Consider the following 68,196-nt stretch of genomic DNA (forward strand, 5'->3'; position numbering starts at 1 on the left):
ATTGTATGTTATTCTAGTGTCATAGCTGAAGAAGTCCTTCTCTAAATAGAAACAATTTTGGACCACAACTAGCTTTGTGTCTCTTAATTTGTATTCTTAGATGTATTTTTTTTTTTATTTTATTCATATATCTTTTTAAATAATTTTTTACAACCTTGAACTTGGTCATGTCATTTAAACCTTATGTATTCTATATTAATATTGATATTTTCATTAAATGGAGTAAAAAAAGAGGGATTTTTTAATTTGGTGGTTATTCTTAATAAGTTTTAAGAATAGACGATTTATTTTTCTTTGCTTAAAACATAGATTATATTAGTATCAAAGAAGTCAATGATGGATTTTTTCTTATTAATAATTTTATTAATAATCAATTATTGATTAAAAAATTGGCTAGCTTAGCAAGAATGTCTTCTCTATATAGCCACTCAATAAAAAGTGGGATTAAATAGTCACTTAATTCCCTACTTATATATCTCAATAGATGGCTGGTGGTATCAAGAGATTAGAAGGTTACTTTAGACCTCACTTTATTTCTTCCTAGGTTAAATAAGAGGGAGGTCTTAATTATATATTTTTCATTATTATGATAGATATCGATTCAAAAAGATTGCAAAGTGAGGCTTTTGTTCAAGTCTATGTCCAACTAGATAGTCTTAAATCTTAATCATACTTCTGATTGTTCTCTTGTAGATGGTCTTGGTAGAGGAGCCAACATATCTCTTCTCCCCACTTCGTCTTAATTTGATTCTTCTTTAGCTTAAACCATTTGATTTGGAATCAGAGGAGGTTCAATTTTTTTTTATGTTTATTTTAGACTAGGTTGAGATAACTTCTTGTAATAAATCTTTACTAACTTTTGATTCTTTATTGATATACAGATTGTGATTCAATACAATTGAAAAAAAGTAGTTGTATGCCTTCCATTTGAGATAAATAAGAATGATTAATCTTCTCTAGTTACGTAAGTGTTATTTCTTTATATAAATTCTTGTGATGTCGACTAATCAAGTCATTTAATGCCTCATTGAAAAATCAACTTATTGATATAAAAAAATTCACTAGTATTCAATGAAGATTTTTAACCTCTATCATCTTTGTAGCTGCACCATATTGCTTATTTGAGACTTTTTTAGTTTGGATGCTTAGGGTCCGTTCTATGTCTATTAATCTTATATGATTGCAATTGTGTCTATCTTTCTTTGCCAAACTACTAAGACTAGTATCAAAACTAATTGTTGGAGTCTTTTCTAATGATTCTATGGTTTTTTATATATTTAGAATCAATAGTAGCTTTGAATCTTCTTAATTAAAAGAGATAGTTTCTTCTTGTGAATTTAACTTCTCCTACCTGTATGTATATTTTGTTGGTGATATTGTTTGAAAGTACATGACTATTTACTTGGCTAATCATTGATATTGAATTGATAAATACTCTCATATTAAGTGTAAGCTTGATAAACAATATTTGCATGAAATCAACAAATTATTATAATTTACTTAAATTATTTTAGTAATACCAATAAGAGGGTTAAAAATACCAATTATAATATTATAAAGATAGGAATTTATAAGTGCAACATAAAACATTTTATCTATTCCAATCTAAGTATATTTGTTTCTTTTCAAGGTTAGGATAAGACTTTTTACAAGGTCCTTAATATTTTTCAAATTTTTTGTTGAAAATTTATTTAAATATAATTTACATCAACATTTTCATGCCAATGGGATGGCTCAAGTTTAACTTCATAATCTATGATTAAAAAATGTAAGTATTTTATTGTGAGATGTACAAGGTTTGTATGAAGATCTTATGAGATTTAGCTTTGTCTTTGCTCACTAATTAAACAAATCCATGCCCAAGTTTTCAATCAAGTTGCACATCTTTTCTTATCTTTTTTTTGAGCTGCCCAAATTAGACTTATAAGATTTTGCTAAAAATTCATATTTTGATAAAATAAGCAATGATGATGTATTGCTATAAGTGGTTCATTTTTTGTTTTATTTTTTTCCATTTAAAAGTACTTCAATCATATAAGTATTTAATAAAAAAAATAATATTACTTTGAGATAAGTCCTTGAAAAGAACTTCATCTAGAGTGGCATAAGTTGGATTGATGGATGCAAACTTGCTTAGACTTGTTGTTGCAGCTATTAATTTTAGCTCTACTTGATCATGCTTATGTACTCTTTTCACATGCCTTCTCCTCTTTGAGATAGTGAATGTGACTAGAGCATGAACCATCTTTGTATTAAATACCTTTGTGTGTAAAAACCATGTTGAATAGTAATTGTAAGGATTAAAAGTTGGCAAGTATATTGTGTGTATAGAAATTGGACTTTTGAGCACTCTTATGGACTTAGAATTGGTAATTCAAAAGTAGAAAGGAAAACTATTCTTTATTTCAAATACCATAAATGTAGAATCAACCTCATCAATCGCCAAGCCACAGAAGCAAGTAGGAGCCAAAAAAATTTTAATATGAAAGATAAAAATATTTATACTTTTTATAATAGATAAAGTTTGATATGTTATTTTTGTTATAAATCATACTATTTTAAAATACAAAAAAAATGGCTAAAATCATTGATATAATAGGTGGCACAATACATCAATAAGAACAATATGACAAGCACAACGAAATGACTATATTAATAATATTAGTAAAAGATAATATCATCCACTACATTGCTAGCATCAATAATCCACACAAGTATGGCAAGTCTTGTACAATCTTTTTAACAATAAGAATACAATACAAAAAATATTGGTATTCACCCAACTATATTCAACTACAATGGACAAAAAACTTGATTGCATATTATATTAAAAAAATCAGCAAGCTAACAACACAATTGTAGTCAATAAAAGAAGAAGTATTAGAATCAGAACTCATCTATATTGTCTTAAATAGCTTGCTTTAAGCATAAAAAAGTTTCATCCAAGGCTTCTTATTCCTAAACAAATTTCACAATTTTGAGAAATTGATTAAAAATCTGTTAATTAAAGAATTACAATAGTCAAACAAGGCATTATAATATAAAGAGTTACTATTCTATTAAGATATACAAAGACGCCCTATTAAAAAAAGGCGCCTTGGAAAAGACACACAACAAAAAAAATCAATATACAACTTATTAGAACTAAGATTTTCTATAATAGGACCTCTTGAAGAAACAAACAAGAAAAACAAACAATGCAATAACTATAGGCAATGGAGTCAGTAGGCATAAGAATTTCCTTGTTTTTGTTGACCTAAGAGACAAAAAATTAATCGACGGGCAAATATTCCAATAACCAAAGAGAAAACAAAAAAAACAAACTAGAGTTCTTTGATATAGAAATACTTGCCATGAATCTTGACAAAGATGATGACTCATGATACCTTCAAAGTGGAGCTTCATTGTATGTTACTAGCAATGACACAAATTTTTGAAAGCTCACTTTTACATCCAAGTTTACTAAAATCAAGTTTGTAGATAGTTACTCATAGATTGTTGCTAGAGAAGGATCTATTGTCAATGACAAAAATTCAATGAATGTAAAAAAAACAAGTGAGATGTTTTACAAAAAAAGATATTAAGTAATATATATATATATATATATATATATATATATATATATATATGAAAGAAGAAATTAAAATAACTATTGCCAAAAGTTTTCATTAAGATTTTTGAAAGTTTGTTGAAAATTTTATAATGGTTTTTAAGGATTTGTTAAGAACTATATCAAGGTCTTTTAGGATTTATTTAAGAATAGCTTAAGATATTGTCAGAGTTTGAATAATATTTTTTTAGGATTTGATCAGAATATTTTAATAATTTACTATAATAATCTCTAGTATTTGATTATAAATTCTTTGGGATTTTTTAAAGACTTTCGTTAGGATTTATTTTTAAATTATTTTTAGATTTAATTAAAGGGTTTCTTTATGAATTACTTAGGATTTCTTTAAGATTCTTCACAACTTCATTAAGATTTGATTATAATGCTCAAGATTTATTTAAGATTTATTTTAAATTATATTAAGAGTTTTAGATTTTTTGTTTGTTGCAAGTACAAATTAACTTCTACAGATAGATGCTCAATACATTTCTAAGTTAGTTTTTACATATCATAACAACAAATATAGATTAATTTGAAAATTAGATAGCAAGAAAAAATGGATTTAGACTAAAATTATTGAGAGAATTTATTTTTTAAAAGATAATTTTTATTGTATATCCTTAGTTTTGTGTCTCATAATCAAATTTTGACCTTATTTCAAAAATAAGCATTTTTTATGTATCAATGTCACCATTATTATTATAATTTTTTTTAAGAATCTAATTTTATTTCTATTTTCAAAATAATCATGTTACTTGTATTCTCACTTTATTCCATCTTCACCCATTAATACTACCATTAAGGTTGTAAAAGTTCTTTTCCATAAATAATAACATCAAACATAAAGTTTACAGCTAATTTTGATTTCTTAACTATCAAGACATAAATAAATGTCTATACTATGTATACTTGAGTTCTTTCTATATATCTTAGATTTTAAAATTTTATTTATTTAATAGCCATTTTACTATATAATAATTTTGAATGTACTTATAAAATCTTATATTTTGCTTATGAGCAATAAATTATAGAATCTTTATTCTCCTTTATTTTGTACTAAAGAGACTTTGCAAAAAATAAATAAATAAACGAACTTCTACCTATTTCATAGAAAGCTAACTTTGTCTATGATTCAATAAATGCTCCTCAATATTATAATAAATAAATGAGAATAGATTTCATATTTTTATCTTCAAAATAGGAACTTTCTTCAACAAACATTAATGTATTAAAGCTTAGAAGCAAGTTATTGTCACGGACACAGAAATACAGGCTCGAGATCTAACAAGAAGTTTAATAAGAACTAGCAAGAACTAGATTAATCAGATGAATACAAGAACAACACCAGAGAGGTGAGCTAGAGCTCCAAGAGATGTGTTGTCGAGACTGAAGAACTCTTCAGCCTCGATTCTAATATATACTCCTATTTAGGAAGCTTCTCAAACAACTTCTACCAACTAGGAAGCTTCTAGAAGGTTCCAGAGACTTGCTTCTAGAAGGTTCTAGAAACTTATCTCTAGAAGGTTCTAAAGACTATGTCCCTAACATCTTTTACTAACTAAGAAGCTTCTAGAAGGTTCCAGAGACTTGCTTCTAGAAGGTTCTAGAAACTTGTCTCTAGAAGGTTCTAAGGAACATCATCCCTTCTTTTAGCTTCAAGGTCTCTGAGAAGTAATGTTATTGTTAATCAGTACCAACGCAAGAAAATGAAGTTCTGTCGCATAACATCTGTTATGAACTCCAATTGTTGTTCACGAGGCAAGTGGTTCATCGGCTCTTGAAGCCAATGGTAGTGGCTCACTCCTTCAACTTCTGATCAAGCATGAACTTTCGTGTCCTCATTGTGAAATTGTCCTACAAATACGCCTTCTGGCTGACCATCATAAGCAGGCTCGGACTCAAATACAATCACCAGTGATCGGTTACTCGGTATCCTCCGTCATCGTCGTGGTGTAGGCAGTTCTTCATCTCGGGGTCGCCTTCGAGAGCTAGTCGGTTGAGATAATCTGACTGGCATAGTATCTATCTCTTGGCTATCCATATCAGAAGACCAAACTATGGCTACTGAAAAAATTCTATTTTATCTTGGAGAAAATAACTACATCAACTACGAATTTTGGTGGTGCTCTCTCCCTTTCTTATATTTTTAGCTGAGCAAGCTTCAGAAGGAAGCTATCGTCGAACCAGCTTAGGTTTATGAGGATGTTGTTGATGAAACTCCTGTACCTTTTACGGTGCATTGGCGAGATTTTTAGCTAGCTCCCACGTTCGCTCACTAATATCGTAGCCATACCAATGAACAAGATATTCTAACTTGCTCCACCTTCGCCGTGAATCGAGCACCTTTTCAACCTCGTATTCCTCATGGTTCTCGATCTCAATACTAGGTGGCGAACGTTGCACTCTTCCAGAATAAGACGACTCTCGATAAGGCTCCAACAGAGAAACATGAAAGACTGGATGTACCTTCATGGAAGCCGGTAATTCCAGACGGTATGCCATTGGATTGATTTGCTTCTGGATGATAAATGGTCCCAATCTTCGATAGTCCAACTTATCACATGATTGCTTGGTCTTGATATTCCATTGAAGAAGCCATGCTTTATCTCCAATTTTGAAAGTAGGTGCTTGATTCCGAAATCTATCTGCAGACGCCTTGTAGGAATCTTGAGCAGATTGTAATTGAAGCTTTAACGTATTTTAAAGCTCTGATAGTTGTTTTGTAAATCCTTCAACTGCTGGATTGTTATTTGTTGACGGACTCAATAAATCAAGCTTCAGATGATATCCATAGTTGGAAAAGAATGGTGTGTATTGAATCGACGCATAGAGGGTGTTGTTATATGCAAACTCGGCTAGCGACAGATATGTGGTCCAATCGTCTTGCTGATAGTTGATGCTGCATCGTAAGTATTGTTCCAAGACTTGGTTCATCCGTTCTGTTTGGTCGTCAGTTTGAGGATGAAAAGCCGAAGAAAGCTTGATATCCACCTTCAGTATCCCAAAGAGAGATCTCCAAAACTTTGATACGAACTAGGTTTCTCGATCTGATACGATATCATCTGGTAGTCCATGATATCGATACACATTATCGAGAAAGAGCCTTGCTGTGACTTCACTGGATGATGTCTTCTTGCAAAGGACAAAGTGCACCATCTTTGTAAGCCGATCTACCATGACAAAGATGTTGTCAAATGATTTTGATGATGGCAGGTCCATGATGAAGTCCATGGAAATTGAAGACCATGGTCGACGTGGAATCAGCAATGGCTGTAGGAGTCCATAAAGGTGATGCCGAGGATTCTTAGATCTTGAACAGATGTCGTAGGAGAGGACAAAATCTTTCACATCCTTCCACATTTGGGGCCACCAAAAATCTCGAGAAATAAGCTCCAAGATCTTGTTGAATCCAAAATGTCCCGCAGTTGGAAAATCGTGGCGAGATTGAAGAACTCGGAGTCGTGCTGGTCTTTTTGGGATATATAACTGCTCCTCAAAGTATAAAAGATCTCCCCCCACCTTGAACTTGTCGTCATTGGCATGTTGCTTAATATCAATGGCTACTGAATCTTCAATGGTCACGGCACTTACCTGATTCAGGAAGTCAGCATCAATTGGCACAATAGTAGCGCAAAGCTGAAATTGCTCTAGCTTCAACAATGTCGTAGATTGTTGATCAAACACTGCTTCTCCAACTTTTGGTATAAGATACGATCTCTTCGATAAGGCATCAGATAGTCCTTGCTGCTTTCCAGGTCGATAAGTGATAACAAAATCGAACCTAGATAGCAACATACTCCACCGAGCTTGACGTGGATTTAGAACTCGAGCCGACATGAAATACTCCAAATTCTTGTGATTTGTATATACGGTCACTGGGTGTGCAGCTCCTTCAAGAAAGTGACGCCATTCTTGGAAAGAATCCACTATAGCAAGAAGTTCCTTATCATGGATCTCATAATTGATTTCAGCAGCAGAGAACTTTCGAGAATAGAATGCAACCAGATAGAGCTTCTTGTCTTCTCCCATTTGTGAAAGTACATCTCCCAAAGCAAAATCCGAAGCATCAGTTTCTAAATAAAAGGCCTTTGTAAAGTCTAGATGTACCAAGATTGAAGCCATAGTAAATGTTGTCTTCAGGTCTTGAAACGCCTTCTCCGCTAGAGTTCTCCATTCTAGCTTATCCTTGCATATCAACCGAGTGAGAGGAGCAGCAACTTGAGAGTAATTCTTGATGAAGATCCGATAGAAGTTGGCAAAACCAAGAAAGCATTGTACGTCTCTAACCATCTTTGAAACCTCCCAGGACACGATTGCTTCCACTTTCTTGGGATCCATCTTTAAGCCTTCCGTAGTCACAACGAATCCCAGAAACTCCATCTCTATTTGGTGAAATAAATACTTCCTCAACTTGGCATATAGTCCTCGCTTGCATAGTTTCTCCAAGACCAAACGAACATGCTTTTCATGCTCTTCCTCGTTTTTGGAGAATATCAAAATATCATCCAAATAGATGACAACAAAATCGTCAAGGTGCTCTCGGAAAATGTCATTCATCATATGTTGAAAGACCGCTGGAGTATTAGTAAGACCAAAGGGCATGACATTATACTCAAAATGGCCATACCTTGTATGGAACGCTGTCTTCCACTCATCTCCTTCTTTGATTCGTACGAGGTTGTAAGCTCCCCTTAGATTGATTTTCGTAAAGATCCTTGCACGTCCAAGTTGCTCTAAGAGACTAGAAATCAAGGGTAACGCATAACGATTCTTCTTTGTTATCTTGTTGAGGCCTCGATAGTCCATGCACATCCGCAACGAGCCATCTTTCTTCTTCACAAATAAGATCGGTGCTCCAGCTGACAATTTTGAATGACGGATGAAGTTCTTGGCTAGATTCTCATGGATGTACTTCCGCAATTCCACCAACTCCGTCTGCGATAGATTGTAGATTGGGCCAAAAGGTAGTTGTGCTCCTTCTTGCAAGTCTATGGTGCAATCATATGGTCGGTGTTCTGGTAGCATGTCGGCATTCTTCTTTTGAAACACGTCTTTAAAATCCTTATATTGCTCAGGTATACTTGTTGTCGAGATCTTCTCCCCGGTAGTTGGAGCCGCATAAATGACAAACGGTGTACCTTCCTTGGACGATCTTATAAACGCTTTTGCTCCAATGAATAAGGATTTCTCTATTCACGGTTTTCTACTAGGCTTGCTCTTGGGTGGTTTTGTGGGAAAGGTCATCTTCTGCAACCTCCAATCTATGGATGGATTATGCTTTTCCAACCAGGAAAGACCAAGAATAATAGGATTTGATTGAATTCTAATAATATTAAAAATAATATGACTACTATGGTCCTTAAACGTCACTTCTATAGGTTCTGATTCATGGGTGACACTACTAGACAGTAAAGGTCGTCCATCTATGACCTCAACGTGAACAGGTTTGGATTTTTGTACTAAAGGGATCTTATGACGCTTCGTAAATTCTTCGTCTAAGAAACAAGCAGATGCTCCTGAATCTAATAATGCTAAAGTTCTCAGTTTTTGAGGGCCAATAAGCAAAGGGATTGTGAAGCAAAGGGCAGGTTGAGCAGAAAGAAAGGAACCTGGTTGTTGTTGCGATATTTCACTGTCGAGCCGCACGGTTCATATTGTGGCTGGGCATCCTCGTTTTCTTGAACAAACATGCCTCTAGTCCTAACAATACGTCGATTTTGCTTCTTGGGGCAGTTTCCAACTTTGTGGCCTTCTTCACCGCAATACAAGCATAGACCTTCCTCCATGCGCCGCTTTTTTTCTTCTAGAGTAAGAGATTTGACACGTACCGCATCAATTTGCATATCTTCTACCTCTGAATGTGAATTCATATTGCTTGTCGACATAGCTGGGGCATGACAAATCGTATGTTGTCTTGAACGTTGATCTTGGCGACGTTGAAATAGGCGATTATCACACTTCACAGCTTGGGTAATAGCTTCATTGAGCATTTGCGGATCAAGAAGAGTTAACAATAAATCCTTCACATTGTCCCTTAAACCCTAATAGAATTGACTCATCAATGCTTCTTCATCCCAATTGATGTCGCATGCTAATTGCTTGAAGTCCGATGCATAGACTGATGTAGAGCGCATCCCTTGTCGTAGTGACCGGATCTTTGTTGTAGCCCATTGAACCTTGTCATATTGACCAAATGCTTTCGCAAATGCCTCCAAAAAGATTTCAAAGTTGTTTAGTATGGACGATCGTTTCTCAAACAAAAGAGCAAACTATGATAGAGCTTGCTCTGTAAGTAAGGTTCCAACAAGCCCAACACATGACTCCTCCGTTGAATAGCGTTCGGGCTGTAAAACTATTATCAACCTGATTTGGTTGAAAAATCCTCGAAACTTGGAACGCATACCATTGAACTTGTCCGGAAGACTAATTCGGGGTTCCTTATGTTGTAGAACCAGCGGTGCTTGTCGAACCCGAGGCAAAGTTGCTTCTCCAAGTGCAAAAGTTTGAGGCTGGTGCAACCTAGATTGTGCCATCCTAGATGCTCCATCATTATGAAGCCTTGCCATGACTCCTTCAATCTCTGCAGTTCTTTGCGATAACGTAGCAAGGGTATTGATGATAGCATCCAACTTGGACTCCGAACTTTCCGTCATACTAATGCCTTGGCCTCCAGCCATTCTAAGAGAAGGACAAAAATGACTCTACAAGAAGACAATATTGGTTTAGAAGAGGGTACTCCGCAACCTCTAAATTGCCTTAAGAGCTTCAAGAAAAGGGATAATCCACTCTCTCCAAGAAGAATAAGACTCCAATATTATAACAAAAGAAGTATCAGTTTAGAGGAGGGTAATCTGCAACCTCTAAAATGCTAGTACACTTCTAAGCAGAGGGGTAATCCACACTCTAATGAGGAAGAAACTAGCTCTGATATCTGAGGTGGGTGAAGTCTCGACAAACTGTCACGGACACAGAAATACAGGCTCGAGATCTAACAAGAAGTTCAAGAAGAACTGGCAAGAACTAGATTAATCAGATGAATACAAGAATAATACCAGAGAGGTGAGCTAGAGCTCCAAGAGATGTGTTGTCGAGACTGAAGAACTCTTCAGCCTCGATTCCAATATATACTCCTATTTAGGAAGCTTCTCAAGCAACTTCTACCAACTAGGAAGCTTCTAGAAGGTTCCAGAGACTTGCTTCTAGAAGGTTCTAGAAACTTATCTCTAGAAGGTTCTAAGAACTATGTCCCTAACAGTTATTTTGATCTTGCTTAGAACTTAATACTTAATACTTACTCATTTCTTTATTAAAAATGGTTAAATATTTTATTAGTTGCAATATAAAAAACTTGTGTAGCTTTTAATAATCATTGATTTATAAATCTTATATAAATACCAAATCCCTTCACAAAAAGAAATGATTATCTTTTTAAATTTAGTTGATAATACACTTGTAATTGCATCCACATGTTAAAAACTTCTATAAGACAACAAGGATGGTAATGCTTGTAAATCAATTTTTTCAACTCCATGTCAGACATCAACACATACAAAAAACAGTACAAAATGAGAATGCCAAAAAACAAACCAAGGAAAGCCAACTAAACTTCACCAAATAGTAGAGATTAAAAAACGTACATACATACTCAATGATGCTTATTTAGGTGTGTTCATATATATACATGTACAGACACACACTCTCTCAATCCCTTCTCCTAAACGAACTTTGACTTGTTTAATAGAAGTATGTCAGACCTAAAACCATGCACACCAAGTATTTGCAAGCATTGAAGATGCAATGTTTTTTTGTTTTTTTTTTTTTTTTTTTTTGGCGATTGGTGATATGTTTGTAAACATGGTGGGAATATGGAATGCTGGTTGCCAATTGGATTCGTGCCAACAAAAGGGTTCCAAAGCATAACATTGCTGTGTTATGGAGTCCACCCACCATCAGTTTCAGGGAGTGGAGATATCTGCACCCAAACGCACCAACATTCTTCAGTTCGCTGTTCATAGAAACACATGCCCAAATTGCAAATGACAATTACGAAAATCCGACCAAAGTCCACCAACTTGCAAAATCGTAAAAAACTGAAACCTCCGCTTTGCAATGCTTGCAAGCCAGTCCCAGGCCTCGCACTCCTGCGCTACTTTCAGAAAGCTCACAGCCCCGCAAGAAAGCAACAAAACTGGAGTGCAGTCAGTGGCAGCAGCTTCAGCGCAGCGAGTCTTCACGAGGAGAAGACAAAAGCCCGAACTGGCAACTGAATGCGAACAATCCAACACTCCCTGCGCTCACGTTAACTCAGCGCCAGCAAGAATCGATACATTACAAGTGATGAGCTGGCGGGTGAACCTGGAACAGTATGTCTCAAAAGTTACCAGGGGGCGTCAAGAGTGGCAAAATCTTCCCTCACACTAGCAGAAACTGCAACAAGCGCACCATTTCAGCAATTGCAGAATTTACAGATGAAGTAATGTGGTGCAACCACAAACGTTAGAGGTTTTTCACATTCTCGAAATTTCTCACAACGAAGGATGCATGTGGTAAGGGCATTTGCTGATCGAACACGGTTTTTCTAGCGATTGAATAGACACACAACAGCCCAAGAAAGCCGGTCTCAGTTGTCCGCAATTCAGGCTCAATTCATCAGTCACGAATAATGCACTAATCTTCCGTTAAGTTACCGAAGGGCAAGGAATGCATGCTCGAATGAGAGAGTGAGATATTAAAACAGCTGGAGTGGAAAAACAGTAACCTCTGAGTTATTCTTGCATTCCTGAATGGAAAACTGATCAGTACTAGATTGGTAAGCTCCACTTTCTGATGCAATTCTCTCACTCCCGCTTAGTCCTAGTACAAGTAACACGCCGTTTTGAAGCCCCTGATCTAGATCTACGAAGCTTGTGTTGTCCAAACACGCAAAGTTCGTAGAAAGAGATCATCTCTAAGCTCCCAAATATGTCTAGGGCTTCTCTACAATCCTACACGCTACAGAAATATCTAAAGATGGCGAATCTCCGAGAAGCTAGTCTTAGGGTGGATCATCGTCAATGCTGAGGAGACGCAGGACTGATTGTCGTGCAAAGACAATCAAAGCTCGATCGCACAAGATGCTTGAGATAGGTTCAAAAACTGGTCGTTCGCCTCAATCGTATGCCACTGAGCTTTGCAAGCACCGTGGGCAGGGGCTAGGCTTAAGATTCGCAGTGCCACGGTGTTGTTCTTTCTCGCAAACCCTGTGATCACCAGACGATTACCAATAGCGGTGATGGACGAGGACGTCAGCTCTCCTTTTTCAGATTCTTCGGGTATTGTCGCCACCACCGTCCACGCATTCCGCTCCTGCGAGTAAACAACGATCTCTTTCCTTAGAACTCCGTACAAATTCCCCGCCATAGTAGCCAAGGAGCTAGGGCTTGCCAAGTCGGAATCCGGCGACGAGAACGGCCACATGTTGTCAACAAACGTCCAGGAGTTTCTCGCAGGATCGAAGACTTCTCCACTCTCTCTGAAATTTCCTTGCGAATCACTGCCATATCCGCTCACAACATAGAACATCCCGTCGACCACAACCCCGGTGCATTCGTCGCGCTCCTCCCGCATGCTCGGCAGACTCACCCAAGCGTTTGTCTCCAGGTCGAAGGCCTCAACTGACGCAAGCGCCTTCTTATCCTCATCGTGGCCCCCCGCCACCACTATCTTGTCACCCACAGCTCCAACTGCGAAGAAGTTCCGGGCATTCGGCATGTCCGCTCCCCGCCTCCACCTCTGGCTACTGAAATTGTAAACAAACACAACCTTTGAGGGCTTCCAAGTGATCTGCCACCACCCTCCTAGCACCACAAGTTCCCCCTTCATAATCACGAGCTTGCAAAACAGAGGCAAACCGCTTGGCAGCCCAGGAATCCCTGGCAATCGCTCCCACACAGAGTTCTCCACATCCAAGACAGTAATTCCATAAACAGGATCGGACACCGGCACCGTGCTAGAGGAACTGATCTTCTCCTCCAATGACTTCGTACTCATCGGCACGGGCTGCAACATGCACACGAGAGCATTAGTTGCAGCTTCTGTCTTTCGTTGGGCGTAGTACTCCGAGCTCTGGACCAAATCCCGCAAAGCCCTCGACACCCGCTGCAGATTCGCATGCCACTGCAACGGCACTTTCACCAAACACTTGAGAAATACGTCGTCGGGAAGCGAAGGGATGAGCCCCGAGTGGGAGGCCTCCTCCTCCGCACTGCTGAGCTCCATCATCCTCTTGTAAGCCACAAAGTCCGCCATCTTCAGATCTTCACCCCGAAACTGAGTTCAAAATTCGCTCCAAACCCGACGAGCTTAGTCATATGCACTGAGCTCACTCCAGCTTCTCCTAGCTCACCCACGCCTCAACATTCTCAGCCACTACTCAACGGCCCAGCTTCATTCATTCACTCACTCACTCACTCACTCACTCCTCAATCACGATCTGAGCGAGAATGTTGACTCTTTGTACCCATAGTACTGCAAGTGGGTCACTTGATCACTACCACTTCGCCCTAAAGAATGAACAGTGCGTGCTAGTGGAAGGGACTTCGGACAAACCATCTAACTAGCAGGTGGATCCGATTCCCCTTTCCAGATAGTTTTTGGAACAGAACAGGATATAATAATAATGTCCTCTCCTTCGTCGTCGTCTGCTTCTTCTTCATCGCTACCTCCTTCCTCTTCCTGCGTCCCTTGCTAGCCTTCCCTTTCCGGACTAGACTGGATTGGATTGCACTGCACTGGACTGATCCCACTCGGTGCACTTGCGTCCTTCACAATCTTCCTCACGAATTGATTGAACGTGTTCGGACATGGGAATTCATGGGGCCTCCGTGTCTCATCTTCCCTTCGTTTCTTTTTTTGTATTCTATAATTTGGAATGATTCTGAATTTATGACTCAAAAGGATGGCAAGTTGTGTGTATGTAAGTTAGTGGAATATTGTATCGAAGAGGTTGACAATTGTGAGACGATGATGATGGTGATCATATTTGGTGGACTTTTGCACAAAATCTATCCTTGTTTGTTATGTCAAAAAGACAAACAAAAAATATAATGAAATAGAAAGTCAGCCTTCCATGGGTTATTGAGTAAGTCTGTGCTTTCCACTAAATGCCTCTTACAATATGCCTTGTACATGCGCTAAAGTATTTAAGGCATCCATCAAATTTTAGAATTTTTTTTTCTTGTTTCAAATGTTTTGTACAAATGAAAATAAAAATAAAAAAAAACAAAAACAAACAAACAAAAAAATTAAAATAGTTAAAAGTAATATTATAAAACAAAAAAAAAATGTTTCTATACTTTTTGATGTATAGGGATTTGACAAGAGAAGAAAACAATTTTTGAAAACTTATTGATTGTCCCATTTTACTATATTTGACATCTAAGAATTTTAGCATTATTATTATCTTTTTGATTCCTGTAAAAAGATAATAATGCTTACAACATCTTTCTTATTATCTTATTTACAAGGTAAAATTTTGGTCTCACTGCACATACATTGACGGTCATGGACTGAATTAATTTACATTATTGTAAAAAATGTTAGTATATTTAAAAAAAATTATCAAACTTATTTAACACTATTTATTGCATTTATAGATTTATACAATATGATTTACTAAAACAAGAAACACATACTTAATTTCAAGTTTGAAATTAACTGTTTCAAATTGTAGACAACACAAATTACATTACTTAAAATTATGGTTAGATGGTTTTGAAAATAAAAATAAAAATCTAACAACCACAATTTTGCTAATCTAACAACTATGAACAAGATAAGTGACTACATATTCCACCATGAATTAGTTCATTTATAACGACGTATTTAATATTTTAGGAAACACGGTTATCACCGCAACCTCCACCTCTTGAAAAGTGATAAACTCCCAAGAAATATAATATTATTAATGGACCCCTCGATCCCTATTGGAGGGTGAGCCACAACCCCCTTTTCGCCTCGCTGGACGGGTGCTTTTTGCCTACCTGGCAAAAAGGAATGCCAAGTAGCCGATCCAGTTGGACGGAGGGGGCTGATGTGTCATGATTTGCCAAAGACCAGTTCCAACAAAACCTGGCCTCGTGGATTCCTATCGGTGCCACGTGGTAGGCCCTGATATCGATCGCTCGCTCCCATTGGCCAGACCCTTTCCTAAATCATCTCATCCACGAGTCTTATATCACAGTTGGCAGAGTCTACCCCTGGTTGCGCCTGAGCTGGCTATGCGGGAACCCCTAGGAGCCCTTTTCACACCACACACTCTGGATCGCACACCCAACCGTTTAAACTGCAAATGTATTTGGACCCGACGTTTCTCCGGCTGACCCATTTTCCCTGCACGGGACACAGTGGGGGTCGGAATACCAAGTCCTCGATTATTTGGGTCCATCTAATTTGCGCTCATACCGCAATCCTGGTTAATCAAAAGATCGGAAAGAAATACACAAAATAAAATAAAAAAGCAGAATCCACTGGAGTAGTTAAAAAAGGATCCATTACCGAGGAGGAGTTGAAAACGTGTTGCAATTTCCTTGGACCCATCCGGAAAAGACGAACAAAAATTCTATTACGGAGCCCAAAGCGTGTGGAGCCAAGCCATGGTATAAGGCAGAAATTGTGCATAATAATCTTCTTTTATATTTTGTTGATTAAAAGGGGTGCTGGAGGAGGAGGGCCTACAACCAAGTCGCCCCTACCACCGTGGACCCCACCAAACTTGCAATGCAGAGAGGTTGAACCTACCCCCTATTCCCACTATTCTATATGTATTGATTCGGTACCGGATTGGATTCCCTGGATGGATAAACATTACAACAGCTCCTTAAAAAATTGCATTTTTTTAATATATAAAAACAAAAAATATAAACATTTATCAGAGTATCACACAACCCATACCAAATCTGGAATACTGTAGCTGAGGACCCCACATAATCCTAAATTAAGATAAAGTAAAAACAAAGGAGGATTTAGGGCTTGATCCAGATCATGTACTTTCTGGTGCCTAAAAGTGAAAACGAAACCTGAATGGAACTTTTGGGAGGGAGGAATGTCGGTACAAATATTTTTATAAATTTTCTTCATTCTTCGGGTTTAGTTGGGAACGAAGGGAACCATGGGAACAGACTGGTGGGGCCATAGGGGGATCACTGATTGAATAGTTTTGTGATCTGCGAAATCTCGGTTTATTTGAATTGGGAACTTCGGTTCTCGATAAGGAAACCAATATAAATATATTAAAATTAACACTTAAAAACAGTAACAATAATTTTGATATAAGGTACTGATAGTGTTGTGACAAGTTGAAATATATTTTGTGCAGAATTAAGATAGTTGAAGATAAATTTTCTGTGAGTATTTAATGTGAAAGTTTATGAGTTTAAGGACTTAGTACTTTTTTATGTAATTCAATGTTTTAAAATGATTCTTTAATTTCTTATTTCAATATAGTTCAAAAATGTAGTTTTTATTCTAATATTATCCTTCAAATAACGAAATACAAAATGAATTGTTGGAAGTAAGATTCTTCTTGTACCTAGCCAAGTGCTTCCAACCAGACCTTTAGTTCAGATAATTGCAAGGATGTGTTTAACACAAAAACATTATGGATTGACTTTGTTATTTTATACTTTTAGAATACGCACAAGTATTGTATAATACAGCTTACCACATTTGTAATATATTATTCTTGCAGGGTATGAAATAAAAACATCTTTAAAAAAGTATAAAATAACTTACCACATTTGTAATGGTAATTTATATTTATACTCGTACAAATTGTAGCCAAGTGTTGAAGTTCAAAAACACAGTGTATAATGAATTGCAGCTGTGTTCAACTAAAAAACAGCATTGGGTACCATACCGTCAAGTCTCATGCACCTTGCCGGAGCTTCTGGAAACATGTGAACGTTGTGGTTAGTAATTTTGGACAACCTGTTGTGAACTGGTCAAGAGTACGTTTCACATCCAGCTGTTGCGTATTGAGCATCGTTGGATACCCCGGAATACAGGATTATAAAAAATGATAAGGATGTGGCAACTGCATGACTACTTTTGTGCAATATGTTATGAAATTGAAATTTCTATGCTTGAAAAAGTATGCGCACACTGAGATAACAACTTGTTTACAATAAATGAAATGTGATTATACAGTGCCAAATCAACTTGGCCCTATCTAGGCCTTCCACTTCGGTAGGCAGCAAAATCAGAGAGGTGCATGATCTATTACACTGCATATATCAAAACTGCAAATTCTAAGAAACAGGAAAACTATTGTTACAAATCAACTGTCATGGCACGCATCTAGTTCTCAAGATGAGGTTGCTAGTTGAAGAGGCGCCAAAGCTGCTCTATATGAATCACCCTCGTACTTGAGTTCCTTGACAACAGCAGTCCCTATACCGGAAGAGTGATTGAGTTCTGATGAAGAGACAGTAGAAGATTCCATCTTTGTTTCGGAGATTGTGTCACCATTTGTAGCACCATTCAAGTTGGAGAAAAAATTCTTGAAATTTGCAGGTTTTGAACTGTCGGTTCGCTCCTCTTGGGCAATGTTGAGGCCCTCGGTGAGAGGCTCAGTTGCAAACCTACAGAAGCAAGATCATGAAGTTGAAATCAGACATTTGAATTCAACATCCAAAATGAAGACCTCCAAATGCCATCTCACAGGAAATGTCAGGAAGTCATTTAGAACCTTAAATGATGAGCCCACGTCCCTCCTAAAAAGACAAGAGAATAACTCAAATCTACTCAGAAATCGAGCAAGCTCTGAGGATTGAAAAAGACTGGTACATTCACGACATAGAACTGAATATCAAGGAGATGAAACTTGAGCTTTGCCTTACCGCACAGAGTAACCAAGAGGTTGAGATTCCTGAAGCACTGCACACAGCCGTATGATAACCCACGGTGGAAGAAAGGATCCCTTTATCTCCATTGTGTACATTGTATTGCTAGCTGTTTCTGTACACTTCGGACTAATATTTTTCTTACTATTATTTACTGGAGGCTTGATAAAGCCATCTGTTCGTTGCAGTTGTTTGCAAGTGATCTGTTGGAGAAGGCAAAGTAAATAAACGTGACAGATAATGTGTTTAACGAAAGACCAATAAATTAGTTAAATCAGTGCAACAATAAGTCTTGAACTTGCTATAAATTGCCAAATATAGACATAGTCCGAGTGAAGCCCACACACATCATTAATAAGCAAGTTGTGGTTTGTGGGAGAGAAATTCACCTCAGGAGCAGTGAGACACGCATTCTCGAAAGCCGTTGGCGCATACAGGACAGGAACGTCCATGGCAGCCGTAGAATTGAGGAGAAATCTGACGTCATGTAAAAGATCAAATAAAGTTGAAGTCAGACAAGCTGAGGCATAAGTAATCAACATTACATCCCTCAATAAACCACAAAGTGACCCTATGCTGCAAGTACAGGAGATGTGCAGAGAATTCTAGTGATCTGTTGGACACAAAGGGTATTCTCCAGTGTTTTGTTTGCAAAATCGATCATGAAAATGAAGCGATTAGTTATTCACTTGCTAAGAGTTTTTAGGTGTTACCTGTGATTAATGAGAAAATCATAAAGTCGATGCACATTAGAGTAACCTTCAAAGCACAACATTGATTGTGGCCCATTGTCTGAAGCTGCCTTTTCGTTTGCCATTCTTGTCTGAACATCCAAATTGATAAAGATCAGTTATCAATAGACCAGAAAACGAAAGATCAGCTGTGAACAATCGGTGCTTCTTCCGTGAATCAGTTACATCAACATAAGCAAGAAAGAAAGAAGTTACATGCCCAAATTGTTAATAAAATTTCTTTACAGCTGAAAATAAAGATCAAATTAATACTCTCTACCCACCTGGCCAGGATTGGACTTCTCAAATTCTAGCAAATCTTGAAGATCTTCGACAGTAGTTGTGGGGTCGCCAGAGGTACTGAAGGGCATTGAGAACTTAACATCCTGCAAAACCAGAAGGTATTAGCTCGAAGAAGACACCGAAAAAGATGTAAACCCAAATAAACCTCAGATCCTGTATACCTATGAATGCTTTCCACTAAGCCGATCAAACGGACGGTTTCGGTAGTTTCTATGAATTAACCCGGCCATTTCTTTAACAATGAGGAAAGTTTATGATGGCAATTCGCTCTTCTACGGCCCCGTGATGCGATATTCAAATTTTCTAGGTAGTCATACATCAGTCAATATACACCTGGACCTGTATACCTCAAGTCCTTCAAACAAATCTTACATGTTCAAGAAGAACTTGTCGCACTCCTCGTGTTGAGCGGGTCAAGTATGCAGTACAAGCACCCTGGCTTCTTCCTCCAACTCCACCACCGACAAACATTGCGACGAATTGCTGCATACAAACTACAACCGCGTAAAGTTATAATTGGATCCATTCTGCAGATCCCCAGTTCCAATCCTAAATATTGAGTTAAGCATCAAGGTACAGTGGTAAAAAAGAGGATGCTTAAGTGAAGTGAGCGCCACGCGAGTAGCACACACCTAAACTACCACAACGACTTCAATAGTACGATCAAAAGCAGACTAGCTGAAATGTATCTGAACTATCAGACAGAAGAAACATCTAAAATGAGAGTGTCAGCCACTTACCGTAAAAGACAGAGCAAAATTGAGAGCGAAAATTGTAGTAAAGCGACCGAAACGCAGCCTCCCAAGCACGGTCTCTTTTGGAAAGAAAAGACCTTTCTGTGGAGTCCATAATCCATACAGAATTGAATGAATGAACAACAGGTAAATGAAAAGGCAATGCTATCCAGAGTGAATGATTTCAGCTACTTGCTGATTGATATTTTCTACCTGCAACTGCACAAAAAATTGAAGAAGATAATCGTGACAGGTCGCAAATAGCATATCCCGGTCGAATAAGTGTAGCTAATGGGCAACTGGCAACCTATGAGGTATTAGAAATGTTGTTAAGAATACCTGCTTCCCCTCCACGAGCTGCAGCTGAGGATATTACAGACAGCACAGCTGGAGGTAGAGTAGACTGTGGATAAACCCATGAATGAAGTGAACTCCAGAGTGTTGCCCCTAGCTTCTCATCATCTGCACTTCTCTCCGAACATGACATTGGCCGAACGCTGTCTTCTTTCCTACTCAGAACACCAAGTCCTTGTGTAAATTGTTGCACTCCTTTACATTGGATATTTGAACTCAATCTGTGACACCTGCAGCAAATAGACATTAGATCTTGTCCGTCCAAAAGGCACTTATAACAACATTTCTGAGTTAGAACATCCGTAATAATTGTGAAACGTAACACTACTCGTAAAGTGAATGTTGCTGGTTTAAGGTATCATTCTGGATTTAGTGCTCCTTGTTAAATTCATTCAAATCTTTTAGAGTGTACGCACCAGTGAAGAGAATCCGGAGAAGTGAAACGAGCCATCTGTTTAAGACTAAGATCTAGAGGAGCATAGCATCCCTTAAAAGGCAACCATGTCTTCGAATCCTCCACTGGACCAGTGGAGATGGGTAATCCGCTCCTTGGAAGAGTGTTAGCTCTGGTAACGGATCCATTATCTGCTCCCAATCGATCGTTGAGATCGTTGCTATGCTCTGTAGGTATAAGACCCGCGTTGAAATCGAATGATCCCAAGACCTTTCGAGGTGCTAACTTCTTCAAAGCTTCCACCTAAACATACAACCAAAAAGGCACTTTTAGAGGTCATAACGGACCACGAGAGCATAAAATGGTCCGCATACAACAACGAACAACACTCAGTTGAGCCCAAAACGACTGGTATAGCTATAAGGTATTTAATTGGTTACAAAATGCAGATGGAACGGTAAAATGTATTCCATTCGTAGATAGCTCCAGAATGATATCTCCCATGGGTTGCGACGACCCAGGGAAAGACAACGTTAAACGCAATTTTGAAGATTAAATGTGCTCAATGCGAAACTAGATGTAGCAGTAAAAAATTGAATAAATTTAGTACCATGTCAATGCTTGATTCAGCCTTTAGCAGAGATTGCGAATTGGAGATATCTCTGACGTCCCGAAAAGCACAGTCGTACAATCCTTTAACCTTCTCCTCGACCTTGAGAGGAAGAACTTCCTTCTTTCCGCCATCGAGTTGTGCACCAGTCTTCGTGGAGCTATTTGAAGGGATGTCGTTTTTATACCTACATGATCAGAATAAAAGAGGCATAAGTGATCAAATATTCAACGCAATTATGACTGGTACAAGAGTAACGGGCCATGGATTGACAAAGACAAGTAAATTATGGAGGAATGACGCACACTGACACGAACATGTCTTAAAGATCGGAAAACACACATCCTTTCTATCTTTGAATGAACAAATTTCGGAGTGGCAAGTCGGATTTAAATCAGTCAACACCAACTTCAGACCGCAAGAGTCCTAGATTGTATACTGCTGAAAGCTAAATGGTGATTCAGTGGACCTGGAAAACAACGAAATAGAATCTGCGCAGCTCTTTCCAGGGATGGCAGCTCCTTGTTGACTGGCCTCTTGTTGAGGAACTGAGCAAGTATCCTGGAGGACAAAGGCAACCATACAGCAGTTAGTACAATAACTCAAAGAAATAAACCATTAGTTCAACAAAATGTCTCCTCTATGAATCTTCTTTTCACAATCGTCAACTTCTGAAAATGATAATAAGTCACCTTTTCCTTAAAACTTCGCACCAAACGAAACCGAAATTTCTCCCGAGAATCATCTGGGGCATGAAAATCCGCAGCTTCATCGTCACCAGGTAGACGACAGGGCAATACCGCGTCTCTTGGTTGGATCGAAAACCTGCAGAAGTCCGCAATGGTTAACAATTAGTTGGATAGTTTGGAACTGCAGACGTTTTCAGCTCTTCAGTTTACATCAACATAAAATTAATCCAAGAAGATGCAAAACCTACTTTAATGAAGTCAATTTGACAGGCACTTAGATTCTAAAACTGTACGCTGATTGATACTAACTAGATGGTGTACATAGGACATGAAAGTGCTGCAAAACAGGGACCATCAGAGACAAACCCCTGGGAATCTGGAAGTTTTTCGTCTTGTTCACCAACTTTTGATAATTGATGCCGCTTCAACTGCTCCAACTGCATTCATGCATCAACAAAACTGCGGTCAATGAAAGGCGAGCTACATTCTCTGACGACCAATTTGGCAGAAAACTTACGCAGAGAAAAAATAAATTACACTTCCAATATGTGCAAGCCACCCACTTCTGTGTACAATTAAGAGGCCAACTTAAAAGTCTTAAGAATTGCAAGACTCCTAAACCTCTTTATTCTGATCCTTCAAAATGAGAATGGCTAATGCTCAGGACAGAGGTCTCCTATATCCAGCTTGCCTGACAACACCCATCATCATAAAACCCTAGAAACTACCCAAAGGACCTAACAACATAGCGCCTGATTCCACTGTGATTGTTAGGTCGGGGGCACACAAGGCTGATTGTATTGAATATGAATCGCAATGACCAGTGCGAAGATAGATATTCCAAAAAAACCAAAAAACCACCCAAAAAAAACTCATGATTGGGTGTCAACTCACACCAGATGTTCATTTTCAGCGCCCAATATAATTAAGATTCTCAAAAGCATAAACATGATGCCACTATGAGAGGCCTCTCTGAAAAAGACTAGTAACAACATTGCCACGTTCCAGAAATATGCTATGATTACAGGGAATAAAGGCTCAGCTATCGTGCGAACCACAACAATTTCAGCTTGAATTATTCCAACATTGTCACTAAACCAACTGCAATGCTAGAGAATGTTGGCACGCCTGATCTGCCAGAGTGAGTGCATCAGAACGGGAGCCAAAGGAAAAGAGACCATACCCGGAGCTCAGTCGGCGTTTTTCTTTTACCGAGAGAAGACGCCATTCCGTCCGTCGGATCAAACGGTTTCTTGCACACATACCGCGACGATATCATCTCGCGCACACACTAAGACCAATATGCACACACACCAGGTACCCAATTCCCAAATCCCCACTCTCGAGCTCCTTTCACTCCCCCAGCCAATCGAGGTCACCCAATTACGTATCCACCAGACATCCGATCGACATTGCCCGCATTTGGTCCCCGCAACATAACACATCCAAAACCTGAAGCTGCTGCTTCAAAATTCACCCTTAAATACCACATTCACTCGATTTCCAGACCTCTACTCGAGATCCTCACACCCTCATCCTCACACCCTCATCCTCACACACTCATCCTCACACATGTAACACGAACGTCCGACACTGCATAATCCGCGCAACAATGTAATGTCCCAGAACGAGCAACCGGAAGAAGCAAAAACGCCACGGACTTCACCACCACCACCACCGCCACCAGCGACGACCCTTCACTCTTTCCCTGCTTCCTCATCGCCAGTTCCAAGACTGGGCTCCATCTCAACTCTTCCCACCTCTTTCCTGTCTCCTCCACTCTCCTCTCTCTCTCTCTCTCTCTCTCTCGCTCACTTCCTACCGCGCGTGCTACCAAAGGGAACAAATCCAGCCCTCAAACCTTCTAACAATTCCAGCATGCAAAACACGGCCGCTGCAACCCTACAACCAAGACACGTCAAATGGGCGCCAACGCAACGAACCCAGCTCCGTTACGGCACCAAAGACGGTGAAATCAGGTCCAGCAGAGTACCCATCAATTAACCCGAGCACTCGTCGAAGAAAGCTGACAATGGGAATTGCAACGATCGCTGGATCGAGCACCGAGACCTGATGCTTGCTTGCGGGGGAGGGCGGGCATGCGCGAGCGGCGGGGGGGCTCTGTTTGAAAGGCGGGGAAATCCCCAGGTTCAAACGAGGCCCGCGCACGGACGGATGACGTGGACCATTCATTCAGCTGAGGTGGCGGGGGGAGTGAGATGGATGAATGTTGGATGAATGACGGATGCATTAGGTGGGGGTGCCTGTGGATGACGTTCGAATGTGGATTTGAATGGGAATGTCAGTGGCGTGATTAGAACAGCTATTTTTTACGGTCCCCTTGACGGGGTCAATCGCTCCCAAAGCGTTCCCTCCACCCAACGGTATTATTATTGTTTCTACAGAGTTTTCTTAATATACCAACGGATTGGAGACTTAGAAGAAAATTAATTTTGAGTTTTTATGCTTTGACTGCAAATTCATCTTAGAAATGCATCACAATTGGTTTTTTTTTTTAAATAAATAAATAAATAAATTGACGGTAAGTCTAATGCATTTGCATTAGTGATGTGTGAATAACAAAGTATGAACCTTGAGAGTATTACAAAAAGTATTTTAGATATTATACTTAATTGCACTAAAGGAATATCATTTAATGTGTGTATGTGTTTATGTATTGATTTTTTCACATGATTTGATTATCCAACATTTAATTTTACAAAAAAAAATATCAAATTTACAGTGGTGCAACAATTTATATTATTTGTGTATTACTAGCATGGAATATCCTTCCATTATTTTAGAAGTCACATATTAAATGCAATGAAGACATTTACTTTATTTAACAAAAAATCTCTCTATGCAACATGACATTGTTTCGTGACAAAAAATTGCTTTGAATGCTGTCACACATCTTTAATTTTAACATAGAAAACATTCAAATAACACATAGTTGGGTATAGATGATTATTTTTCTTTTTTACTTTTTTATTTTTTAATTTTTTGTTGTTGTTGTTAAGGCCATGTGTGTGGTTATATTATTTATTAAGGATTTTGATGATTTTTTTAATTATATATATATATATATAACCTCAATTTAAATATACTTTATATGTCTATTTAAAGCATTGTTAACAAATTAACTATTTGTAGGTCTATTATAAATACTAATATAATATTGCAATATTTTCATATAATGTTCATATCATAGTATTTGTATTGAAAATTTTATGAAATTCATAAATATTTACATTAAAATGGTATTACTAAATTTATACATTAAAATTTAATTAGATAAATTAATATTTTAAATATAAAAATAGGTTGTGAGTTGTTCTTTTTGAAACAAAGTATTTCTCATAAAAATTGTTTAATTTGTTTTATTTCTTATTTTTCTTATTTTTAAAAAAATACTATGTGGCTGCCAAGTTCACAAAAGCTTATTTTTATATGTATTCTATTTTTATATTAACATTAGGATTAAATATTGAGCTGCCAAATGTGCCCCAAGTATCAAAGCATGCTTTTTAATCAATTTTTCGTTGTCAAGAGGTCCTGTGGTATGTAGTAATATTAATTGGAGATATAGCACTAATATATAAATATGTATATGTATGTATGTATATATATATATATATATATATATATATATCTTAAATCCTTGAATTGTTTTTTTACAATAAGCATTAATTAATATTAAATTTTATACACACTAAATATGTTAAATTCTTATTTTGACCTTTATGTGTATTTTTTTTGTTTTAGCCATCAAAACAACATATAGAATTCAAAATATATTATTAAAAAAATTTATTATTTTTAAACATTTGAAATGTAAACTCAATCTTTTAATTATTATCAACAATATTATAGGATGTAAATAATATTTTCAAAGAATTAACATATGACAAAAAAAATAATATGTCATAATTAATGTATCAAAAGATTTAAATATGGTAAACTTTAATATATATATATATATATATATATATATGTAACATAAATTATTAATTTATTATTTATTTTTAACTCAATTTTTATAATAATAATGAATGTAAAACTTAATGTAACTTTTGCAATAGTTATATACAAAATATGGTTGTGATTATATGATTTAGTTTTTATGTATATGCATATATATATATATATATATATAGAGAGAGAGAGAGAGAGAGAGATTATTAGAAAAGTTAAAATTATTATCATTTTGACTTTTTAATATTATATTTGTGTGATACTTTTATTAAAAAAGAATACCAATTGTTATCTGTACCAAATTCTTAATTTTATTTACAAAACTTATAATTATTTCTGCAATTTTTAATGTTGATTTAATTAAATTAAAAAAAATCATTTTTTTAATTACAGATTTTTAAAATGTTTAATATTTTAGATAATTAATTTAAAATAAAATATTTTATATTATTAAAGCACTATATTTGCAAGTTTATTTTATATTCATTTTATAAAACTTAAATTTTACGATCTTATTCTACCATTGTGGTTTTTATTTATTTATTTATCTTTTGTGAAGTCTATTTTTTATAATTATTTTTTTCTGATTTAATATACTTCTAAATTACATCCTTTTCTAATTTGGTTATTTCTATTTTATAAATTTAAATAAATTTCTACAATTTGTTTTTGTTCGAATCATAAATAATAAAGATGTCAAATTAAAAAAATAAACTAAATCACTATATTATTACAGTAACATCCTAATGTTTAAGACATAGATGCCTAGTAAACTTCACTAATATGGTCAAGTAGTTAGTGTTAACCACTCACACCATGTCTATCAACAAAGTAATAGTTTACATGTTTCTTCTAACTAAATATATTGCCTTAGATAACTAAAAGTATTAAACGACTCCATCTAAAATACACAAGTTTTGTTATTCTAAAAGAGAAGGTGCTAAGAAAGTTATACTTTAGCTTCCATCAGATACACAATGTTATTTCCTGTAAAACTGATCTACATATTAAATGCGACTAAATACCTCAAGAGGTAGAAACATAATTTTTTTCATAGCATTTTACATTAATTTATTTGATTATTGACTTGTATGTATATATATATATATATATATATATATAATTAAAATAAAAATTTGGAATAAATCTATTAATATTCACAACCACAAATAATAAGAACATGAAATAAGTCAAAATATATATATATATATATATATATATATATTCATAAATAATTAATGTCACATGAATTGTGTGTATTTGTGTGTATTGTAATATTATACATATATAAGTTTTTATTAAATAATGTGAAATCTAATATTCTTTTAGAATAATGTATTTTCAAAATTTATTGTGGCTAAAACACAAAAATAATAATAATAATAATAATAATAATAAATTATACAACAACAATATATATATATATATATATATGTGTGTGTGTGTGTGTGTGTGTTCAAAAAAATATAATTGTGATCACTTATATTGTTTGTTTTATTTCAGAATATAAATAATATCCTCTTTGCAATTGCACATTTATTTATTTATTTATTTATTTTCCTTTTTTTTCACTTAAAAATGAATTTCTGCTCAGAAAATTGGAGGCTTCTAATGGCATAATGCACATCAGCGGCTATTGTCTCAAACCATTGCTAATGGATATGAGTGCACACATACATACATACATATATTTATTTGTATATTTATACATACATACATATATACATACATACATATTTATCAGAAAGTTTTATTTATAATTACACACCCAGAAAACTGCTACAAACTTTATTTGCTGCAGAACTTGAAGCTATTCAATTCATAAGGTCACATCTGTAATCCTTTGTTGACAATACAATGTTCTAAGTCAAAAAAGCATTTAAGATGGAGACATTGAAGCTTCAGAAAATTATAGCAAAGCATGTGCTGATAGTTGGAAAAATTCCAACCCACATCTGTATATCATAAGAACAGCAATAAAAATAGAAATTTTTTAACTGAAACAAACAAAATGTTGCAAACGAGAGCTTTGGATGAGTGCAATTCTGAAGCAATAACAAAACAAAAAAAGCATTGGTCCCATCCATAGTTGACTGTTTCACAGGTTGTGTGGTCCCTAGAAACAGTGATCTTATGAGTGCAGTGAACCATTTTCTATGGCAAAGTGTTCATTGACACATAAATGACACAAGAATTTTGTGCACAGTTCAGAGAAGTTGAGTTTAGGGTCACTGTAGAGGACAGTTTGAAAAATTTTAAAGTGAGTTGACAAGGCTTTGATATGGGCCACCCCAAAGTGCAGTATTGAATTATGCTCCATGTCATACTCTCTTAAATTTCAACCATTTTTATCCAAGTTTTGTATCAAGGATATTGAAAGCTTTGGACTAGAATTTTGCACAATTGTCAAGGAAGTAATATTGAAATGTGAAGATGGTCCATTTGGTTTCTAAGTTTAGAGATATGTAGAGATTGTTTGGATTCAATTGTTTTTTTCAAGGCCTGTGCAAACATTTGTACATTTATAACAGAGAAAAGTAATTGAAATGTTTAATGAGAGTTAGTTGTTTGTCGTAGTAGTTCATGATACAAATTCATAACAATACAATACAATATAAGACAATAAGTTTTTAGGTAAATAATAATTGGACATTAGAATTATTTTTTTCTTTAATTAATGGCAACTCAAAGGTACACAAATTCCATGTAAATGAGAGCAAAGCTTTGGAAGATGTGTTCTAATTTTTCTACAACTTTTCTATATTTTTTTTAGCCAAGTTTGCCTTCTTTAAATCACCCCTTTTGTATAATCTACTTTAGAAATTTGTGAATATAACAACTAGTAATTTTACTCTTTTCACACAAATATGCTGGATATCAAGATATACTTTGGATAGAAGCTCCCTCTTAATTTTCTTATATTTAGAATTCTCTTGCCATGCAAATGCTTCAGACCTAATCTCTCTTGTATTATAGGAAGGTTAAATAAAACTTTATGCATAAAAGCTATTTAAAAAAAAAAAAAAAAAAAAAAACTTACAAATAACAAATCATTTCTTCATGGGTCAGTAATGAGCTTAATCCTTCATCTTTTTACTATACATGAAAATACTTGATGAAACGTTTGAGATTTTCTTAAATGAAAAAACAGTAATCTCTGAGTTATTCTTGCAGTAAGATTTTTTACTTATTTTTTAACTTTTAATTTTTTTTAAACTTCCGTAACAAATATTATTTCATTATCGTTCTTCATTAAGGGTCAATGAAGCATTATCTATAGATGTATATATGTATATATATAGTCGCACACTATGTTCATATCATTTATGATCAGGATTTGCTAGTCAGCGTTCCCAGCAATTGATCTAATTCCACCATAAGCCAATTTCTATGTACAATCCAAGAATTTCCACAACGCTAAGCAACAAAACAGCCAACTAAACAAAACAAAATCTCAGCAAAAGCCTGAGCTGCAAACATGAGCTTAATAGAGAGCAAGAGCCACTGAACTCCAGGTCTTCCTGCACTTGTCAACAATCACGCTTCCGGATTCCATCTTTCTGCTGCCACTTTTCAACGAAATCCAATAAAAAGCACGATGTGGGAGGCGCATTTTTGGGACCCAGGTTCTGAACCTGATCAGAAGACAATGCTTGTTTTTGTTTCCATCTCCATGTTGCTGCAGAGACGCTTTTCCTTCCTCCTTCATCGTCTTCTTCATCTCCATCTTCTTCTTGAGGCAATTATGTCAAGCACCCCCGGAGAATCATGTCAAAGACTGCATGGAGTGTGCCCCACATGGATAGTCACATTCAAAGAAGCTTTCCAGATCCGGACTCTCCAAATCTACAGTACCTGGGAAGAAAAATAGCACCAGTCTTGCCAAGGTTTTTGCAACGATGCGACGATTGCGGTAGTTGGTGTGAGATCCAGGAGTGAGAGAGCTCTAGTTTTTGAGTGACATCCCCACATCGGTAATTCGTCGCTGAGCTTTGGGGTCTGTAGATGCAACTGTAGATGGGTTGCACTCTCCGGCAGTAGATATGTTTAGAGCTGGGAGTGATTTCGGAGCTGGCCCAGATGATACACCTTGCGGCGCAGATGTTGGAGGACCTGTTGACCACTGTAGCTGGCTGGGCATGCAGGCTCCGGGGGGCACATAGTTACCACCTGCATCATGACGCCATATATGATTGCAGCGTCATTGCGTGCTGCTCAAGGCAGCGTGAGAGTTGGTGGGTGGCAGATTCCTAGCTTCTTGACCTTCGTGCCGAGCCGCATCGCCGTTTCCCTTCTTATACATGATGTGCAACGGAGCCTGATTAGAGTTCTTCCCTTGCCGACACCTTTTGGAAGTGAAGGCTTTTGGAAGTGTGGCGTAGCGACGCGAAGAACTTGGGTGCGTTGCAGATTCTTTTTGGAGCCTATAATTTGTGAGCGATTGCTATTTCATGAGGAAGGGCCGTCAGTTTAAACTGGTTTTGAGGCGTGTTTTTGGAGACGAGGTCTGTGCGCTGTCTAGACTGATTTTAGATGGTTGGGTGACAGATTGTGGGTGAAGTGGAACGGGTACGTTGTCAAGATGGTTGAGGGGTTTCCAGACAATCTGGGAGGATGGAGCGTGGTTACAATTTTCAAGGAGGGATGGAGGCTTCTGTCAAGCTATTTCCGTTTGCTGCATCCGTTTATCATGGCCTTTCTCCTTCCGGTGGTGCTGCTTGAGCTTGTGCAGATGCTTGGCTTCGCTTGGATGATCAGTCATGGGTCCCATCCGCATCCGCATCCGCATCCTCATCACCACTACCACCACAATTCTCTTCAGCCGGGTCATTTCCTTCATCACCATTTCCACCCTGATCAATTTTATCACCACCATTTCCACCATCACTATTCTGGGTTTCAGGGCTTCCATAGTTCCTCGGAGGTAATGCTGCTCTTCTTTCTTCCTTTTCCTATTTGAATTTGCATCTCAATCCTTGAGGTAATCAGGATCGACGTATATATCCAGGTTTCTGTCTGAAATTGATGATTTCCTTCAACGTAAGTACCGGCTCTTGGACTCATGTTTGTCAATCTTTCAGATCCCTTCAAGGGATCTATGAACTGTGTCGTCAAAACGTTCCATAGCCCTGTGCGCGACTGAAATCTTCCAAATGATAGGGATGAAGGTTTTCAATATAGCTGATAAAGATCAATTCTGCAAGCGGACGGTGCTTATAGATTTATGTTGAAATAAACAAGAGGTCTCTAGCAAATTAGGTTTTCATCGGGCTCTAGAAATCAATCTGATCAGTTGCAGTTTTTGAGGCTTTACGAAGAAAGGTAATATGATAGTTGACCGAGATCTAGTGAATTGTGAATAGGGTCAGGATCACAGTTTTACTAACTCTTTCGAGAGTCTGTATGTGCAGGGAAGTGTTGGATCAGAGGTCTACGCACCCACACCTGCACCCACACCTTGCCCCCATCCTCATCCCCCTCACCCTCATCCCCCCGTAATGATGGGGCTTGCTGTAGCCATCGTGATGTGGCTGCTTATAAGCCTTGCCATGGCAGCCATATCCAAGATAGTGGAATATATCTACGCAAACGGCGAGGAGGACCCTTCCATAATCAAGTCCACTTTCAAGTCCCTTCCTGAGGCTCTCTTCCGACAATTCGTCACTTTCCTTTGGCTTCTCTTGATTACTGCAGTCACTGTTTTCGTGATTTCAGTCCCGTTTCACCTGATATTGCGCTTCTTCAAGCATTCCCTTAACGTCCACATTGTTATAATCCTGAAGAAGGTGTTAGTTGGCATCGTCCTATTGGTTTTGGGAATTGTTTTCCTTTTCGCTCAACTAATTGCAGTCTTAGAGCCTGCTAATTATGGTCTAGCAGCTCTGAAGAAAAGTCCAAATCTCTTCAAGACGAAGTTAGCACCTGCGCTAATTTACGTACTGGCGGACCTCGTCGTTGCGGCTGCATTCTCTATTCTTGTCCAGTTCGCTGTATTCTTTCCAGCAACTGGCAAGTTGCCATTTTGGATAGTGTGCATTTTGGCTATCCTCGTTGCTCTTCTATATTTGGCGTACAAGGTCTACTTTTTGCTTGTGGTCATCGTATTGTACTTCTCGAGTAAGTTGAAATACGATGCTGAAGAACAGTATCTACCTGTTCACAGTGAAGAGGATAACCCGTACACGCCCCTCGTAGTGGTGAGTTGACAACTTTGTCTCGTCAAAGCTATTTAATGTTTAATTCTTGTTTTCAAATGTTGTATTCACACACGAGAGATTCTATGCAAACCCGATTAAAGAGGCTGCAGTTGGGGTCTCATGAAGTGAGTTCAATTGTGAAACTTGCAGTGATCTCAAGGTCTAAAGATTGTGAAGTTTTGGCTTGTTTCGATTATGACTTGCTTATCAACTGTATTTTGTGGTTAATGCAGCCATCGGAAAATTAAGAGACCTATCCTGCAACAGCAATGACGCCTGCTTCATCCTCAAGCTGCATAATCAAAACTAGTCAATTTCTGTCAGCTAGTGTGTTTTAAGTGTGGAAAGTGTGCATTCATGTAAAGCATTGAACCCATATGTAACTAGCGTCCAGGAAATCAGTTAAAAGGGACATGGAATATGAAAAGACTCTGAAAATAAAAAAATTGTTCGTTTTCTTTTTCTTCTAGTTTTGGGGTAACCCTTGGCACTTGAGTTGATTTAAGTCAGGTAGGCTGGAGACATTTATAAGATCGAATGTGTGGAATTGAATCCTGCCGGAATTATTTCAACAGTCTGAATTAGGGTAAGTGTAGCCAACCTTAAATGTTAATTCTTGTGTGGGATGAATTAAAAATTGTTAATTCATTTGAAAACTATGTAACATTCCTTATGAGTTAGAAAAATTAAGAAAATGAGTAGCCAAAACAATCGTAGCAGTCGGGGTTGTTGATGTATTCCATAAAAGTATCACTAGACAGCAAATTTGTGGAACTTTGTCTTAACTTCGGGTCATTCCCAAGTTTAGAAGCCATGCCTTACTTAACGGATTACTGTTTCTTTCAGTACCGGAATGTTACTAGGAAACAGGAAACAAACATGAAACATGTGGGAATCTTGTGGTTAGTCAAGACTCAAGATTCTGTATTTGGGGGCAAAGCCTGGTCTTCCGGTGACCTTCCTAAGTGTGAAAGACGAGACCACTTAAGCAGTAACTAGAAGATGCAGCTCTTACGTTGTAATTTTCGATATCTAAGCAGTTTTTCTACACGTTGTGCCTGGGGCAACCAGCCAACGACTTTGTCTTCATCAGATCTCAAACTTTTTGACATCCGACCTTCCATTACCATGAGCTTTCCAGCAAAGATCGGTTCAGTAGTCTAAAGCAGATTTCTAAGGACAAACCAAGACGATCAGCGTACTAAATGTGACTGACTCAGCTTCTTGTGAGGAATTTCAAGCTTGAGAAATAGGACTTGGATCTTCGTACAAGGGTGAAATCTTTTTGCCACTCTTCCACTGATTGTAATGTAGCAACAGCTCTTGACGGGCTGGTTCTTGAGGTGTGGAACGGCATAAATAAACTGAAATGCAGCTCGAAATTGTTAGGAAGGGTTGTTGCCTCACACTTCTTTCCATGCCAGTCGCCATTAATCCCGCATTGAAACCCTTGCTGGCATCCTGAGTCTTGTATGTAGCTCCAAAGTTGACCAGTACAACTGACAGAGTGCATCTAAAATTCTTTGACGGGCTGGGGATATAACGCCCATCCGGACAAGCTTACAACGAAGAGACTCTTTGACTGATCCGATGAAAGCACTATCTCGTATCAAGTATCAGATAGTCTCCCTGCTTACCATATCTCAAGCACTTGTTCAATATCTGATACTGATCTTCCATCATCACTTAGATGTGTAGCATTGAAGTGGCTGTTCGTTGCAGAGACCCTTCTATTCATTCATCAACACGTTCTGTTAGAGCCCGTCTTTCTTCAACCTCTTCTTATGATTTCTATTTCTAAAAGCACCATCGGCCAGCTTGAAACAACGGATCTTGTGGAACAGAAGCCCATTATCGTCGATAACAGAGTTGTCATCGGATTGTTCACAGATAGAGAAATTACCATGATTTGCAACAGTTTTGTGAAAGGTTATTGGTGATTGAAAACTACGCTTTTATATTTCCACCGACTTGTGCCTTACAGTAAATACCGTGATTTACTATATGCAGATGGTGTTGATGCTATGTTTGTTGTCGATACAGTCCGAGGTGGAGGCTATGAGACACTGCAACATCGAATTTTGAATGCTCGCAGCTCTTTATCTAACGAATGGATTTGTTAACTCAGCCTTGTCATGTTTCTACTTCTGATAAGCATGTTCACAGATGTATGGTGCTTCATGGTGGCGTTGAAATCTGTCAGTTGCTATCTCTCTCTCTCTCTCACACTCTCACTCTCTCTGAGTTTAGACAACTTCCTCTGCCAGAATGTCTACGCTGTGGTGTTGGACGATCTTAGTCATTAGAACTGTCAGCTGCTCGAAGTGTTTCATCGACTTTACTTTCTTGCTTCGGTGAATCAGTACCTACGATATCTTCTTCGGCTAATCCTCGAGGCTCCAATTTGGGTACGTGCAGTATCTCCAAAGACGTCATCTAAATCTGGTTCTGAAGTCGAGGATTTGTGATCGTCGACGTATGAATGAGCTAGCCAGTTGTCCATGCGGAGCTCTTCAAGTAAACTCTCGTGCTCTACAAAGATGACGGACTCCAAACATGTAATTTTTGAAAAGTATGCACGAAACTTCGGATGAGGGAAACGAAGTCATGTGACTTGAGAACACCTCCATTTTGGATACGACCATGGAAGTTTGCCTTGGGGCCAGTTTCCCTGTTGAATTTTCACTAAAATCGTCATTATCATCGCCCCTCTTATCCAACTCATGTCTCCCTTTGCTGTCACCCTATTCTTTTTTGAAAAGAGCACTGCCATTAATCCGATCCACAACGAATATATATAAATTGTGCAATTTGTTGTTCTTACACTTTAATCTGACTAACCTCAGGAATTGAGCACTCCCTGGAAGCATGAATCCGAAAAAAGTCTGGCGAAGTCAGATAAATATAATCCAAGGATCCTCCCTTCTTCCGAAATTAAGAAACTGCTCACAATGGCAGGTATCACTGAATTTTTTACAAAAATGAAATAAGAACACACCAAGTAAGAAAATGTGAGGGATCTTTGGTCTAACCTCTAATGGGTATCCATCCTCCTTCCTAGCTTTAAACAGTAATCTAAGTACGCCATTGAAACTCACAACCTCTTGCATTGAAGCATATCCCCTCCAACCCCAGATTGAAGCAAAGATCCCAATTTTGTTTTACAATATCCACAACCAGCAGTTGAAGCAGTCTAGACATTTATTGTGACAGTCAGACGTCCATTGTAGCATGATGTTGGAACTGTCATGACGCTCAACATCATTTTCTTTGAGATCTGAATTGGAAAGTGATTTCGATTCTGCATCTACAACACGTACATTGGATGACCTGTCATCAACAAAAAGCATCTCTGTTCAATTCACAATTTTTACGTGCAACTTCACATGCCAGACTATGACTATAATTACCTACTCTACCCGTTTCATCATATTGTTCAAAGGTTTCTTAAAGCTCTACCAGCCTGAGAAATACTAACGTGCTTAGGCTTCTTAGTATTCTTGATTCAACGCAACTGTTCGTCAAATTGACTCCAGCGATCAATGGCTCTTCTGTTATGAAGTTGATAGATGTCTTCAGGAATTCATGCCTGCACGAAGTAACTAACCTCATTCTTGAAGCATCGCAAATGCCAAATACTCCATTGTAGATGTAATATTCAAGTTGAATATGTCGTAAAACAATCTAAATTAGACCGAGAGTGTGGCGAACCACAACATGGAGAATACTCTTCTTCAAACCTTCTTAGCTCACAAAACGAATCGTGACAGAGAGATCTGTGACAGCTTGCAAGGCTGCCATATGAATACACGATCTCAAACAATCACAACAATTCGTTTTGTGGGCTAAGACGGTTTGAAAAACTTCTTCGCTTTCAGACCCCTAACCTGTGAAATCGGAACTTTCATGCGGGTAAACAATAGCGAAATCTGAGTGCTATTTTGGTGAACTTAGCAGAGAAGCAACACTAAATGCACACTCCCTTAAGTTGTACAGGACCTCAGAGGTAGAGGATGCTATAACTCTACACCACATTTGATATATGCACATATTTCAAGGAGCTACTGATGCTGAAACCATGTCCACATGAGCAACAAGCCTCAATCTCGAATCCTTCTACATTACGTCTTGGACGTTGTAAACACAGAAAGGAATGTAACAGTAGCCTCTGGATGGATTCATCAGCTCTCCCACAGAATATCTTCAAGGAACCCTAATTCAAACAAGTTCACCTCGAACAACGCCCAACCCTAAACCTGTCATGGTGCCGAAGAAGGTAATCGAAAGCACAGAAACATACAGTCTATTGCCATTTTCAAAGGAATTACAGAATTTCAACCGCAATAGCGCTGCACAATACATATATATAGATTATATATATATATATATATATATATACTTCTAGTCGAGCAGCTCCGCAACAATCTTGCCCTTCAAGCACAGCACACAACCCTAATTTGCTAAAAACAAAAACCTACAAAAACCCACCTCATGGGTTTTCGTATCCCATGGTCAAGAAGAACTTGGCAACACAATCTATACAAAAAAGTCGCTCTTTTGGGGCTTTTTTCTGTTTCATCCATCCAAAAGTGGATGAATGAAACATGAAAAAGGTGAGGTATATATATATATACACATCAAATGGATTACGCAACGTATGTACTCTGTCCAACTGCATGGGGTTCACTTTTTTCCCGTGTGATAAATAGCCATCCATGCATGAGCCCCCTCCCTTTACTTTTGCCTTTTACTTTTATGGGACTGGCCTTGATCGCTGACTTTCTGGCTTCAAACAAGACCCCCACCCAGGTCATGCTCAATTTTCACAACATTCATCCATAAGGTTCTCTTCATCCATTCATCCATGTGGTTCTCTTCATCCATTCATCCATCCATGGAGGGGTTTGTGCCCTTGTGCTGACTTATTGTATACCTTGACTTGCATTTGTATTTGGAAAAATAGTCTCAATGGCCGAGGCTATGAACAAATATATATATATATATATATATAAGCCTTGATATGTTGTTCTTTGAAGTTAAGTCAAATGGAGTTAAGTCAAATTTCAATTTTTCTTTTTTTCATTTTGCTACAAATAAGGGTTGACTTGACTTAAATTTGAGCTTTTGTTGCATTGCATTGCATTGATGTGTAATCAAATCGGGAATTATATCCATGTATGTATGTGTGTGTGTATACGTACATATATATACATTTATGTGAAATATTTAAGGTGAAAGATCATGATGTAAAGAATTTGATATTTATTCAATTCAAGAAACTAAATGAGGAAAAATAGGATATTGTTTTGAACTGTTCGTGTATTAATTTATTAAAAACTAAATAAAATTAAACCTGTGAGCATATTCTTTTTTGTCCCAATTTTTTATGGAAATAATATGTTTTATTTTGAGGTATTAAGGATTCGTGTAGAGTTTTAAAAATTTGTCAACTTGTTTGACTGACCCATCATCGTGTATGTAATTACTAAACGATTTTTTTAGATTTCATCAAAATTATTCTTTTGTAAATAAAACACTAATTGAATTTAGAAACCCTATTTATGCATCCAATTTAATTGTGATGCTTCCAAACCCTAAAACAAAAGTAGTAGTAGTAGTAGAAGTAGCAGTAGTAGAAGAAGTAGCAGCAGTACCCATACTGCTTACTAAGAAGTCAGAGCCAGAAAATCGACTAACACAGCAACCCCACCCCACAAGCTTTGTGGAGCTGGACCTGGGAATAAAAGCTGACCGGGCTCGCCACCCTGGCAGAGTGCCACGAACCCAGCCACCTGGACACACCCAGGGGGGTCACGAACGCCAGCTCAGCAAGAGCTGGAGAATACTGGGAACGTGCACGCACTTGGCGACTCTGGGCCCAAGTCAATCAATCAAGGGAAGGGAAGGGCGGATGTGAGAGTGAGTGATTGAGGGAGACTTAATTGTCATGGAATTGTCAGGTGCACAATTGAATAATTGATACAACAAATCTGCAACTAACATTCAGACATACAGACAGAGAGAAGAAGATGAAGGAGACGAAGAAGAAAGAGCAACAGGACTGATCAACATGGTGAGGCAATCTGACCCTAAACTCAAGCTTGTGATGAGTCTGTCTAGCAAGCCCATGAGTCTGTCTGCAATGGGATGGATACAATAAGGAAGGCAAAACCATGGTGCACATGCTGACCGTCTTTATGTGAAGAAGAAGAAACAAAAGCAGCAGAAGAACAAAGTCCCCGGAGCTGGAGCTGCAGGTTTGGCTTTGGCGGGGCCAGTGCAGCCAAGCTAGACTGGTGTGTGTCCCAGGTGTCCATTGGATGTTAATGAAACGACAAGACAGGGATGGATCAGTGTGGACTGTGCTGTCGCGAATAAAATTCGGAAACGGAACCTTGAGGGAGGGAGAGAGAGTGGTGATGTTTCCGTGGCCTGGAAAAAGGATGTTTGGGAGTCAATTGTTGGCAGCGACGATGGTGGTGGTGGTGCGCTAGTTTAGTGGCAAAGCTCCTTATTTTTTGTTTTTTTTTTCATACCGATGGGTTTGGTCACAGGGCTGGCTGTACAATGGGTCTCTCGAGGGGAGTATCCCCGGTGGGTTTGTGTTGTTGTTGTTCTACAGTGGTGCTGAAGCTGCTGCTGCTGTTGCTGTGGTCTGCGAGGCATTTTGCGGGTATCTGCTGAATCCGCGGAAGCGGCAGCGAATCGCCCCGTGGCGTCGCCATTCCTTGAGCTTTCCATCCGATTCCTCGGTTGTGGACTCTTCAGTCTTGGCTTTTTTTTTGAGTTGGTGGGTCCGGAGGTTTGGCACAGCGGAAGCCAGTTCATGGCTCAGGTCTGTTAGAATTGCATCTTACGTTAAACCTCTGGGTGAGTGACTTGTGAGATTCGTCTTTGTTAAAGAGAGACTGTGAGGTAACTACAGGAATCGTCACGTGTTGTGCGATGACGCTAGACTTGGGTTACGACCCAAGTTTTTCACCTCGTCACGTTGGTTAATTCGTTCGTGAAAGTGAGTACCCGGTGCTCACTACTTTATCCTTTTAGCATAGACCTTTGAATGGTTGGGTGCACCTTTTATTTTATTCAGTTGATTATCAGCTATGGAGCTGGTTTTGCGAGTTGATTGACTTAAGCGCCAGTTGGTGGCGAAGCTGTATGTGGTCCAACTTCATGAGTAGGTAAACCACGTCCTGGTAAAGATTTACGATCGAAGATGGTCTGGTTGAACTTGTCCTTCACGTCCACACAAGGGACAGATTCATCAACGTACAAAGCAGGTTCGCATACGGAGCCGGTTGCCATTTCACGGGGTGTTGAAACCTTTGTCACACGACGCATATCAGGGTGCTACGAGCTACTTGTTTTAGTGGGAAGCTAACTACGAGGCTTCGTTGTGTCAAAGCTCAGGGTTAGGTAGGATACCAGTGAGGAGTTTGTTCTCTCTTCGCCGATGCAATGCAATTGAGAATCCGGGAATGTTGAGAGGCCATTGAGAGCACCGGAACGCCTTTGAGAGTCTAAGGAGCAGCAGGGGCAATTTCTTTTTCTTATTTCTTATTTTTTCTTTTTTGAGAATGGTTGTTGAGCGTACGGGGATGGAAGAAGCAAGAGCGTTTCGGAGTTACCCTACTGTCCCTACTTCTAGCTAATGAGAGATGTTGTCCTCGAGTTTTCCTTGACAAATTAGATTGACGATGATCATCTAACGTACCTCCTGCGGCCCAACAAATGACCCTACGCTCCGCTCAGGTTGTTGAGGTCACCTCAAATTCAATTAACTGGGAATTTCTGCCGCCTTGGGAATCTCGCTTCACCATTGATCAATTCCCAATATGAGTGCGCGCTCCGCTTTCTGTAATTAACCGAATTTCTTCACGACAGCAACGCAACTAAGGGGTGTAGTTGGTGAGCGGGGTGGCTGTTTTCTGCTTTTGTTACAATTTTTCGTTGTCGTTGCTTCAAAAGCAAGAGTGAAGCCGAATTTGCGATGCATCGCGTTTCGGGAGTTTGGAGGAGCAACGGGCACAGAGGACTTCCAAGTTGCAGCTCCTTCACTTCCTTCTCGAAACACCACAGACATGAAGCACCCAGCACTTTGTATTCTTACTGGGAGAAGCCTCGCTCGTTGTCGCTGGCAATTTGTACCTTCTTTTCCGTCTTCGTTCTCTGCCTCTTGGCCCTTCCTTTTGCCGTGGACATGCCCCTGGAAAATCCAAAATCTGGTTACCAGGCTTTGCTGAGAACGAGCTTACGTGCTATGCCACTCGGGGAAACAAACAATGCGCTGCATGAAGAAAAGGAGGTTAGGAAGAGCGATAAAGAGTGGCAGCTTAAGCCTGACCACTTCACTTTATTTAAAGTTTCAAGTACGTTTTCCTAACCTGCCTATGGCTTGGATCAGTGCATGTTCGTGTGTGTGTTTGAGTGTGTGTGCGTGTGTGTGTATACATCGAATCGCAAGTCTGTCAAAGTTTTCTCCAGCTGGAGTTATAGCTTAATACGTTGTAAGTCAGAAATTGGTGATAGATTCGACCTTTGGGTTTGCAGGTATCGTTATCTTTTCGAAATTCTCGTTTCTATGTTCAATTCTCGGACATCCATCTAATACTTGCCTGACCTCAATTCATTTTGTTTCTGTAAAATGCGAACAAATGATGCAACCCTTGAACAGAGTGCTTTGTTTCTTAGGTTGCGAGAGCAAAATTTTGAAGTCGTCAGTTGCTTTACCGCTCCGTGGATTATTTAATTGTACCATATTTGTTTCTGAAGACCCATCGAAGTTTGCGTAGTGGCTTTTTGACGTTCAAACGAATTGACGAAATCTCATTCGGCTAATTCAAACGAACTGACTGTAGAGCATGCATCTTTCAGGTTTTGATACCACTCCCTTCAACCCGTTGAACCTCACGAACGCAATTCGAATCTACGTCTATGACCTGCCTCCGAAATTTAACGAAGACTGGCTGGTCGACGAACGCTGTTCCAACCATTTGTTTGCCTCCGAAGTTGCCATTCACAAGATTCTTCTGACGAGTCCCATCAGAACATTGGATCCCTACGAAGCTGATTTCTTCTTCATGCCTGTGTATGTCTCGTGCAAATTCAGCCCGAAGACCGGCTTTCCTTGGCTCGGACACGCGCCCAAGCTCATGCAAGCAGCCGTGAATCATGTCTCTACGAAGATGGAGTTTTGGAATCGTAGTTGGGGGAGGGATCACATTTTCGTCGCTGCACATGACTACGGTGCCTGTTTTCACACCCTTGTGAGAATCCAAAGCCAGTTTCTCATTACTGATTCGCTAAAGCAGGACCCAAATGTTATTTTTATTCCAATTTTTTTTCTTCGTTTATCCCTATTTTAACGGATTGTTTGGCATCGTGCTCGCTCACGACGAGCATGTCTGACAGCCAATGTTTTCCCATCTTAACAAAGCATGGTTCCTCAACATTGTGGATGCAGGAGACCCAGGCAATTGCGCAAGGAATACCACAATTCATGCGAAACTCTTTGATTCTTCAGACGTTTGGAGTGAAAGGCTTCCATCCTTGTCAAGCAGCAGAGCACATACAAATCCCCCCATACATCTCGCCCTCTGTCGCTGTATCTTATGTCAAGGATCCCCTAGAGCATCAACAACGGGATATATTCGCATACTTCCGAGGAAAGATGGAGATAAACCCCAAGAACGTCAGTGGCCTGCTTTACAGCAAGTGGGTGCCTACCTCACTCTTGCATCGGTCGTTCCTGAGTCATTAGAAGCATACGATTTCATCACTAACGACATTTCATCACTGGTTTACCAATTCTTATCCTAAATATAAAAACACATACACGTGGTTGGGAGAATGGTTCTTATTGACATGTGCTAATCATCACCGGCAACGGTCTCGGCACTTGGCTCTGACCAAGTTCAGGCACAAACTTGTGCTAACTTACAATCCCACTCACTCCACCGAGCAATCTGGTTTTGTGCTAACTGGTTGCGCATCGATCGTTTTGAGGCAGGGGCATAAGGACAGTGTTATACAAAAGATTTTCCCGCAACAAGCGCTTTGTGTTGAAGCGGCACCGGGTGGACAACTCCCAGCAAGAGATGCTGCGATCCACGTTTTGCCTGTGCCCCCTGGGGTGGGCGCCCTGGAGCCCCCGGATTGTCGAAGCGGTCACCTACGGCTGCATCCCGGTCATCATCGCTGACAACATCAGCCTCCCTTACTCACACACCATCGACTGGAGCAGCATCTCCTTGACTGTCCCTGAGCACGATGTGCCGAAACTCGACAAGATTCTCATCGGTGTGGCGGTCACAAACTTGACCGCAATTCAGAGGAATCTCTGGAGGGGGGAGAATCGACGAGCGTTGCTCTTCACCGACCCACTTGTGCAAGGCGATGCTACCTGGCACATTTTTGATCTATTATCCTCCACGCTTGACAGATCGTTTGCAAATCAGTGAGGTTTGTAATTTGCAGCTGTTTGCCGATCGGGAAGCTCGTGTGCTTGCGCTGTGATCTGCTCGAGGATTTATGTCAGATAGCTCAACCATTGAGGAAATGCTCACCATGCCCTTGTAAAGAGACGAAGTATATACTTGTGCTGAAGAAAGTCCAGCTTTTGAAACCATGTAACATATCACAGAAAAATAATGGTTCCATTTTCGTGGACCAGATAGGAATTCCGGTGGAGTCGCTGATTTTATGAGCACTGTGGAACAGATGTATGGCTGTGTTTTGTGTGCGAACTCTTCATTGCTGAGTGAATCATACAGACTGGCTTTACCAAAAAAAAAAAAAAAAGCTCCTCTTTCTGATGCGGTTCTGAGTACATTGCCAGCTTTCATTGTGGGTGGATTTTGAGGAGAGAAACGAGCAATTAGTGTTTTTTTAGCTTGTGTGTGAAGTTATATTCGGAAGTTGTTATTGATTTTGTGATTTTATTTTAGTTTAGTTTTAGTTCTTTAATCAAAAAGGTTATTTATGAACTATTGTATCCTGTTTATGTTGATTTTCATTTGTTTTCTGTAGAAGTATCATGAGACTGTAATAGTCAGTAGATTTTAAGCAGTTATAGAATTGAACAAACTGTTTTCTACACTTTTTGTAATTTATAATTTATGATTTTTTATTACACACATATGATTGTGTTTACTATTTATGTATGTCTCCAACGGCAAATTATTTATTTTAAAGGATTTTTAATGAATACGTGTCAGAAAGTCTTAATTGTACTGTAACAATTCTCATTAAAAACACAGACAATATCAATTGAGTAATTAAATTAAGAAATACAAATTATATGTTGCGGTCAATCCTGCTCAATAGAAAACCAAAAACACGATATATATATATATATATATATATATATTATTGATATTTGAAATTGGGAATGTGATACTTCTGAAGCTTATAAATAATTCTGTAGCAATTTACATATTAATTTGTTCTTAATCAAATTATGAATATTGATTATATTGTCCAGAAATTTAAAAGATTATTTTAAAAGATTTTAAAAACTTCTATTAATTGATTAAATGATGGGTTTATAAGAACTAGGATTTTTATCTACTTATTTATAACTCATTTTATATACATTTAAGAAGATAGATGCATGGAAAACTTTATCTCTTTCAATTTCATCAATCTTTTTTTTTCATTTATGCTGATATCTTTGTCTTGCATCATTTCTTGTCATTTTGATTTATACAGTCATTAACTCATAAGAAATATTATTAGCATCGTTTTACTATTTGGATATTTTAAAATTAACTCCTTCTAAAATAATATATATATATATATATATATATATATATATATATATATTTGAAGGATGTGTCATTTAAAAATGAAACGAAATATCAGATTTCTTAACCCATTCTTGGCATTTAAATTAAATAAATAAATAGATGAAATTTTGTTTCTTATTTTAGAAATACTAAAAATATTAAAATAAAAAACATGAAATATATACTTACAGTATTCTTAATTAAAATATACACTATAACACTAAAATGATACAATTTTGGGTAGATTTGTAGTTGTGTTTGATATCAACTATTATTAGAGAATAAAAGCAAAACATATTATACAAATGAAGAATGTTTCATCTAGTTGCAATTCATGCTTATGAATAATAGTAATATTAAATTTACAATATAGATTGGATTTTTTTTTTAAAAAAAGATTGTTTTGAAATAATTAATACTTAGTATTAGGGACTTAAGGAAATTTTAAAACTAGCTTTTCATCGTTTACTAATTCAGGGGTATCACATAATTAAGGTCTTGAGAGATACTAGTACATAAAGCACAGCATTTAATCTCCAAAAAACTTGAATAATTATAATATGAGATGAAGCCAAGTAACAATGACTTGGGCAATGATTAAGGAACTAAGTTGTTTACTAAGACGTAGGCCAAATATTTTAATCAAGAAAGATCTTATCAAAAACATTGTTCATAATTATTTTTATAAATATACTTTAAGAAAAAGATAAGATACCAACATATGATGTTTTAAAAATAGGAATAATGTAAAGCCAAATCTAAGATTACTCTGCATAAAATGAAACATTTTGGTATGTTGATACGATTATGAGTAATTCTTCTAGTTACTTCAAAAATTATCTAATAAAAAACCTGCATAAAAATAAAATTGTAATTATTTTTTAAACTTTTTAAAAATATTTTTAAAATTAAATTAATTTATAATTTCTGTAAATTAATAGATAAATTAATAAGGAAAAATGTAATTTAAAATTTTTGATGATTCATTTGTGTATTTTTATTAATAGTGTAATTTACAATCTATAGACTATAATAGGTATTATTATTTATAAGATGATATTATTGATATTCTTTAAATTTGATAAATTAATTATAGTAAAGATACATACTATAATGTGATTCAATAAATATTAAAAATAATTCTACATTATTTACGTACATATAAGCAAGTACAAATATATCAAATTAATAGCATGGTTTTTGTAAAACATAGTGGAAGCTTTGTACAAGTAGCTTGGATCTACAAATATCTTTAGATGTTCGTATTATTATAAAATCTTAATCTATAATTTTTTTGAATCTAAGAATTTATTTTTAAACTATCATATATTTTAGATACATTTTTTACAAATCTTATGGTTCTTGTAAAGATTCTATGCAGCTATTTTGTTACATAATATACATAAGAGTAAAACCAAGATCTTCTGTTTATCTTGTCAATATAAGTTTTGTACTCTAGAGTTGGTTCAAAATTGTTATTGTTATGTATATAGAAAAAGCTTGTCATTTACATAAATCTATATATACTTGTTTAAATACAATATATTTGTGTACAACTAACAAAGAAAAACAAAGATCAAAGGAAAGTATATTCATAACATAGTAAGGTAACCATTATATATATATATATATATATATATATATATATTGAGAACCTTAAACCAAGACTAGAGTACGTATAAATGCATTAAAAAGAATCATAATGACTTTACTATTGCCTCTACACACACTGGCTAAACATAAGGCCATATGGAAGCTATCTAGAGACTAGATGGCTTGCATGCAAAGTCTTTAAGTTATAAGTCACATTCTAGATGTACGAAACCTCTAGAAAGAGTGACAATGGTCACATGCCACATTTAAAGTTATTTCTAGATTATATCTAAGTATAGAAAAATTTCTTGTTATTTCTTAAGGAAAATACAATCCATCTAATATATATATATATATATATATATATATATAGTAGTTTTTTACTTGTACTTATTTCTGTTAATTAAAAAATATAGATTTTTGTCACACATTTATTCTAGTAGTTTAAATATAACATTTTTTTATATAGTTTTTTTTAAAAAAAATATAAATTAGCTTTATGTAAGTTTTTAGTAATAATAATTTTTTAAAATATTATTTTAATATCCTAATTATATTTTTCTTTTATTTTATTTGTGGAAAAAATAAGATAAATCATGATGGATTTACAAGATCTCTCTCTATATATATATACAACTTGGATTCATATGCAACAATTTAAATTTGGTACTTTTCATAAAAATATAATTATAATTATTGGATACTTTGGGAGATTAAATTTCATGAAAATAATCTTATATACATTGTGTATTATTTTTAATTAATTAAAATTCCACCTTGGTGCAATTTTTGAATAGTGTTTGTACATTAAGAAAAAAAAATTAATGTTAATCCCAAAAAATGTAATAGTCTCCTAAAGTTTTACCAAGTTTACACCAACACATTTAACAATATAAAACATATTTTAGTACAAATAATATTTAGAAAATCAACAAGAGTATATATAAATTAAAAAAAATGCAGAGAATAAGTCAAAATTTTGTATTTTGTGAGTTTTAATAATGATGAAAATATTATTAACAATACAAAAAGAAATTAATGTAATAACAACAAAATCAATGTACAAAAATAAAAATTACTATATTAGATAACATAAATCATATACAAATATACGCAATACTTCTTTCATTATTTTTACCGATTCGTAACCAATCGTCTTTCAACGCCACATGGCATTCGAGCCCAGCCACACGCGCGCCAATGGCGCCAATGTGAGCCAAGATGCAGACGTGGCAGAATTTTTAGCTGACGTGGACGTTCTGACGTGGCAGACCAACTCGGCAAGAAACGGCTGGGTCGTTGAGTTCCCGCCAATTTCCCTTCTTCCACTTCTTGTCTGTCGGTCGACTTGCACTGGACACTGCGAGAGTAACAACTCCACGCTCATCGAGCTCGTGGAAAAGGATGTGTTATTGCCTCCGCTGAAGACACGATACTTAGTTTTTGCACCCTTTACTGTGAGTTTAATGTCGAAGAAGAGTGAATATTCAACCATGCGAGTTTTTCAACAGGGTTGCACAACCGGGAGCGGAATAAAACCGAAAATGTGGTAGATTGGATGTGGTGTAGGATGGGTGGAACACTTGCATTCATTCTGACCTCTGTTTTAAGCGGGATCCTAGTTTGTGCGGAGGATCCTTACCAGTATGAGGATTGGACAGTCTCTTACATCAGTGCTTCACCGTTGGGAGTCTCGCAGAAAGTAAGTTCAGTTCATCTTAGCGCGTCTGCTTCAGGGATTACTGATATTCTGTTGGTAGCATAACCATAACAATTCAATGAGGTATCGTTGACGTGGGGATCTATCGCGGTATAATGTTGATTGCTCTTTTATTTTTCGGCAGCCACTGAACCTTCAATGGCCACCATTGAAGCGAGCAGTTGGTGTTTGTCAAGTCCTGTTGATATATCGTTCAATAACATACTATTTGAAAGCAGAAATTTTCTCATTTCAATGACAGGTATTACACAATTGTTCATTGTAAAAATCTGTGTCTGTTAACTGTCAGCCACCTGAAAGTTAGCTCAATCGATATTATGCGAAATAAATGAAAGTAGCATGTCACACTCACATTTCTGCTCGTGAAATGGAACCATCTACAGTAGATTATTGGAACTTACTGCTATTACGAAAGGAGCTGATGTACGGTTTGCAATGGCAGGTAATAGCAATTAACAATCAATTTCCAGGACCTCAACTTGAGACAACAACAAACTACAATCTCATAATCAACGTGCACAATGAACTCGACGAACCCCTCCTCATCACTTGGTAATCTCCTCAACCCCACATCTAACCATGCCCATTTGCTCTTTTGCCGTCCTCTATGCACTCATCCATCAGATTTGAGAAATTTTGTAATATCCTCCAGCTGCTTGAGAGGTCTTCTTGAGATTATCGTTGTTTAATTGTATGCAGGGACGGAATTCAGTTACGCAAGAATTCATGGCAAGATGGAGTTGCAGAAACTAATTGCCCGATTCAACCGGGTAGCAGCTGGACCTACACCTTCAAAGCCAAAGACCAGATTGGAAGCTACTACTATTACCCCTCCTTGAAGTTTCAAAAAGCAGCTGGTGGATTTGGTAGTATACGAGTAAATCCTCGCCGTATCATCTCCTCTCCATTTGTACCTCCTGCGGATGATTATGCGGTACTCATCGGAGATTGGTATAAAACTGACCACCAGGTTCGACGTCTAAGCAATTTCTTCACCTGTTTGATGCTCTTGAATACATCATTGCTATCACAGACCTCAAGTGCTGCTCCAGGAACCACTGTACCAGCGTAGAAAATGTCATGGCCACTGCAACCTTCAAATTTTACTTCTCTCGATTTTCATACTGAACTCCTCGTGCGTAACTCAAACATGATTTCGATGATGTTTCCAAGAGGCAGCCATAACAGTTTTGTATTCTTTATGCAAACAGACCCTCAGGAACATCTTAGACAATGGACATCTGCTGGGCTCCCCTGATGGAATACTTATCAATGGTCTAGGCCCTCATCAGGCGTCCTTCTCTGTGAATCCAGGTGTGTTTCATGTTTTCACTGTGATGGATGCACAATGGACCCTGTAAAAGCGAAGTATTCAGGGCACTAATCAATTGTGTCGGCAGGGAAAACATATCGGCTACGAATCTCCAATGTGGGGTTAACACATACACTCAATTTTAGGATCCAAGGGCATCGCCTACTGCTGGTGGAGACGGAGGGATCGTATGTGACGCAAACTTACTACTCCACACTAGACGTTCATGTGGGACAGTCCTATTCTGTCTTAGTGACGATGGACCAGAGTATCCCGGCAGACTTTCAAATTATTGCAAGCACAAGGTTTGTTTGGCCCGAGCTTAATGGCTCAGCAATTCTTCATTATAATACAACCTCAAACAGGGGACCTGTTTCTGGAGATCTTCCCAGGGCTCCAAACGATGTTCAGTCCTCATTGGAGCAGGCTCGGAGCATACGGTGAGCTTTTTGCAAGACCCTTAACCCCTTTGCTGTAACGTTGCTGTGGTAAACAAATCAAACGTGATCGGTTTCGTGCTAGCTTTGCAGGTTGAACTTGACGGCAGGTGCAGCGAGGCTTAATCCGCAAGGATCATATCATTATGGCCGTCTTAAGATCGCCAAGTCTTACGTTTTCGCAAATTCTGCCCTGAAATTGAAAGAGAAGCAACGTTACATGGTGAACGGGGTATCCTTTGTCCGATCCAGGACGCCTATCAAACTGGCTGATTATCTGAAGCTGGAAGGGGTCTTCCAAATTGGCTCCATACCCGACCACCCAATCGACCATGCCACGCCCTCCTTTGCAAGCTCAGTGATTTCTGGTGATTTTCGGGCGTTCGTTGAGATTGTATTTCAGAATCCAGAGAACACGCTGCAGTCCTGGCACATCGACGGCTACGCATTCTTCGTCGTGGGGTATGTTGACACGAACAATACTTACCGGGATGCTAACGAGTTTTGCACCAAGCTGCCCAATTACTTTATCACAACCAAAATTCACCCCCCATTTCTTTTACATTCACAAAGGGATCCTCGTATGCAATTTTCACGCAGAAATTTGATATAATCACACAGAGTTGAGTTCACCAAACCTCCTGCTAACCAAGCACAAACCCTAGCCCTACTAACAAACCCTACATCAAAACACGCAAAAATTCCAGCCTGAGCGAATTGTCCAACCCTCTGATAATGCAGAATGGGGTGGGGAGAATGGAATCCGGATGCACGTCAAAGCTACAACCTCCTGGACGCTGTAGCCCGGTCCACCACTCAGGTATGAAAAAAAAAACAAAAAAACAAAAAAACAAATCTCTGCAGAAACAACTTCAGAATATGTTGGCATTGTAGCTCAACAATGAGTAATATATATCTATATATATGTTCTCTATTCAGTGTTGTTGTTTTCGTGTTCACCAGGTCTACGAAAACTCATGGACGGCAGTGATGCTGGAGCTGGACAATCCTGGGCTATGGAACATCAGGTCGCAGGATTTGCAACGACAATGGCTGGGTCAAGAGCTGTATCTACACGTTGCAAATTCCAATACAAGTGATGATGTTCGGAGACGGGAAGAGCCCCCTCCTCACAACCTCGTGTTGTGTGGCAGTGCCCTTGATCTTCATTCATTTAACCCCTAATTAACCCTTATTAACCCTAATTAATTGTTGTTCATCTGCACCACCTACAACACACCTTGGTTTTCTGCTTCTCCTTCTTCCTCTTCTTCAAACAAGTTTTCACTCTGTTTTACGCTTTGTTTTTTCAAACAGACTATGATGATACAATGTTCTGGATTGTGGGTTAGAACTTACTTTCAATTTAATTGGTGGCATTGTTAACCAGTGTTATAACTAACCTATTTAGGGTTTCACACAATCTCCCTCCACCCCCTAATAAAATGTAAATGAAGAATTAAACTCAACTGATGGTTTAATGTGTGTGTATATATATATATATATATATATATATGTGTGTGTGTGTGTACAAATATTGGTATTATGTTGAAGGTCTTATTTTTTGGTTTATTAATATTCAAAAAAAAAAAAAAAAAGAAAGAAAGAAAGAAAGAAAAAAGGGCAGAAGGAACAATTACCAAAAGCTTGCAAATCAAAACCCTAATAACCAGCAAAATTCAATTTGCAAGTGTTTCAAGTCTTTTTTACAAGAATATATGTTATGTAAAATAATAATTTGAGTATTGACAAATTCCACCTAAAAACATTAAAAAAAAATAATGTCATTTTATTCACTTAAATTACTGTTATTATTATTTTAATATACACTAATATTGCCCTTTTTTCGAATTTTTATAACTGCCAAATTAATTTCTAACTCATTCAATAAAATTCTGCATTATTTTAAAAATAAATAATAAAAAAACATACTTATTGGATTTAGGTGTTTAGGATTTTGATTTTGAATAGAGTTCTTTTTATTGTTAGACATTTACAAATTTTATATTTTAATTATTTGTATGAACTGAAGGTTTTAAAAGAAATAGAAATTGAATATCATTCTAATATTTGACTTGAATCATTTTTAAAAAAATGAAAAACTCAAAAGTCATTTGATGTACTAAAAACTTACTTGGATAAAATAAAATAAAATTTTTAACAATTAATCTACTTATACATAATCCTAATCAACCAAAAAGATTACCATACAAAATATTCTAGGCTAAAATTTTAATATATATATGACTCTAAAAAATTAATTTCATTACATTTTAGGCACAAATTTGAATAGTAATAACCAAATGTAGTAAACCAACATGTTACAAATAAAACTCTACTTGTATATTACTTTTGATTTATGACATTTTTTTATGGTTGTAATTTATTGCTCTTCTCTCGTTTTCATTAACTTAAGAGGAATATTAAATCAACTTCGATAAATCTTAAATCAATCCACTTTTGCTCTTACCATCTTGAACCATGTTATGTATTCCACATTGATTTGAAGAAGATCATCTTCACTCACCAATCCCACAATTTGCATTTTTGGAGTTCTTTTTCTCATTCTTAATTATATTATGCATGTGTAATGCATGTGCAATGAGTGACCGGATCAATTGAGATTTTTATTCATTTTATGTGGCTTGATCTTGGAAGGTGAAATGTTGGAATGGGGTGAATGGATGGGGCATTTAGGACATGATACATGACAATAAGAACAAACATAAATCAATTTTAGATTTACTTGGGTCAATTTACTATATCCCAAATTAAATTTAAAAAAAATTTTTACTAACATTTAAAGAAAAAAAATTAAAACCCATGTGTAAAAAACATTTTGATTTTGTTAAAATACTCAAGTAACTTCTTCTCTTTCATAAAAAGGTTTGCATTTTTTTTTTGTTTGAATTAAAAACTAATGCTATTACTTCTATACATTTTAAATGATAATTCATGAAAAATATACATTAAATAAAAATGAAACATGTTTTACTTTAAAATGTTTGATTTATTAATTTAAAAAAAACTGATTTTTTGAAAATATATATTAAAACAACATGATTCTGTAATTAACTATTCACTTAATTGTTCATGTATATATTGTTATTTTCTAAATTAAAGTAATAATTCTGTCTAGAGCTAGCCTTTCCTGTTTTTCTTCTTCTGTTAGAATTTATGAATAATATATTTTTTTTAATTTTTAATTTTAAAGTAACTTTAATTTGTGGCTTCAATTGATTCTTCATAGTTACTAGAATGTGGAGAAGAAGAGGGGGCCATTAATAAAAAAGAAGTTCTGTAGGATCATATCTCACCTACATTGCTATTAAGATTCTGCATGAGTTGTTTCCTATCACCTTCTTTGTAGATTTTATTTCATAAAAGATAATATAAAATTAGCTTTAATGAAACTCTTCTCCTTATTGGAATTCGAAATGTGAAGTATTATTAACTGGGCTAAAATGCCTCATTTTATCAAATTTTGTTTTGAATTCCAAGTCTACCACTTGACAACAATTTTTTATTTGTTTTAAAAAATTAGATACATCTACATTAGTACATGTAAAAGAAGAAAAGTAAAAAAAAATCCAAGTAGAAGGAATAACTCAAAAGTTTCAATCCATTCTCATGATCATGTAAAAAAACAAAAAAAAGTAAAAAGAATTATACTTATTTATTATTTCTAAAAGTATTCAACAAGAGTCAGCTCATTTTATAATTTATAATGTGGTTTTCAATCAATCACCAAGTTTCCACACTCAAAGAGCACGGTATATTTTTTTTCCACAAACCTTACATCAAAATCACCACTTTCTCCATTCCGACTCGTAAGTGGTCCACACAAATCCACATTTTGAAGACAAAAACTCAACAAATGATCAAACCGAATGCATGAATAATTTCAAAGCACAACCCCACAAACAAACAAACAACACACACACACATATATATATATATATATATATATACATAAAAATCCTAATCGAATCTCTCCAAATCAAAACAAAAACCAAACAACATCACTAGCGCTGAAACTGAAATATGAAAACACGCACAGACGCAACTTCAGTAACAAACCGGAACCCATCCGGATCATGCTCCATCAGGTAACAAAGAAATACTACATAGACAAAAACACCATTAAATATAATCAGAAACAGACAGTCTCAAAGTTAATTCAGAAATGCCACAACAACAACAGTAGTAGCAGAAGAAGAGAGACTGCAACAACATTAACCAGCAGCAGTAGCGAAGAAGCAGCAGCAGGCCCAAGTTGATCCAGAAACACCGGCAGCGGCACCAGGGGATGCGAGAATAGCAACCCCGCTGCGAAGAGCCAGGCAGGCAATCTGGAAGGAAGGACGCACTTTACGATGTGGGCCTTGTCTCCGAGGGAGAGAGAGAGAGCTGCTGCTGCGAGAGGCTTGCGTTCATTCATTCCTTCATTCATTGATTCATTGCGGTGGCTGCGGGCCAACACTGATTGTTTGTTGCAACTTGCACAGGGATCGATAACTTGCCTGCCTGCGTGCCTGCCCAGTTGAACAGTGGCAAGGCAAGGTTATGACAGACGGACAGAGAATTATGTGTGTGGACCTTCCCTTCTTGCTGCTGCTTCCTGCCCTTCGCACTCGTTTCTGGAATCTTATCTCCCCGAGATTCGTGTCCGCGCGTCTACAGTCATTCCTGGTGGTGTTCTGAACTCTCGGTGCCCATGGTGACGGTGAGAGGCGGGAGTCGGCACTCGTTCGGAATGTCGGGGGTTTCTTCATGCTGGAAGGTGGTGATCGGATGTGGTTGCTGCATCTGTAACGAAGCACCGCGGGGTGGGTTTGGTTGCTGACCAGGCCGTGATTGAGAAGTAGGAGTAGGGGTAGTAGTATCCAGGTTCAACGGTGGGACCAATTCCCGGGGAGATGCTACGTTTCGATGCGTTGTAGGGGTAGTGTTGAGAGGGTCTACGTGAAGCCGGCACCACTTGGTGTGGTTGTTCTCGGTTCATTACGTGGGTTTGAGGATCAGACAGGTTTTGTTGGTATCATGTTGAAGATCCGGTTCGGAACTGGCTGCTGCGGAGTTGGGACCGCGTTTGGAGTTTAGCGCAGTGGGGAAGGATGTGGAGGAAGTACAGGTTTCAGATCATGAGTCTGCTGCAATGAGAAAGTGTTTCAGGTTGTGTCATTATTTGGCGTCCGCATGGATGGGGCGTCACTCGTGGTGGGTACTGTTGCTGTGCATTGTTTGGACTCTCCTCGAAGGAAGATTCATTTCGGCGTTGAATGATGAAGGTGGCTTCCGGGAACGCTACGTCTATCTGAAAAATGTATATTGTTCTTCATGAGCAGATTTGAAACCTGATGTGGGTGAAGGAGACGTTTTTAGTATTTACGGTGCACCTCTTTCAGGAGTGCTAATACGTTGTATTCGTGTATTTTTGCAGGTCATGCATTGCTAGAATTTAGTAGCAGATTGAATGACACTGGTGGCAACTTGGTGGGCTGGAACTCCTCCCACTCAACACCTTGTGGCTGGAGTGGAGTCGGATGCTCTGAGGATTTGCACGTGGTGTCCGTGTAAGTCTCGCCACTGGTTTGTAGCAGTTTTCGCTGAATTCGCGCAATGCTACAGTAGCAAATTTGCATTGATGTTTGAAGGGCTCGGCGCACGATGTCCCGGTTCCTCCAACTAATTAGGTTTAGCAAGTTCGTTGTATGCAACGTTTGTACAGCTCGCAGAATGTGTTGGAAGTCGTTTGAATAGTCTTGTTCTGAACGTTACGTACCGAAATTGGGCACAGCAACCTATCTGGAAAACAGCTGGAAGGGAATTTGACTTTAGATGCGACACGTTTGGTTCAGCTACAACTGTTGAATTTGTCATCGAACGTTTTTCGAGGCGCTATTCCCTCTCTTCTTGGAAATGCTGCGAACTTGAGTATTTTGTGAGTCACGTCCCGCTCTTGCCCTGGAAGTGGAAAGCTCTTTGCTTCTCAATTGTACCCAATTATCATTTCTGAGCACTGTTGAAGTTCGAAGAGGTGTTCAGCTTGCGGTAAATTTAGGAATTTTTACAAGTCTCAAATTTTCTCATTCTTCCTTCGTGTTTCCTCTAGGGATGTATCCAACAATGTGCTGCGTGGCTATCTACCCAAGGAATTGGATAGTCTATGGGCTCTCTCTTTCTTGTAAGAACCAAACCTCGAGAGTCTCTGCTTTGAAGTTACAGCGCGCCCATTTCTATCCTGACTTGTGGATATGAATCAGATATGTCTGTAGAGCTTATTTTATTCCTTATTTTTATTTAATTATAACTACTGGTCTCACCGATGGCGTTTACATTGTAGAAATGTTTCAAACAATGAGCTGGAAGGTACTTTGCCGCAAGGGGGAGTGCTCGCTTCCTTCGGTTCCTCCTCGTAAGTAATCACCCGAATGATGAGTTACTCGATATTGGTTTTCTGACGAACAGAACTTACTAGTACACTATATCTTTCTTGTAATCAAAATTCTTTTAGCTCTTGCGACAATAAACAATGTCAGATCTTCTTGTGATTGTCATTCGAAAATCAAACTCATCACAGGATCTGTACTACGCAGGTATTGGGGGAACGAGTTGTTGTGTGGAAACCCCACAGGAAGGACTTGTGGGAACTTCCGTTACTTACTGGAGAAAACAGATGCATCAGGTACTCAACTACTGTAACCTCGTAATGATTTGTACATCAGCGACAAGCTCGCGTGAGTTCGAGAGAGATTTATCTTGAATTTTGTGTGCCGATGTTGCAGCTGAGACTCCTGCAAACCAATTGAGCGTCGGAGCGATCGTGGCAATATGTTTATCCGCATTCTTAGTCAGCAAGATCACTCTCTTCTCGATTTGGTACTGTCGACGGAGGAAGAAGCGAGAGTGCGAAGTTAAACTTTCAGGTAGTTTTGGATTTCCTAGTACTTCTGCCGTTTGGTGGAATAGTGATCACGTATATTGATCATTCAACTCCTGGGGTATGCATTTTCATTACGAAGGCTTTTGCACTTGTGCAGGCGGTAGAATGGTAATGTTCCCACTCACAGGACAAGCCGTGACTCCTCTGTCGAAGGCTGTTCTACGCAAGACTCAGAAGCTCAGGCCGCAAGATATCATCGGCAGTGGAGGTTATGGAACGGTGTACAAAATTGTCTTGGACGACTTGTCCGCGTTCGCTGTGAAGAAAATGACGAAATGCGGGACAGATCGTGATTTAGGGTTTGAGCGAGAACTGCAGACTTTGGCAGACGTCAAGCATCGTAATTTGGTTACACTGCGTGGCTACTACGCTACACCCGAAATCAATTTTCTCATTTACGACTTGATGCCGAATGGCAATCTGGAAACCATTCTCCATGGTAACAACTTCTCAACCGATTCTTATCTACTTGGTGTGTGCAATCCGGCTTTGGTGAGCGTAGTAGCCATAGGAGCTTCAAGGAGACCGAAATTCATCTGTGATTTCCTTCGCAGATTACGCGAACCACAACAGGGAACCCATCGACTGGGAATTGCGCCTTAGAATCGCTCTGGGAGTTGCCCGAGGCCTGAGTTACTTGCATTACGACTGCATTCCGCATATTATCCATCGGGACATTAAGTGCAGCAACATTCTTCTGGATGACGACATGGAGGCCCATGTTGCAGATTTTGGACTTGCAAAATTTATCAACACTCATGAGACTCATGTGACCACCATGGCTGCGGGGACACTTGGATATTTGCCTCCGGGTTAGGCCTTTGCACGTGTGTCCCTCTGTCCTTGGAAACCAAATTCAGTCACTCTCTAGATTTGGCGGGAATATATTTTTTTCATGATATCTGATGTCTGATGCCTTGACTTGCAGAGTACTTAGAGACAGGAAAAATTACGGAGAAAGGAGACGTGTACAGCTTTGGAATAGTGCTCCTGGAACTTCTCACGGGGAAGCGCCCGAAGGACGACGATTTTCGAGATCACGATTTCAACATTGTCGATTGGGTGAGTCTCATGCATTTAATTACAAGGTCTCCATGTCACCGATGAACACAGTATCCGTTCGATTCTCAATCGTGAACCTAAATTTCTGCTTCCGAATGCAGGCCAATGCGCTCCGAGCGGAAGGCCGCCCCGAAGACATTTTTGACGAGAATATACTTGGCGCAGTCCTAGACGAGGATCTCCTAACCACCCTCAACATAGCTCTACAGTGTACAAATGAAATGCCGAAAACCAGACCCAACATGCACCACATAGTGAAGATGCTGCAGAGGTTGCAAGGAGAAGACGACTACAGTTTTTGCAGTTCCAGAAATCTGAGCCACAAGATCAGCCTGGATAGCCAATTTAGCCTCAGTAGCTCGAACACGGCCAGCTCAGATAGCCCTAGAGCTTTTTACTCTTGCGACGTGGTGTGACGATGCATCAAATTTTGTAATTTTTTCTTTTCACCCTCGGCAGTGACTGGCTTCCGCATGACCCTCCTTTGTGCATGATGAGAAGGAGTTCTGCCCTGCGCTCTCGTCTGTATAGAAAACATGCAACTAGTGCACTTGCGAATTTTAACTACGAGCTGATGAAACTTTACACGAGGAAATACAGACGTGATCCGTGTCTTAATTCTCAAACCCTCAGCTGATGTCAATCACCGCCTGCACCCAAGTCCTAACTGGTATATCCTTTCACAAACACATTTTCATCACAACGCAGGTACGCTTCATAAATCTCAGAGAAGTCGCCGCAGTACAGTCCAGAGAATATGGTAATGCCAATCACTAGATCACACAATTCACCAGTTCGCATGCTCGCAATAACCAAAAAAATCCATAAGATCCAACCAGTGCCCACCACTCCTCACTCCCGAACTCGAACCAAAGTCCCGGATCGAGACGTGTCGAAATCTTGCACTCATGATAACACAGCACTGCGCCAGAACTTCAAACCCTTACGACGGAATAAGTGCACACGAGACTCTCGAAAGGCCGCAAGTGGGGGTGGGGCCAAGGGAGGGTCCAGCACCGAGATCAGCATTCATGCACAATTCCAGACCAGGTTCACGGCACGAAGGCACCGGATCTCCCCCGCAGACCAGGCCTGGGCCTCGGAAAACAAGGGACCGGGAGCCAAATTCAACCCATCCCACCCACCCCACTTAAATCCCCCCCCCCCCCACCCCAACAACCTACTTGGTCTCGCAAGCCCATCTCGGCACCATCGTCTAGCTTTTCCGCCGCATTTGCGCTTGTTCAGGCGGCTTGCGGCACTTTTCCGAACCCGCCACTACGGCGCTTTTTCGCCCTTTTGGCAGATGCTTCTGGGAGCGACACTCGTCGATTCCTGTGTCTAGTAATTCAAGCACCGATCTCCACCAGGAACTGGTACACCATCCTTACCGATCAGAGAGCGAGATCAGAGAGTGGCGATGGTTTCGTATGGTTTCGAATGAGGTCTCGACGTAGACTTCGATGCCTGTTGGATTTGTTTCATAGCACTGGTTTGGGTCATTCCTGGTCGATCCTACACGCTCCACACGGTTGTTCCACTTTTAGGTCAGAACTCCATCAGTTTAGAGTTGTGGAGTTTATCATATCTGTGTGTGTATGTGTATTATTAGAGATAAAGATGCATGATGATGCATGTTTTTGCTTTTCATGGACCTCAACTGATGGTCACTTTTTGCTGTAACGATGGAGAAGGTGAGAGAAGATAGTCATTCTTTTAATATTCTTCCTGGTTTGATTGAAAAGTTGTGTAAAATTGGTCTAGAATGAACTTGAATTAGATTGCACCGGAAACAGTATTCTCAAAGCTTGGTTGTCTGAATTTGTCTTCTGGATTCTTGTTGAATTATATCATGCAATTTTCAATAATTAGGCAATTTGTGTTGAATTGTTTGGTTAAAGATTTGTAATCCTGATGTTTTTCTAGCATTGTAATCTGTTGTTTTTGGAAACGTTATGGTTGTGGCATTTCTAAACAATTTTTTTTAAGTTCCATTCTTTTAAATTACATTTAATTCATATTTCTTGATCTAATTTGGGCTTTAATCTTCTACTAGATTGTCTTGATTAAGAGTCGAGATTAATACTTTATTTTTTAAAAAATATTTCAATTGCAAAAAACTATTAACAAGTTCTGCCAAAATTCAAAGTTTTATTTTTCTTTCTTCTTTCAATAATACTTAAAAAAAATGTATGTATATATATATATATATATATATATATACATATGTATGCTTACGTCAACTTTTAAATTGTACTCTTATAAATTGATGCTTTTATCATGTCACAATTGTCTACTATAATTATAAGAGAATTTAAGTCTAATATATATTGTTACATGATTCAATTTTGTTTAATGTACTAATATGGGTTACTTTATCTTTTCAATTTATTTGTATATGTGCATATTCTAGCTTGTCAATTAACTAAATTTAAGCATTATACAACAACTCACATTTCAAACATAAGATTTTAATTGTTACATTTATTATTGATTTTTTGTAATTGTAGTACTTTATATTTATTTTGGAAGTTTCATGTCATTCAGAAACACCACAGTATATATATATATATATATATATATATATATCAATATTCTTCAACACCACACTTTTTAAATATATCAATATTCTTCAACACCACACTTTTTAAATTTAGGAATCATGTGCGACGTGCTGGTTGCAGCAGCGATAGCGCCCCGAAAGTGGACTAGATGCGGCACTGGAGCTCCCTTCCACACACACACTTTCACTCACTCACTGATCTGAGTACGGCGTGATCACCACGGCAGTCCGTGCAGGCAGCGTGCTACTATGGTCTCTTCACCTGTGCTCCCGACCTGTAGTAAATTTGGTCCATTGTAGAGCATTTCCAGTAGTGAAAATCAGATATGATTGTGAGTTTGTGACATGGGAAACAGAATCTGATTAGTGGGGAATGCGGCATTGGAAAGTTAAAGGATAGGGGCGAAATCTGAAAGAATACAAAGAAAAAACATAACATATAGAAAGAAGGGTACAACCTTGCACACAGGAACAGTGATGTTCGCGGGTATTAATACAATGGAGGTAAGGTTCAGGGCTAAGTGTGTAGCCTGAATTCTACGATCTCGGATTGTCCGCTACTACTATCATCTACGTGGATGATGAGCTAGCGATGGATGTTCTAACAATATCCACAGCCCCCGCCTCCGCCTCCACCTTTACCTTTCCCTGTTAGATTCCACCGCGACTTGGGCACCGAACTAGAGGGTACCGAACTTTCCGGGGTCTGGGATTTTGCCCGACCGGTGGCTCTGTGCGCCTGGGCCTTCGGGTTCTCGTCCTTGCTGGAATGCTTGTCATGTTGTGCGAGTTGCATCTCAAGATAGAACTTGCAGCTTAGAATTCCTGACACGTCGAAGAGTCGCTCGTATTCTTGTGATGTGTTTATTTCATGTCACCTGCGGTTCGACTTTATTCGTGTCATAGGAACCAGGGAAATTCCTCGCTATGAAATAAATAACTGTACCTTTTTTTTTTTCCATCTGGAACTTACGAGAGGAATGCATTGTTTAGGATGCTTCTGCTTGATTGTCTTGACAGATATTTTTAACCGTCCATCAATGGAAGTAAGCTTTGATATGTTGTAATCATTCGCAGGGAGTTCTGAGGAGACATTCTCGATGTCTCATCGTAGGTGGTATGGTCCCGGCGTTGTATTCCTGTGAATGATTTCAACAATAATCCAGACACCACACGGAAGGCATGCTGACGAGACGCTTGCACTTTGCGGCTAGCGATTGATCTATCATGCCTTGCTGAGATTGAAGGCATTGTCTTCGTGGGTGCAGCAAGGAGTTCGGCCGTTCTGTTCCAACGCTCCTTGCTACATTCCGTGAGTTATTCACGATTTAGAGGGTCACTCACCAAAGCTCTTCCACGGGCGGCGCTTCTCAGAAGATTGGGCTTCAGTTGTTGGAACAAAGAGTTCGCGGGAATGCACACTGGTTCTATCGAATACTTATCGTTTTCGCAATTCGTTAGCATTTTCAACCCGAGGTTCTAATTCAGTTTTGGATTTTGCTTATCAATGCTCTAGGGACCCGCTAGGTATAGACTTTGCAGACTGAGCTTTGACGCCACCGCGAATCAGTTTTAAGTGTCTTCGTAACAGTTTCTTGGAAGGCCCGGAAAGAATGCTTTCCGTGAGTGAGTTGTCCCTTTGGAATTCAAAAGTAGGAGATGCACAATTTTCATCAGGGCTGAATGTTTGGAGCGCCATCGAACAAGTCGTGAATTTTCGTCATTCTAGATTATCCAAAACCCATTGATGGCAACTCGAGCCATTGTAGTGATTCCGCATGAGAGATTGGTAAAGAATCTGTTACTGCCCGATCACAGCCATGAGCTTGTTTATCAATGAAGCTCGCCCATGAACCCCATAGACGAAACCGTCTCACATCCACCAATATTAACGAGTAGAGATGGCAAGAGTGGCGATGGTGCCTAAGTGTATTGCGCCGAACAGACTGCTTCATTTGAGCCTACTGCTTCTTGTATTGCATTGCAGTATCTGTGGGGCGGTGAACTCCGAAGGTCCGTGCTGATAATACCAATTGTAACCCCTGCTTTCAAAACGAAATTTCACAGTGGTCAAATGTGGGACCATTATCTCTTCCACTCCTCGCCGCCGTTTTCTCTTCTCATACATTGTAATTATCCTGCGGAGACTGCCACTTGTAAACATATGTGTGACTGTTTGTGAGTGGAACTGCAGGGTTACTACTACAATCCTTCAAGCAAGGCTTGATTGACCCTGCCGGCGTTCTCAGCAACTGGAACAATTCAGACACAACTCCATGCAACTGGAAAGGCGTCCTATGCAGCAATTCGACGATCGCCGTCATTTTCATGTACAGAACAGAAGCCTGAACCAGTTTGCTACTAATTTGTCTCCAATAATTTCACGGTTCATGTTCTTTCTGTCGTTTTCCTGGCTGCATATTGCTAACGTTGAAAGGAATTCCTTTTTTTTGTTGGAATCAGAAACCTTCCGTTCGCGAATCTCACCGGAAATGTTTCTTCTAAGCTAGCTGGTTTGAAGTATTTGGAACGATTGTAAGTAATCCACTCCCAGAGTCTGTGTGTCCCTCAGTGGCTTTCCTGGTCTTGTGTGATCACTGTCGATGCCAACCATTCACCTCTCATAAATATATTTCCGGTGATTCTTGCAGGAGCCTTCATCACAACAGATTTTTCGGGGAAATCCCTGATTCTTTTAGCAACCTGACGAGCTTGCGAGTTTTGTAAGTAGCTTCAGTTATCTATTTTTACATGGCATGTCATATTCAAGTGCAGTCTTTCTTGATTTTTACTTCATATCAGGCAGTTAGCGCAGTTCTTTACTGATGTGTGTGTCATCCTTCATTCAATATTTTCCACTGCTTAACGAGTACTGGTGTTGGTGTGTCTCTGATTCAGAAACTTGCGCAACAACAGCATTTCCGGAAATATCCCACAATCTCTGAGCGCACTGAAGAACCTCCGCATACTGTATGCAACCACTTCCTATATCTGCTTCTCCCTCTCGCCGAAGTGACTTCAGAAGTGAACTGCATTTATCTGATTTATTTAGAAGCAGACTTAGGCTTGTGTTTTTATATCCTTTCATTAAGCTGTTTTGCACTTTTCTTCCAGGGAATTGGCGAACAACGAATTTCATGGTTCTATTCCAGAAAGCTTTAGTGCGTTAACAAGCCTGCGTTACTTGTAAGTTCATTTCATACTGGCCTGAATATTGCTCTCGCTCACAAATACTCTTGTTTGATTCTTAGAGAAATCCTCGTGATCTGAACTTACTGGCAGAAGACTGCCATTGCTGATATCTCACGTCCTGTGATTATTGTATAGCCATGAAGCGATAATAAATTAAAAAAATTAAAATTTTATCATTTCCTGTTGCAGCAATATTTCCAACAACCATCTCATCGGAAACATTCCAGGCGGAGCTCTACGGCGCTTCAATGCATCCTCGTAAACGACCAGCCCTATCAAACATTTTTTTTAATGAGTTCTTGTAACGCATTTGTTGTACAAAGAACTGCATTGATTCAAAGCGTGGAAAGTTGCAAACTCGGAGAGAGTAGCAGCATTCTCATGTATGGATGTTGGTCTTGGGCAATAGTTTTGCAGGGAATGCCGGCTTATGCGGAGTTTTGGGAGGACTGCCTTCTTGCGCTCCATCCCCATCACCCGCGGTTGCTCCCGCTTTCGAACCTCCCCAAGCAGTGTGGTCCCACAAATCTTCCCTGAGTGGGGGTCAGATCGTGCTCTTGTGTGTAAGTTTGTTTCTATTTGTAAAATTCGTCATTTTAGCGATTTTCATCATGCGTTGGATGAGGAAAGACAACGATTTAGAAATCAGTCTTGGATCAGGTGGGAAGATAGTGATGTTTCAAGGAGCCGCGAAGGCCCTCCCTTCGTCCAAGGAGGTGCTGCAAGCCACGCGCCTGATTCGCAAGAAACACATCATCGGAGAGGGCGGTTACGGAGTCGTATACAAACTACAAGTGAACGATTACCCGCCCTTGGCAATCAAGAAACTCAAGACGTGCTTGGAGTCAGAGCGCAGCTTTGAAAACGAGTTGGACACTCTCGGAACCGTGAAGCACAGGAATCTCGTGAAACTGCGGGGTTTCTGCTCATCTCCCTCGGTGAAGATCCTGGTTTACGACTTTCTACCAGGCGGCAACGTCGATCAGCTCCTCCACCACGCAACGGAGGAGAATCTACCAGTGGACTGGCCGATTCGTTACCGGATAGCACTCGGGGTAGCTCGCGGTCTTGCATATCTTCATCACAGCTGCGAGCCGCGCATCATCCACGGCGACGTCAGCTCGTCAAACATACTTCTCGACAACGAGTTCGAGCCCTACCTGTCCGATTTCGGACTGGCGAAGCTGGTGAGCACCAACGACACACACGTCACTATGACTGTGGGCGGCACATTCGGCTACGTTGCACCGGAGTTCGCCAAATCGGGACACGCCACCGACAAAGTGGATGTGTACAGCTACGGCGTGGTGTTGCTGGAGCTTCTGAGTGGGCGAAGGGCGGTGGACGAGTCCATGTCGGATGAGTACGCCAACCTCGCCGGCTGGGTCCGGGAGCTTCACAACTGCGGCAGAGCCTTGGAGATCGTGGACCCCAACCTGCGAGACACAGTTAAAGATGTGGCCCTGGACCTGTTGCTGGAAGTTGCATGCCACTGCGTCTCCTTGAGTTCATACGATCGACCCCAGATGAACAAAGTGGTGGAGTTGCTGGAGCTTCTCTCCGACACCGCGTCGTCACCCATCCGCTCCTCCCTCACCACGTCACTGGAATCTCTGCAACGATCTGCTTCTGCGGACCCATGACGAGTTTCCCTCATTTTTGTTACAGCATGTAGAGATTCTGAATGTTTTGGTTACCACTTTCTTTGTAGAGAATTGTATGATACGGTGAGGGTGTCAGAGTTCTGGAGGCAAATGATTGAAGCATAATACAGAAACACCACACATTACAGTGCCATTCTTACAGGTATTACTACCCAGTTGTAAACTTCCACTTGCTGTTTTGAACACAAGTTGAATGAGATAAATGAATCTGTACTAGTGTTTTGTCTATTGTTTCTTTTGATTGTGCATTGCCGTTTCGATGCAACAGTTTGCCTGATTTGTTACCTTATGTTAACATATCCCTCTCACTGGCTAGAATTGTATATTATTCTATATCAAATAAAGTATGAACATGGATTTCCAAGAAATGTTTTCGAAATAGGAAAGTAGTATTTAAAATTTGGGTCGATTTGTGAAATATTTTTCGAACTCCAAATAGGATCAATTTCCAGAATAAGAATTTAATTAGAAATTTCATACTCAGTATGATTCTATTATAATCTAGTCCAAGTAGGTTTGCATTTCTAACTTATGGAACAAGCTTTGTACAAATGTTTCTTTTCACTTCACAACGAAGATTGGAAACCTCACTGGAAATGTCTAATCTTCAATTCTCTTCTTAAGACGCCATTATGTCTCTTTGTGTTGTAAACATTTTGTATAATTCGGTTTTATTAGTATTATGAGATTAATAGGATGTTTAATTTTTTCTTTATCAATTTTATTAAAAAATCAATGTGAAAATTAATCAAAACAATCATACTATAAAATGCAAAGGCCAATAACATTTGTATCAACTATCAAACCTATATGCTTTTACAACCATAGGTAATAATCTTTAATATAATTATTGATGATTTTTTATCATATATATATATATATATATATATATATATTGAAGTTGTATCCTTGTAACTTGAGTATATATCCAAAAAAAATCCTATTATCGATTTCAAATATCTTGTTTTAGGATCCATAAAGTCCTTAATTTGCAATATTTTTTTTTAAAATTCTAGGTAAAGATTTGGAAATAATACTTATTGGTGATAATAAATTTAGATCTTCTTACATCTTTCTATTTGATATATCTGTACCAAAAGATTTTTAAAACTCAGGTCTATTATCTAAGTTACAAATATCATTGATTGTTATATGTTTATGGGTCAGCCACATAAATGTTTGAGCAGATGTAAATCATGCTTATAACTTTATTTTCAACCTATTACAAAGCTTTAATGAACTGTACAAAAACAAAAACAAAATACTTTGATTTGTATATGCAAAGTAAGAGAGTATGATTCAAGTACAACTTAACAAACTATCAAAACTAGGATCTAACAAAAAATTATTTTCAAAAAATTTATCAAAAAAATTGTACAACAAAATGAAGAAAAAAATAAAAAAAATCCAATATCAAATTATAAAATCATATATATTTTTTCTATTCTAGTATTCTTGGTCAAAGTCACTACATGCTTTTACTAATTGGAACTAAATTATTCAACGAAGTAGCAAGATGCATTTACTTAACCTTTGTAAATACCAATCTTTTTCCAAAAGCCACTGCTTTCCACTTGCTGAACATGATTGGATAAACATCTCAATTTGTGGTTTTTCTTGTCTAAAACCAATTTGTATTTTTTTAAAAATCAACAATAATAAGGTAGATTTCTTCATCATCATATGCTCAACCATCATACAAAAGCAACACTCTTTCTTCTAATTAGAGCATTTCAACAACTTTCTAATTGCATTTTTCTTAAAGTTGCTTATTCATGTTCTTACAAGTCCATCCAAATTGATTAACAAGCCAATATCAACCTACTTCAAACAAAAATTGTAAATACTTTAGTATTTGCTAAATGTATTTTTTGTTCTAATTCTTTTAAGTGTGCCCTTAAATCTTCCAACATATAGTTGATAGAAAGAATATGTGCATTAAAAGAACCTTCTAAGATTCTTTGAAGTCCAGCTCAAAAAAGTTTGAGCCAACTATATAATGCATATGCATTAATCATTGTTTTTACATTGTGAATTACTACTTTCAATTCTAATAATCAATAAATGTAATCTTTATACTTCCTCCTCTTCTATATCTTTCCAACATTGCAATAATAACTTAAACTCTTTAAATCTAGTGTACATTGTATATATCATGTTTGGCATATTATTAAGCTTATCTTTAGGAAATGCATACAATATCATATAGCATAGCTCTTGATAAACCTTCATGTCCTTGGTATATGTACCAAGAGTTGATATAAAGCTTGCTAAGCCAAATCTCTCATTATTACACATCTTATACACTTCCATCTCTCTTACATTTTTTGGAATACATTCAATCACGTCCAAATAGGAATAAATGAAGTAAATTTGAATGGTGTACAATTCTAAGATCAAAGAAATTAGTTTTTTTTTATAAAATTGTACTACAAATTTCTTATTCATAATATTTATTAAAGTAATCTATTATAGGCTTAGCAAATAAAACTCCCTACTCTATTCCCAAAATATATATATATATATATATATATATATATATATTCTAATATTTTGCATTACTTTAGATAATATTGAGACAAAAATAATGGCTTTATTCTCATACAAAATCAAACTAAGTGTGTTCTTGGTTAATGTAAATTTCTAAAAATTCTATTATTTAATATATATATATATATATATATATATATATATCAATCACTTTCATTAAAAAAGAATTTAATAAAAATATAGTTAAAAATGATATTGATCCAATTATCAAATTATTTCATATTTCTCACCTTGATTCTTTTATTTGATAGAAAAACTATAGATTCCATCAAGTTTAATTAATATTTTGTTAGGATACAAAAACATGCAAAGTCTAGATCTAAGTACATTGGATTATTGATTTGGGAATAAAATCAATGAACAAATCCTTTACAAAAGGACTAAATAGTTTTAATTTTAAATGTTAAGGGAACATAAGATTAAAATAAGTAAAATTAAATATTGTGTCAATGTATTGATAAATAAACTTTACTGATAATTTGCAAAAGAGAGAGAGAGAGAAAAAAAAACACACAAAAAATCAAATAAAACTTCAAATCAAAATAAAAAGAAAAGAAAAGAAAAGAAGATTGATGTAAGAACCAATAACAAACAAAAAATAAAACTACACAAATTATACTTTATAAATTGATTGTATATTGTTGTTTTGTCTATCAACCTTCTTTCAACCTTCTTTGCTATAGTTGGACTACAATCTAGTATACAAGCCCATTGATCCCTTCTGTTGGCCATTTACCACATACTAATGCAATCTATAGCCAGACCTTAAGCTAGATTGTAGCCTAACTTCTTAACTTATGAATCCTAACTATTGGCTATTCATTGCATAGTGGTGCAATCAACTCCGCTTATTGGGAATACCAATTGATAATAAAATAATATACTTCTAATTTAA

At 38.0% G+C, this 68,196-nt stretch overlaps 7 protein-coding genes and 1 long non-coding RNA gene across 8 annotated transcripts; 5 read left to right on the forward strand and 3 right to left on the reverse strand.

Annotated features, from left to right (window-relative positions):
* Positions 1–12,353: 12,353 nt before the first annotated feature.
* LOC112278138 (F-box/kelch-repeat protein At2g44130) lies at positions 12,354–14,263 on the reverse strand. The gene has a single exon (XM_024511269.3). The coding sequence runs from the start codon at positions 13,895–13,897 to the stop codon at positions 12,704–12,706; it is 1,194 nt and encodes a 397-aa protein (XP_024367037.1). The 5' UTR covers positions 13,898–14,263; the 3' UTR covers positions 12,354–12,703.
* Positions 14,264–17,750: 3,487 nt separating this feature from the next.
* Positions 17,751–24,293, reverse strand: LOC112277696 (uncharacterized). Its single transcript, XM_024510322.3, has 14 exons — positions 23,488–24,293; positions 22,671–22,741; positions 22,308–22,440; positions 22,085–22,176; positions 21,616–21,802; positions 21,028–21,308; positions 20,597–20,841; positions 20,264–20,359; positions 19,896–20,017; positions 19,505–19,606; positions 19,203–19,312; positions 18,879–18,966; positions 18,487–18,692; positions 17,751–18,228 (listed from the first exon to the last, which is right to left on the reverse strand). Exons 1-14 carry the CDS (start codon positions 23,581–23,583, stop codon positions 17,952–17,954), a joined length of 2,106 nt encoding a protein of 701 aa, XP_024366090.1. The 5' UTR covers positions 23,584–24,293; the 3' UTR covers positions 17,751–17,951.
* A 6,322-nt stretch (positions 24,294–30,615) lies between these two features.
* LOC112278184 (uncharacterized) lies at positions 30,616–32,945 on the forward strand. The gene is made up of 4 exons (XM_024511363.3): positions 30,616–30,678; positions 30,828–31,203; positions 31,691–32,476; positions 32,710–32,945. Exons 2-4 carry the CDS (start codon positions 30,862–30,864, stop codon positions 32,722–32,724), a joined length of 1,143 nt encoding a protein of 380 aa, XP_024367131.1. The 5' UTR covers positions 30,616–30,678; positions 30,828–30,861; the 3' UTR covers positions 32,725–32,945.
* A 2,432-nt stretch (positions 32,946–35,377) lies between these two features.
* Positions 35,378–36,931, reverse strand: LOC112278185 (uncharacterized). The gene is made up of 2 exons (XR_002968615.3): positions 36,084–36,931; positions 35,378–35,806 (listed from the first exon to the last, which is right to left on the reverse strand). It is a non-coding gene; the product is annotated as an uncharacterized LOC112278185 (long non-coding RNA).
* A 2,636-nt stretch (positions 36,932–39,567) lies between these two features.
* Positions 39,568–43,613, forward strand: LOC112278175 (putative glucuronosyltransferase Os03g0107900). Its single transcript, XM_024511349.3, has 4 exons — positions 39,568–40,845; positions 41,351–41,742; positions 41,940–42,190; positions 42,486–43,613. The coding sequence occupies exons 1-4, from the start codon at positions 40,467–40,469 to the stop codon at positions 42,934–42,936; spliced, it is 1,473 nt and encodes a 490-aa protein (XP_024367117.1). The 5' UTR covers positions 39,568–40,466; the 3' UTR covers positions 42,937–43,613.
* A 3,612-nt stretch (positions 43,614–47,225) lies between these two features.
* Positions 47,226–50,793, forward strand: LOC112277823 (monocopper oxidase-like protein SKS2). The gene is made up of 8 exons (XM_024510581.3): positions 47,226–47,557; positions 48,018–48,127; positions 48,275–48,545; positions 48,787–48,889; positions 48,976–49,327; positions 49,418–49,786; positions 50,066–50,144; positions 50,288–50,793. The coding sequence occupies exons 1-8, from the start codon at positions 47,414–47,416 to the stop codon at positions 50,507–50,509; spliced, it is 1,650 nt and encodes a 549-aa protein (XP_024366349.1). The 5' UTR covers positions 47,226–47,413; the 3' UTR covers positions 50,510–50,793.
* A 2,990-nt stretch (positions 50,794–53,783) lies between these two features.
* LOC112277987 (receptor-like serine/threonine-protein kinase At1g78530) lies at positions 53,784–57,927 on the forward strand. Its single transcript, XM_024510931.3, has 11 exons — positions 53,784–54,615; positions 54,768–54,900; positions 55,125–55,268; positions 55,440–55,511; positions 55,671–55,742; positions 55,924–56,012; positions 56,113–56,253; positions 56,368–56,709; positions 56,825–57,082; positions 57,199–57,332; positions 57,434–57,927. The coding sequence occupies exons 1-11, from the start codon at positions 54,483–54,485 to the stop codon at positions 57,746–57,748; spliced, it is 1,833 nt and encodes a 610-aa protein (XP_024366699.1). The 5' UTR covers positions 53,784–54,482; the 3' UTR covers positions 57,749–57,927.
* A 3,002-nt stretch (positions 57,928–60,929) lies between these two features.
* Positions 60,930–64,979, forward strand: LOC112277986 (LRR receptor-like serine/threonine-protein kinase FEI 2). The gene is made up of 8 exons (XM_024510930.3): positions 60,930–61,908; positions 62,090–62,225; positions 62,359–62,430; positions 62,547–62,618; positions 62,794–62,865; positions 63,010–63,081; positions 63,277–63,345; positions 63,497–64,979. The coding sequence occupies exons 1-8, from the start codon at positions 61,797–61,799 to the stop codon at positions 64,728–64,730; spliced, it is 1,839 nt and encodes a 612-aa protein (XP_024366698.1). The 5' UTR covers positions 60,930–61,796; the 3' UTR covers positions 64,731–64,979.
* Positions 64,980–68,196: the final 3,217 nt, after the last annotated feature.

The sequence above is a fragment of the Physcomitrium patens genome, chromosome 26 (genome assembly GCF_059467195.1).
Source record: "Physcomitrium patens ecotype Gransden chromosome 26, ASM5946719v1, whole genome shotgun sequence".
NCBI lineage: Eukaryota > Viridiplantae > Streptophyta > Bryopsida > Funariales > Funariaceae > Physcomitrium > Physcomitrium patens.

What these genes read in the sequence shown, in the direction of transcription:
- LOC112277986 (XM_024510930.3), top strand. Translation starts at nt 61,797, where the DNA reads ATGGCAAGAGTGGCGATGGTGCCTAAGTGTATTGCGCCGAACAGACTG. An exon ending in TTGAAGTATTTGGAACGATT is followed by an intron (nt 62,431 to 62,546) that starts GTAAGTAATCCA and finishes TGATTCTTGCAG; the next exon opens with GAGCCTTCATCACAACAGAT. An exon ending in CGGCGCTTCAATGCATCCTC is followed by an intron (nt 63,346 to 63,496) that starts GTAAACGACCAG and finishes CTTGGGCAATAG; the next exon opens with TTTTGCAGGGAATGCCGGCT.
- LOC112277696 (XM_024510322.3), bottom strand. Translation starts at nt 23,583, where the DNA reads ATGATATCGTCGCGGTATGTGTGCAAGAAACCGTTTGATCCGACGGAC. An exon ending in AGCTCGTGGAGGGGAAGCAG is followed by an intron (nt 20,360 to 20,596) that starts GTATTCTTAACA and finishes TGGACTCCACAG; the next exon opens with AAAGGTCTTTTCTTTCCAAA. An exon ending in CGTGTCTCACTGCTCCTGAG is followed by an intron (nt 18,693 to 18,878) that starts GTGAATTTCTCT and finishes CTTCTCCAACAG; the next exon opens with ATCACTTGCAAACAACTGCA.
- LOC112277987 (XM_024510931.3), top strand. Translation starts at nt 54,483, where the DNA reads ATGAGAAAGTGTTTCAGGTTGTGTCATTATTTGGCGTCCGCATGGATG. An exon ending in GATTTGCACGTGGTGTCCGT is followed by an intron (nt 54,901 to 55,124) that starts GTAAGTCTCGCC and finishes AATTGGGCACAG; the next exon opens with CAACCTATCTGGAAAACAGC. An exon ending in GTGCGAAGTTAAACTTTCAG is followed by an intron (nt 56,254 to 56,367) that starts GTAGTTTTGGAT and finishes GCACTTGTGCAG; the next exon opens with GCGGTAGAATGGTAATGTTC.
- LOC112277823 (XM_024510581.3), top strand. Translation starts at nt 47,414, where the DNA reads ATGTGGTGTAGGATGGGTGGAACACTTGCATTCATTCTGACCTCTGTT. An exon ending in CGTTGGGAGTCTCGCAGAAA is followed by an intron (nt 47,558 to 48,017) that starts GTAAGTTCAGTT and finishes TTGCAATGGCAG; the next exon opens with GTAATAGCAATTAACAATCA. An exon ending in GTCCTTCTCTGTGAATCCAG is followed by an intron (nt 48,890 to 48,975) that starts GTGTGTTTCATG and finishes TTGTGTCGGCAG; the next exon opens with GGAAAACATATCGGCTACGA.
- LOC112278175 (XM_024511349.3), top strand. Translation starts at nt 40,467, where the DNA reads ATGCATCGCGTTTCGGGAGTTTGGAGGAGCAACGGGCACAGAGGACTT. An exon ending in CACTTTATTTAAAGTTTCAA is followed by an intron (nt 40,846 to 41,350) that starts GTACGTTTTCCT and finishes TGCATCTTTCAG; the next exon opens with GTTTTGATACCACTCCCTTC. An exon ending in AGTGGCCTGCTTTACAGCAA is followed by an intron (nt 42,191 to 42,485) that starts GTGGGTGCCTAC and finishes GTTTTGAGGCAG; the next exon opens with GGGCATAAGGACAGTGTTAT.
- LOC112278184 (XM_024511363.3), top strand. Translation starts at nt 30,862, where the DNA reads ATGGTTGAGGGGTTTCCAGACAATCTGGGAGGATGGAGCGTGGTTACA. An exon ending in GCTTCCATAGTTCCTCGGAG is followed by an intron (nt 31,204 to 31,690) that starts GTAATGCTGCTC and finishes CTGTATGTGCAG; the next exon opens with GGAAGTGTTGGATCAGAGGT.
- LOC112278138 (XM_024511269.3), bottom strand. Translation starts at nt 13,897, where the DNA reads ATGGCGGACTTTGTGGCTTACAAGAGGATGATGGAGCTCAGCAGTGCG.